General features: G+C 42.9%; 2 protein-coding genes across 9 annotated transcripts in view; both read right to left on the bottom strand.

The window, feature by feature from the left end:
* Nucleotides 1–8,251, bottom strand: part of VEZF1 (vascular endothelial zinc finger 1) — a 16,540-nt gene extending 8,289 nt beyond the window's left edge. The window contains exons 1-6 of one of the 8 annotated variants that reach the window (XM_045985118.1): nt 7,325–8,251; nt 5,237–5,393; nt 4,480–5,098; nt 1,920–2,614; nt 1,095–1,158; nt 1–34 (exon numbers count right to left, since the gene is read on the bottom strand). The exon at nt 1–34 is cut by the window's left edge and continues 168 nt beyond it. In XM_045985118.1, the coding sequence (XP_045841074.1) occupies nt 1–34; nt 1,095–1,158; nt 1,920–2,614; nt 4,480–4,485 (799 nt within the window). In that variant the 5' untranslated portion in view covers nt 4,486–5,098; nt 5,237–5,393; nt 7,325–8,251. The remainder of the gene's footprint in view (nt 35–1,094; nt 1,159–1,919; nt 2,615–4,479; nt 5,099–5,236; nt 5,394–7,324) is intronic. The other 7 variants (XM_045985119.1, XM_045985120.1, XM_045985121.1 and 4 more) reach the window with 7 other exon arrangements.
* Nucleotides 8,252–23,621: 15,370 nt separating this feature from the next.
* SRSF1 (serine and arginine rich splicing factor 1) lies at nt 23,622–27,423 on the bottom strand. The gene is made up of 4 exons (XM_045985123.1): nt 27,099–27,423; nt 26,507–26,691; nt 25,952–26,124; nt 23,622–25,752 (listed from the first exon to the last, which is right to left on the bottom strand). The coding sequence occupies exons 1-4, from the start codon at nt 27,290–27,292 to the stop codon at nt 25,558–25,560; spliced, it is 747 nt and encodes a 248-aa protein (XP_045841079.1). The 5' UTR covers nt 27,293–27,423; the 3' UTR covers nt 23,622–25,557.
* Nucleotides 27,424–71,791: the final 44,368 nt, after the last annotated feature.

Raw genomic sequence — 71,791 nt, 5'->3', positions numbered from 1 at the left:
AGGCAGCAGTGCATGTCTGCATGAGGGAGGAAAACTTTTTTTAAATATAGACTATCCTGTTCTACTCATTTTAAAGTACGTTATATTCTAGCCATTACCCTATCCATGTCCGCAAGCAGACTGAGTTAGTTGAATTTTAATTGCATGTGTTACCTAGAATCATAATCATAACAAAACATTTGGTGAATTTTAGACCCTTACATTTTGGGGGAAGAAAAAATATCAACAGAAAGTACTGAAAAGATGTGAGCAGCAGAGTCTGTTAAACCTGGATTTAAATCCAGCTCCTTGATTCATGAAACAGTGTAACACTGAGCAAATTAACCTATCTGAATTTGTTTCTTCATCTGTAAAATGAGGATAAAAATACCTACCTCCCAAAATTATTAGTGGGACTGAGAGTCTGGTCCAAAGCCTCACACATAGCAGGCACTTGCTCAAATGACACTAGCTTCCTTCCTCAGATTAGATTTTTCTTAGGATTCAAATCACTTACTTAATAAAGGCAGTCATTAACACATTTAACTGAAGGGAGCACAGAAAGACTTTCAGCAATAAACTAAAATTACTGATGTCTTAAAAAGTCATTGGATTTAGCAAGATTCTTAACATTTTCATTATCACAACTTAGGTTAAATAAAATCAACAGATTTTCAAACAACTAGAAAATGCTCCAATTTGGCAGACAAACATCCAATAAGTGATAACATTTGGGAGAAAATTCCTATTTTCTTCTATTACAGTTAAAATCATCAACCCAGAAAATAATTTAAAGCATTTCATTCATTTATTCATTTAAATACATAATGACCTTTGCAAGACTACATTTTTTTTCTTGTAGCGATAAATACTGTTGCCTAAGGAAAGGGAAACGTAGCTTACCAAAAACAACACATTTACATTTTTAAATGCTTTTGCCTCACAGAAATAGAAGCTGTCATTTATACTGTATAAAACCAGAATTCAAATGGACCACATTTACTCAAGCCAGTGATTTTTAAGACTATTCAAGAACGGTGAGATTTGATTGGCTCAGACCTTCTGGATAATGTGCATTAAGTGCTACACTAAGGATAAGTCATTTTAACTCTTACTTGGCATTTGAAGGGTCTTTCTGTTGAATGGACATGTTTTACGTGACAGCTTAAGTGGTCAGGCCTGTGAAAGAGAGAGTTTCAACAGAAGATGTAATGGAACACACATTGAGAAATGCTATTCATGGTGATGTTTACATGCTTGGCAGCTTTGGGTGAAGGGCATTTTAAAGAAAGCTAGAATTACCAACTCCCCCTCCCCCCAGTGCAAGCCTCCTTACCTCTCTTACCATAAACAAAAGTCTTAATCCTTTACCTGTTAATTTTTCTCTCCTAGTCAACATCAAATCATGTTAGGCCTTGGTTCTTTAAATTATAAAATACCCAAAGTTGTAGTCCTAACACTTCCCAGAGACAGCTACTACTATATAAACTTTTATTTAAAAGTCTTTAAAAATGAAAATTAGTGAAATGTTAGTAACCACAGAAAAATGGAAACACGTCCTCCTAAAAGTTATACTAAGAGTATCCAAGGTCATCCCAACTTCTAGGAAATAAGTTTCTTTGACTTGCACGGTGAACCTCATGTCTGCAAAACTGGTGATTTTGCAGTGGTAAGAATTACAGATGTGCCAAATGAAGGCCTGAGTCCACCAAGGTACTTCTTAATTGAAATAGTAAGCTAATCACTATGTCACCACTTGTCAACCACACCAAACTGGAATTAGACCTGGAAGTGTAATACTTTATCTATCATCAATCTCCTCTAATAACACAGGCCTGCCCACAGCTATTCTCACATAAACCTTCTAGGTCACAAAGAGACAAAACTGAAGTTCACTGATACCTCATGGGGGAAAAAAAAAGCAAAGCAAAATGCAGTACCTCGAGAAACCTTTCCCACAAACACTGCAAGTATAGGGTTTGGTGATGCCTCCTTCATGAGACCTCACATGGTAAGTCATCCGGTCCTTCCTCTTGAAGCGCTGATTACAAACAGGACACTCGAAGGGCTTTTCGTCCGAATGGGAGAGCTTGTGCCGATTGAGGTGGTACACATCTCGGAAGGCCTTCCCACACATCTCACAAGCATGGTTCTTCTTGACAGGCTTACTGGGTTTCTTGACAGACTGGGTCACAGGCATAGCTGTGGTGCTGGCACTGCTGCTGGGGTTCGTGCCCGAGGAAGATGTAGTGACTGTTGATAAGATGCCAGCAATGGTTGAGACCAACGAAGTTCTGCTGCTGTCCCCAGCGATGGTGGAGATGAGGGGAACCACCGTGGTGGGGGTTTTCTTTGACCGGGACACCAACTTGATCCCTGTGTGGCAGGACTCGTGGCGTCTCAGGTGATAGCTGTCCCTGAAAGCTTTACTGCAGTAAGTGCACACAAATGAAGTTTTGGGTTTCTCTTTTTTAATCCCAATGGCATCCTTTAATGTTTCTGGCGCTGCTTGAGGTTTCTGAGTTATTGGTATTGGAAGCAATGGTTTCTGATCAGGGGGCTCCACAGCAGAGCTCAGGAGGGGCAGCAAGCTGTTCGGTGCTGCCTGCTGTTGGTGATGGGAGGCTTCATGGGCCTAAAACCAAACATTTACACTTCAGAAACTTAGCCTCGCACAACGGTCTCCAACATTCAACACGCTCCAGACAACAGAGACCAGAAGAAACAATCAAAGAGCCCATAAGCTACTCTCTGCAACAGAAACCCAGCAACCACCTAGTTACCCTCAGAGCTCTCAGTACAAAGCATTAAAATCACTGTGCAGACACAAAACTTTTATGACTAAGTTGCTGACAGTGATCTTGCTTTCAAACAGCTGACTACACACCATCCTGGTTCATGAGGGACATACCAGCTGATGACATCAGTTTGCCCTAGTCTGTCAGTGCTGAAACCAAGTTTAAATAACTTGTCAAAAAAAATTACATTCCAGACTTAAGTATTTACCAGTAGCTTACTGCAGTAATGCATACACTACACGCGCGCACACATACACAGAATCATCTATTTGTCTATTTTACCTAGGAAAAGAAAGGCACTGTCTCTCCCCTTTCCATCAGAAAATCAGTGACTGAGGAAGGAGGCTGTTCCTAAGTGGTAAAAGGAACCTAGCTCTCTGAATGTAGGTCCTATTTGTTACGTTTACTTTTTTTAAAGTTTTCACTTAACCGTTCTACTGAAAGATTTGATGGAAATGAAACCTGCTATTAATCAGCCTGGAAGGCATCTGTGAAGGTAGCCTACAGCAAAACACCTGTCAGCTGTATCTCAGTTCATTTAACCTTACACTAGAAATCTGTATCCTTTAACATCGCTAGTTGTTCAAACCCTAAAACTCTCCAAGACAGACTAGCAAGAGAAAACAAACTATAAATAATTAAAATTCCTTTCGTTTTCATCTTCTTCCAGAATTTCTGTTTCGTTAAAGTATTAGACACTTGCTGTTATATTGTGCTTCTCCACTCCAGAAGTGGATGCCATCTAGAAATTTTCTTTAGCTGCACTGACACCAAAATATCATCATGGATCAGGTTCTTGATATTTACGAATCATTACTCTCTTGGTTCTGATTCTTTTAAAATTCTCCATACTGATAAATATTTAGGAAATGATGGAAAAAATTCCTGAAATAGTTTTTCCTGACACGTTGTACTTTACCAACGTTATTTTTGAAACTTTTTTGACAGTGAGCCCAAGCCCTTGTGCTTGAGTTTTGTAATCCTAAAAGGATACATGCACCTACAGGTAAGAGTTCCAAATATTTTAAGCACATGACATCCTAGGAGGGGCCCATCCCATCATTTTAAGACACTTCAGTCACTTACTTAGCCTTCTCACTCTATAATCACAAGTACTACAGTTAACTTGATTAAGAGGAAGAAAACAAGGAGACAGACATACACATTCACACAGAGCTTCTTCTACCCTAATGGATAAGAATATCGACCACATAGCTCCATATTTACTTGATGGCCACAACAGCTAAGCCTGGAATCAAGTCTCCCCCAAATCATTAGGAGGTGTGGTATTCAAAGTTCCAATTTAATAATTTTGGTTGAATACCCCTTTGGGTCCTGGAAGTACTCACAGAAATTTTGAGTATCTTTCTGGACTTACAGATTAAACAGAATTAGAGTCCACTTTTAATTTAATTTATGGAGCTCCTGTAAATGTGTCTGCCCATAAGATATTAGTGGAAACTTTATAGAATTTGGATGCAAATCTTAACCCCTTTCTAACCTGGCTGTGGGATACCCAAGTTTCCATACAGTATACAAACAGTTAATAGCTGAAGATAGCTCAAGATATACAATTTCAAAGGCTAACAGATCAGATAATAGGGAATGCAAATCTTCTGGACAAAGTTCAGACTTATAGTGTTTAGAGGCATTTTTCAATTCTACATAACCATTAGTTCGATGGAGTACTAAAAGCACTTACTGCCATTTTACCAATTCAGATGTCTGTGGCAACATAAAGTATTTTTACACCATTGCTGAAGCTCACTCTCACACGAGGGTCACACCAGGTCCCTGCTTCTTGGGTGAAATGCTGTAGAATGCCTCGACCACTACGGGAATCACTCTCTGAGGATTCCTAGGATCCCCACACTTCTACATGAAGCCTTCTAAGAGGGGAACTGGGTTTTCCCAACTTGTTCTCTGAGGGAGAGACAGAGTAAAATAACAACCATGGCCTGCCTTCAGTTAAGTGATAAAAAAAAACAAAAACAAAAAACTTCTGGGTAGACTTTTATTTGACTAGTATCATCAAACCAAAGCTTATTTTATCTCCCATCTTTTTCAACTTTAAGGCTTTTTTTTTTTTTTTTAAACCCTGCCCAAGCTTTCCTTTTTCTGGGGTTGGCAAAAAAACAAAACAGAAATGTTATTTCATCACCCAGGGTAGCAGGATATAGCACCATGAAATCTCCAGTGCCAGAGGGCAAAAAATTTTGTACAGAAACAAATTAGCATCAGTGAGTCATATCTTGAATGTCCTGTTAGGAATCATCCATCAAACATCTTACAGTTATGGCTTTCACTTTCCACCAGGTTATCTGGAAAGCAAGCAGGTATTAAATTGTTTTAAGATACAAATTCAATAGTAAGCTCTAGGAAACAAACAAGAGAGTTTAACTCTCCCATTTCCCCAGTAAAAATTACTTAAAACTGAAACTGAGTAAGTCTATTCATACCTTTCCATAGAAAAGACTGAAATAGTCTCTTTACCCATTCAACTGTCCTCGGCTCTAAATTATTTTTCCAACAATTTTCACTGCACACATTGCCAAGCCCAGGATCAAATATTAGCTTTCACACTTCTCCATCAGGTGGAAAAAAAGATTTTAATTGCTGAAAAAAATTAAATAATATAAAATCTAATTAACAAGTTGATCAATAAATGCTTGGCATTTGTCTTAACCAGAAAAAGAATAAAAGTATTCCAAAAGATTGTTCAACTAGTTTTCCAAAAATTACTTATAGGTTTTTCCTTGTATAAAGAACAATCTTTTTTTCCCCCCCAATCTCCATGAAGTTTACAGACAGTAGGTCATAACATGGTAAGTCTAAATCATTCCTCACATGAAAATCACTTAGGTGGCCCATTAATCCCATATTTAAATGACTATCTGAAAGCTTTTTCTAGAGAAAAAGCTTTCAGATAGTCACTAATCTGGATGCCAAACTAGTTATATAACATATCTTTTCCAAATGCATTTTTAAGTTGACTTAAAGCATGATAAAACAATACCAGATCAGAATGAGAAAAAGAAGTTTGCGAGTTCCATTATTTTGCGTTTCTTCAATTTAAAAAAACCAGAATATATTTCAACTAGCTACTTAAAAATCAAATTACTCACATTTGAGAGAAAATAGGTCTTAAGGCAATAAACCAGTTCTACACAATAGGTAACGGTTGAATTGTCCAATTCCCTATATTAAGTCCACTGGGATGAGTCCAGTGGCTGCGAGGATTTTTTGAAAATTCTGCATCCATTCCAGGTTAGTTTCAAAAGGTTTCAAGCGCCCAAGCAACGCGTCTGGGATTTCACGGAGTTATTCAAAGAAGGAAAATAACCCAGAGAGGCGGGAAGAACGCATTTAAAGTGACAAGCTTCCTAACCTCCTCCGGTTCTGAAGTTTCCCCGTGAGCTCATCACTGCTGCCCACTAACTGCTTCGTTTGCAAACAGAAATGAAGCAGGCAAAAAATAAGTTCCAGCCTCGGTCTTCCCAACAGGGGTCCCCACCTAAAATGGGCGGGCAAGAGGACTGCCAACGTATCGGCTACAGTCACTTTCAAGTTTCTTGCAAAAAGTGTAGACCAACACCCCAACGAATGACTCATCTGGGGGCTTTGTAAGCCGACTTTGTTTGCTCTCTCCACTTTCCGTCTCCCCCACTTGGTTGGAGGAAACGTTCGAGGTGGGACGAGAAGGAAAAGCGCTCCGGGAGAAGGTCGGCCTCCTGGAGTCCCGGCCCCCACCGCTCCCCCCGCTCCGGCCCGGCTAGGGGATTCCCCGGGCTGAATGGGACGGCGGGAGAGCTGGACAGAGGGAGAGGGTGTCAGCTGCCAAGGCTCGGCAAAGGCTTGCGAGAGAAAAAACGCAAATCCAGTGAAAAAGTTTGGGGAGGGGATACTCACTCACAACACCCCCAACAGGGTAAACACAAAAGGGGGGGCGGCGGGAAGGGGGAGTGGCGGGGAACCCAGGGATACCCGCTATTCGCAGGGATGGGGGGTCAGAAAGTCACACACACACACACACACACACACACACAAAGAGAGGGAGGTGAAAAGAAAGGAGAGCGAGCGAAAGATAGATGAAGTGAGTCTGTGTGGGGGGGCGTCCCAGAGTAGGACCCAAGGACCCCCCTCACCCCACGATGCGGGCCGGGGCCGGGTGCGCTGTGGCCAAGCGGCCCGCGCTATCCAGCGGCCCGGCGCCCTCCTTTCTCTGGGCCGCGGGTGGTGACAGCGACCGGCCTCCTCCCTTCCCCTTCAGGGCGGGAGGGAAGGGTGTGTGCGTGTGCGTGAGTGTGCTAAGGGGGGCCCGGGGTTCACCCCAAGGCCTGCTCTCTCCCCCGCACCCCGTGAGGCCGCCTCCTTTCACCTCAGCAGCCCCGCTCCGCCGGGGCGGGCGGGCGGAAAAACAAAGGGGGATTAAGGCCGGGCCGGAGAGCGGAGCCGGGAGGGAGGGGAGGAGGAGCGCCCGCCCGCCCGCCAGCCCGGGGCCCGGCCCCCCTGTCCCCCCCGTGCCCCCCCGGGGGGGCCCCCAGTACCTGGAACAGGAACGCGGTCCAGTTGGCCTCCATGGCTGCGGCGGCCGACCCCCCTCCTCCCCACTCCCCCCGCTCGGGGAGCCTCCTCAGCCGGAGGAGGCGACAACAAAGCGGCGGCGGCGGCGGCGGCGGCAGCGGCAGCGGCGGCTCCTCAACATGGCAGCGCCGAGCGCGGCCACTTCCGGTAACCTCCGGGACGCACCACCGCCGCGGCGAGCGCGGGCGGGGGGGGAGCCCCGACCCGGCTGCCGCCGCCCCCAGCCGCCCGGACCCCTTCTGGGCGTCCCCGCCGCAGGCTCGCCGCCTCGGAGCTCAGCCAGTGCCCGCCGGCGGTGGGGTCAGGGCCCCCGCGGGGGGGCTGGGGTGGGGCCGGGGGCGGGGATGGGGCGCGGCGTCCCCCCCCGCGGGGGTGTGTGGTGCTGCGGTCCGCGGCTCAGGCAGCTGGAGCAGGGGGAGCGCAGGAGAGAAGATGGAGGACGCCAGGGTCTGGCGCGGTCTCGCTGGGCACGGCTGGGCGGTCTCCCGGGACTCAAACGCGGTGCCCAGCAGCGTCGCGTGCTTGTCAGACCCTCAGCGGAAGGCACAGGCCACGGCGGTCACCCGGCTTCTCAGTCCCATATGTATAGCACAGCCCGCGCCTCCAAATTGGGGGAAGCCCCTAGGACTTCGAATGTCCCTCCCCTCTGATACTTCATCCCCAGCCAGCTAAACCCTCCGCCTGTTACAATATGCGTCTGCCTCTGAGTGGCCTTCCAACTCTAGCAAGGAATCCCACTGGGGTGCAGCCTCAGATCCTCCCAGCTGAGGGAAACACTTCCCACGCGTCGAGATGTCATTACTGGCTTATTCTTGGGTGAAGGGCTGAGCTTTCCCATCCTCCCCTTAACTCCAGATAGGATATGAAATTTTACCCGAACTTCCCTCTTCCCGCCAAAAAAAATAAAAAATAAAAACAAGTGAGAAAGTACAGACAAGAAATAATTTTAGTCCTTTAGTACAGTCTGCTTCCTCACCCCACAAAACAAAATTCGAACTTGTGGTTGGACGGCGTCAGATGTCACTGAGGTGACCCCAGCCTCTGTTTGCAGTTCCAAGTCTTCCGTGTAGGCGTCACTGCTACTGGAACTTTGTGTGATGATGTCCTTAACGTTTGCTATCCTTTCCTCACAGAGAGGTAGCTACTGGGAATATCAGAGACAAGCTATTATTAAACAAGTGTCTCCAGTCCAAGAAGTCTCCTGTGGCGGGAAATGAGGGGGCAGGCTGTATCAGTGATATTTTTATAAACTCCGGTTTTAAAAAAATTCCTCAGATGGTCACATTATTTCAAGACTTCAACATCTTTCATAACCAACTGTCTCTTATCTCATACACTCCATTTATTCCTCTCCAGACACATTCTAATCAAGGTCACCATCTTCAACTTCCCCTATACTTACACAATAGAAATAATACGGTTGCAGAATTCTATTTGTGAAAGAAACTAAAGAGATATAGTAATTTGACAGTCTGTGTTTCCCTCACATCCACTACACATGTATAACCCCTCCCACTGCTTCCTTCCCTCAGTCACCAGAATGAAGGGGCTGGAAACGTTGGTCTGGTTCCTTTTAGAGTCGATTCCCTATTGGACATTGCTTGGAGGCCTTGGGGATGAATTAGAAGTTCTGCAGTATGGATCAGTAGCAGAAGCAGGCAGCACATCAAGGACCAGGTCAGCCTAAGACAGGAGGGGACAGAAAATGATGAACAGTTTCTCACACATCCCTCAGCTAAGCTGCTACAGTGGCCCCTAGGTCTCCTACAAAAATGTCCATTCCTCTTTTGGGGAGAAAAAATGTTTCAGGTTTATAGGCACATGCAAGATAAGGAGTGAACTAAGATGTATATCTAAGGAATTAACTAGGTAAATGAAAACCTTTGTTCTGAACTTGGACACTGCCTGTTCTTTCATTGTCATTCAGTGAATCCAAGTTTCTGTTTCTTGCACACACATTCACTTCAAAGGTCTATATAATTCAAGTACTAAGTTTTCTTCCTCCCCAGTTTAGCTTCTCCTACTTTGCAGCCTTTCAAACTGTTGAAAATGAAGCTTAAGGATAATGAAAACTAGTACTCATGAAGACCATTATCCTGCTGACAATATTGCTGGACTCTCTTGAACTTCTTATTCTGGGATCTGGAAACCCTTCTCCAGCAATCTTTCTCCCAGTACCTCTGGAGTGGGGTTTTCCCACTAACAGGAAGTAGAGGTCAAGTGAAAACAGTCCAGTTCTCATTACTGAAGAGCTGGGATTCAGATGTATCACTTTTCTTGAGGAAAATGGCTAATTTTATCTCTATCCATGAAAGGAAAGCAGAATTCCTGATCGTTCCCCCAAACTCTCCCTTAAAAAGAAAATTTATTAACTTTTAAAATTCAGATGAAATTTTAAACCTTAGGATACTTTCCAGTGGGAAAATATCCAAAAGTTTGGAACAATTACTCAAAAACAATCAGCTCCAAATGTTTTGAGGAGTATAATGAAATCAGTAAAATCAAAGGCTCCATCCTTAGAAGGGGCATTTCTACCCTTAAGACAGACAATATTCTCAACTACGAATAAATGGGCCCCTCCTCAAGCCGCTTCCATAGACCATACTGCGGCCCAGTCAAAAGACAAGGGATGTCTAAAGACAGTAAATTCATCCTGATTATTGTAAACAACTTTCAGTGGTTAGTTAAATCAATGGTGTCCTGATTATTGTGAAAAACTTTCAGTGGTTGAATCAATGGTGTCACCTCTGGATATAACTGAAAATATGGCGCCTAATTTTTAAAAAAGTGTGCCTATATTTGCCCCAATAAAACACAGATCCCCTCCTAATCTTGTTCAGTTTCCTCTTTACCATCTCCTCTGCCCCAGCTTGTATAACCTGGCACTTAACCTTTCAGGGTCTCATTTCCTCATCTGGAAAATGAGGACAAAATATCTATCTCACAGGGGTGAGTTGTGAATTAAACAAGTAATGTATGTAAAATGCTTAGAACATTTCCGGTAATATAACAAGTACTAGGTAAATATTTTTATTGGTGCTATTTACTAGTTCTAGATTAACTATGGGGCTGGGAACAGTGCATAACTGAGCCAGTTAATTATTCCTTCCTCTCTCTTTCAAAGTAACAAGGTTTTGTTTTTTTTTTTTCTTTTTTTTACCACGCCTCATTCTGTACCCCACCCCACCCCCCTTTTTTTTAAGAGTTAGAGAGTGATCTTGCCCAGGGGCCCACCTGGTGTTGGGGGGGGGGCGGAGAAGGCACAGGTAGAATACTGAGCATACTCCCCGCTGAGCAGGGAGTTGATGGGGCTCTATCCCTAAGACCTGGAAACCATGATGGAGCAGAAAACAAGAGTCAAACAACTGACTGAGCCCCCAAGGTATCCCCCCTATCTCTTTCTAAGAGCCCTAAGGTGAGTGGCCAAAAGGCTAATAACACAAGACAAAGGATGATGCCTGTTAAGATCAGCTTTTCTAGGGGTGCCTGGCAGACTAGGTTTGGGAGCATGTGACTTTTAATCTTGGGGTTGTGAGTTCAAGCCCCACATGTGTGCAGAGATTACTTAAATACTTTTTAAAAAGATCAGCTCGTCAAAGGCAAATTTTAGCAAACATTAGAAAGCAACAGGATATTTCCTTCCTATTTTGGAGAGGATTTTAAAATCTGTGAGTACATTAAGAATTACCATTAGGGGGACGCCTGGGTGGCTCAGTGGATTAAGCCTCTGCCTTCCGCTCAGGTCATGATCTCAGGGTCCTGGGATCTAGCCCCTCATTGCATCTAGCTCTCTGCTCAGCGGGGAGCCTACTTCCCCCACCCCCCGCCCTGCCTACTTCTTATCTCTCTCTGTTAAATAAAATCTTAAAAAAAAAAAATTAAAGAATTACAATTAGATTTGGATTCCTAGGAATAGAAAACATCTCTGCTGTTGTCAATTACCTGTACCCAAGTAAGACTGCTCAACAAACTGAAAACAAATCAAATCCAAAACTTTCAGCAGGGAAGATCTACTTCAAAGAAGTTAGAAGAGGCTTCAAATCTGGCAAGTTAATGGACTAATTCTTCATGCAAAAAAAGCTAGAACTGACAATGAACAAATCTACCAGTAAAAACCAAGAAAGCAATATATGCAAATACTGAAAAAAAAAAAACAATCGAGGAGGAAAGGAAACACATTTTACCAAAGGGAACACCCCCATCTCCGCAATAAAAACAAAAACACCACCACCCAGTGAAGCTTCTGGGAAGAAAGCAGAAGTCCACCCTGACTTCATAATCACCCCGACTTCATAACCACACTAAGGGCTTAAACCAATTGCCTGTGGCCCACGTGATCAGATGCTGGGTTTGTGTTTCAATTCTACCACCTAAAGTGTCATCACTAGTTATTTCTGTTTTAACTGGTAAGGTGGGGAAAGGACAACAATGGAGAATTATTTTTTCTGAATACATTTGAGTTCCTTGATGGCTGGAGAGTGACAGAGAACAAAAGTATAGGAAGCAAATCTACCAATTTTCCCAGTAGACATTTAGTTCAACTGGTAGTTGAGGGTTCTAAAACACTGGTCTTTTTTCTTAGCTTTTCTTCCTTTTCTTTTTTTCTTTCTCGCTCTGTACTTTTCTTTCAAGTAGGCTCAACCAACTGAGCCACCTAGGCACCCCAAAACACTGTTTCTAAGAAGAGTCACATACCCAAGATGCCAAAAACAAGTCCAAAGCCATGCAAACGCATTTATCACTTTAACTCTTCTAGGAAGAAGCTACAGAAATCAATGCTAAAACCTATCAGCTCCTTCCACAAAACATTTAGGTAGAAATACTAACTTCCATTTTACAACTCCTGAATGGCTGACAGAGGACATCTAACAAATAGCAAGCAAAAGAGCATAGGATACAAGAAGGAAAGAAACTAAGACAGGTCAAAAATACACCAAGTAAGAAATTCAATACAACTGGAAAACATACTCTCAGGCACCAACATTTCTCCTTTGGCCACCTGTTCCTCCCTGCCCTCAGATGCCCCAAGCTCAGGGTAATGGCTAAGCTTGAAAAAAAAAGTTGATACCTAACAAGTCACACAAACTTCGTAGGCCTGAACCAAAATAAAAGCTTAGTTCAGTTACAACATCATGCTAATATTCAAAAACATAAATTAAATCCTTATGTGAACAATTACTCTGGTACAGAGATAAATCTTTCAGTGGCTTTAGCCTCCACCCCAAGCACATTCCTCTGGTTGAAAGGAGATGTAAGGACACTGAAGAGCCTTGTGCTACCCATCTGTATTACCAGAAAAACTATTCATTTGCAAAGATTACTACTTATTAGCGCCCCCAAATGTTGTGAAGAGTAGGGGCAAGTGAATATTTACCCAAACAACAGCTTCACCTCTTTAGTAAATTCTTCACACCAGATTTAGGGGTAGTCCAGAGTTCAGGTAAGATTTTTGTCTCTCAAAATCTCCAAAGAGTTAGCATATTAGCAGTACATGCAGATTTTATGGTTTCCTCTTTCTGAGTCATTAGTCCTTCCTCTCCCTTTCATGGACCTAGAAGTAAGACAAAGCCTCATCAGGCCAATCTGACGTTCTGCTAAGGATCCCTCCATTCCTGGTAAGAAAGGGAACAGGGAATAATGAAACATGTGTTGAGGAACTGATGCATCATGTTCCGTGTGCGCAGGAAGTGAGCAGTGATGACCAAAGACACAGATAAGACATCACAAGACTAGCTAGACTAAGCTTTAGGAAGGTTGCTCTGTTCCAGAAAGTAAGGTTGAAAGATGGGAACAGAGGGCCAGAACCACATAAAATCTGGCTACGGCTCCAGAGGAGGGAATTCACTCCTTAAAGATGTGTTTTGAACCCTGAGAAGTCTCTGAACTAGACACTGCCTAAATTTCAGTCACTGGGTCCAGGCATAAAAACAGGTGCAGGAACCTGGCAAGCTGTTTGTTAAAGTTCAACACAGAGACAACAGCTGTACTCAGCATTTACCCTGTAAGCTGTGAATAAAACATCAAGCTTACAAGCTATCCCCAACACTACTGGAAACATTGCACTCTTGACTGCCTGAGCAGCGACAGGAAGCTCTTTGCTAGAATTGAAAAACGAAGACCAGAACTCCTAGAGGACAGTGTCAATTTTGACTTGAACAACTTACTATGGTAAACAGGGAAGATGGGTCAGATTCAGAGGATCTAGATTTTTCTTTTGATGTAACTGTAGTCTTTTAAGCAAAGCATACAAGGCTCTCTTCAACTAGTTGACAGAAGTAAATTAGCCCTCTATCCCCAAAGCCTGACCCTGTCCTCTGCTTTTTGTTTACTGACCTTACATAAGTAGCCCCCTTTCAGATCCCAGCTGTTTCCTCTTATTTTTCCAGCTTCCTCTCCCACTGCCCCTTTCCTTTCACTTTCTCTCCCCTGTCATTCAGCAGTGAAGACTCAGGAGAGCAGATGGCAAGTCATCAATCCAAACCAGTGAAAATGCTTCCTGAGCATCAGGTATAAAGTAATCCCCGAAACAGGCAATTTAAGGTACACATTATCTCTTTTAGTAGTTTGGACTTTAGATAGGAAAGGCATAATATAATTACTCTTCATATGCGGAAGAGCATCTTCAGACCAATCTATTAGAACTAGATTCATAATATGGGATGCAAAAAGTCCTAGTGATGCTTCGCAGGGACATTGAAATTATCTGCATTGGACCTGATAACCTTTATTCCTACAGTAATGCATCCAGTCCCCTACATAGTACTCAGCAAAACTCATGAAGGTTGAGGAAGCCCCTGTATGTTTCATAGATTTAACTTAGCGCAGATAGTTACTCTAATCATTTAAGCAAAGCACATGGAAGGGTCTAAGTTAGAAGTATAATCTGTGATTAGCCTGAAAAGGACACTGCACTACTAAAGGTAGGTTTAAATCATTTCCTGAAAACCACGGGTATTTGGGGAGGGAAACACATCTGGGTAGGCAGGGAGCAGAAAGGGAAAAGGGAACCTCAATCCAGCATCTTCCATCAATAACTACTCAAATTTAGTTAAGTTTGTCTTGGTGGCTCTAAGCCCTAGTGAACACCCAGTCTTTCATGTTGGCATGGGTAAAGTTGGTGAGGCTATGCTAATTCTACCCCAGGATAACATGTCTTAGATCTGTAAATGCCAGCCAGAACACCACAAGGACTACTTCCCCAATTCATAATGAATTTGAATCACCTTAAAGACAAATCAAAGACCTCCATATTCCTAATATAGACTCCCTTCCTTAGAGAAATGGCTCATGTGTATAATTGTCCTGTAACTATTACAGAGGCTTCACTATTTCAGTACACAAGTATTTATTGAGCACCTATATTAAATGCCTGGAGCTGTACTTGTCACTGGGGATACTTTAAGGATCTCTTCCAGTAATCAAAACTTGACAATTATAGACTAGTTAAACATTTGTATAAAGTGCTTAAAGAGCGCTGGAAGAAAAAAATATTTTAAGAGGGTATTGAGCTCTTTAATACTTAGTATACTGACTTCACCTCTTCAGTTCCCACTGAAAGTGAGAGTTTTGACACCAAAGATTATCATGCAGGATTGCTGAGTACGGAAATTCATGCCTAAGAGGTTGTATACTCAAGACTAAGCATAATGCAGATTTTTACTGTAAAGTGGGAAGTCACCTTTTTTTTTTTTTTTTTAAATCCTCTACCTAGAGTGGTTAAGAATTTCAATCTGTCATGGATCTATTTTACTAGTACACATTTGTGTAAGTGTATACTCAGCTACTAGAACAAATGCATATGTTTATAGACATTTACCCATCCACAGGGTCTTTTCTATGCTACTCTCCTTTGTGGGACTGTTGCCTAATTAAGAATTGCTAGCCAGGCCCTGTTGCCCTGTAGAGGCCAGCCTGACTAGCAGTGGTTAAAAGACGGCAACAGCAGCTCTGATGCCGGCTCAGCATTGCAAACTATAGTCAGGGAACTAAGCACTCCACTTTCTTGATGCTGAGCTCTGGGCTTCCTCCACTGAGACTAAATGAATTCCTGCTTGAGAACAGTCCCAGCAATCCGGCTAAGACAGCGATCAAAGACAGCACCATGGGACACCCTGGTGGCATCAGGTGGATATTACAAGTGATGTTCACTTGAGTCAAAGACTTACCTTGCCCCTATAAACCACCCCTTCAGAAAAGGCAGATTGGCTTTTTAAAAAGCTATAGTAAAATAAATTTGTCACAAGGATTCAAGTTCTGGGCTGTAACGTTTACATCTTTGAACCTATTTCCTCAAACTGCACAATGAGGCTAATACCAGATAAGCATTAAAATGAATCACAGAACCTCATGGAACAGTTAGCTACTACTTTGCTTGAGAATAAGGTATTTGTCTTTTGCCCTTGCATGTTTCCCTTAAAACTTTCCATTAAAAAAGGTAGCAAGGGCATGAACCCTTGAAGCTACTACTTTGGAAATAAGCCCAGTATGTTTGGAGGACCATACTACTTCACCTAAGCTATGCCATACACCTAAGATTTCATGAACATATTTATTCATAAACATTAAGGTGTGCCTTAGCATACCAGGCATCTTGGAGTGTCAAAAAGTTAATTCAGTGCTTGCTCTCAGAGTTTATCACATACCTAGGGGAAGTAAAACACACATACATGCAACTATACAACATCCAAGTGCACACATTATAAATGACACTACTTAAACATGAAAAGCAAAGGAGAAATATAGCACAATTACTCCAAGAACTTTCTAAGTCTTTGGCTGATCATGAAGTAGTGTTAGAGGCAAAAGAAATTGGGATGCTTGCAGAGTACATGTGTGGGGGAAGGAAGTAAGGTTGTTGAGTCCCTTGGCTTTGAGACAATTCAGTCACAGGGTCAGAATCCTGGAGACATGTTGACTCCCAAACCAAGGAAATATACTACCCCCCTTTCCCAAGTTTATGTAATCTTCATCTATGAATGCCTTTATACAGAACTAGTAAAGGCCAAAATAATCCAACCCCCAAATCTGCAGGAATTCTCATGGAGGTATGACCACTATGTTTGCAAGTACTTTAAGGCTTCTTCTGTTAAGAATCATGCTGAAGAATGATGTAAAAAGGAGACACAGGAGGAAGCAGCAAGAGGGAACCACTCTACTCTTAACACCAACTTTTGAGATCAATAGAAGTGTGTACAGCTTGCAAAAGACCAACTTTCTTCTTTGCAAGACTGATTTTTGGGACATTCACTTCTATTATAAATGCCTTACGCTAGCATTTATTTGGAAGTGGGGGTAGGAAGGGGAAAGAATCCCAAGCAGACTTTGGGCTGAGCAGAGCCCAACCTCACAACCCAGAAATCATGCCCTGAAACCAAGGCAGACACTCAACTGCTAAACCAGACTGAGCCACCCAGGCACCCTTAGGCTACCATTTAAATTTTAATTTCCTAGCATCACATCAGAGATTTGATGCAGTATTAAGATTTTCTTCAATAATCCACCCAGTTACCCAAAAGTTTGTGAAACAGTTTTCTACTGTGTTGCTTTTAAGGAATAGAAGTTCTTTCCATCTCTTAACATTAAACTGTCAGTGCTGCATTTGGCTGAATGAAATAAAAATATTACATAAACCTCATTGGGTAGGAAAAAATGACACAAAACTTTCAAAGAGTAATAAAATAGATTGTGAAGTTAAATGCATCACAGAGAAGAGAGCTATTGTATGGGCTTAGAAGTTTACTTTTTAGTTTCAGGAATTAAGTTTAAGGATAGTCAGGATTTGAAGCTTCAGGGTCATAATGTTAAGTGGGAGGAGGGAAGGAGAAATGTCTATTAACACAGAAGCAAAAACAAACATGGTCAGTATTTATCAGACCAACCATAGCAAGGAAAGATGTGATTGAGAATAGTGTTAAGTGGGGAAGGTAGACTAAAACCCATAACTGATTTGTATTAAGGGAGCTGACATGATGTTTTAGGAAGATCAGACTTGATGGCCAGGATGGAGACTAGAGTCTGTGAAACCAGCTAAAACACTTTAGTAATGAATCTGGGTACATAGTTAAGTATGCTGATATGGCAAATGGAGATGGAACACAAAACTAAACAGCATTTTGATGCAGCAAAAGCTATAGCTCAAGTTGTAGATACAATGGTACTGTGGCTAAGAACTGGTTATGCAGAAAGTCATAGAACTATGACCTTGATATAAGTTTAGTACCTGGTTTTAGAGGACAAAGGAGACATTTTAAGTTTTTTGTTGTAGTGTGCTTGCTGTACTGCGAATCAACATTTCACATCTTAAAATGTGGTTATCACTCGATTTATTTGTAATTCAAATTTCTTAAGAAAAAAAAAAAAGTCTCAAAAATAACTAGAAACACTCCAGGAGGTCACAGAATGGAAAATGATATTTTAATGTTACATACAAATATTTAGCTTCTACTACTACACAATAAATATCAGTTAAAGATTTATTCCCAACTTAGACACAAATTTAGACCTATATTCACTGGTTACTTATTCAAGAAATTCAGAACGGGAAATAATTCAAATTTGTCTTCCAAAGCAATTGGATAATTATCTTGAGTGTCTATTCAGTGCATAGCTATATTGTGCTATGTACCTGGAAGGGGGAGGAAGAAATGTTACCACCTGTTAGAAAAGACAGATACATAAACAACTCACTGATAATCAAGGCAGAATGGCAGTTTCAAAATACAGTAGAAATACTCTGTGGGAACAGAGGAAGAACCAATAGTACTTCTCATTTAAAGTGAGTTCTTATAGCGACTACTGTGCCAGACACCATCTTGGTTCCTCAGGAAATAAAAATTCATGATGCAAGAAAGCTGAAGTAGATGGCTGGATAGTGCAAGCAAGCTAGGTGACATAGCTATACTAGAGCAAAATACACAAGTCTATGTCCATACACAAAGGAATGATTGTCTGTATGATGGGTATTAGGTTTCCAGGTCATTTTTGAGGTACTATCCAATGTTAAGTTATAACTCTCTAAATGAGCAGATAGGAAGCATTGCAGGAGGAAGAAACAGTAGGACCAAATGCAAGAAATGGTGCAGAATGCCTAGTCCTGGGACATGGGAGTATATCAGGGGAGGGCTAGAGATGAGACTATAGAGGTAGGCTAGGAGCTAGGTTACCAAAGGGCTCAGCTGTTGTTATTTCTAAGAATAACCTCCAAGCACAGAAGTTTCAGATACTATAGTATAAAGTGAGAAAATACATTTCACTTAAAAAAAAAAATTTACTCTAGCAACAGTAGCTGGTGGACAGGTAGGGGTTGGGCTGAAAATACTAATGAATTTCTAACAACACTTGGCATTCACTGACCATACAATAGATGGTATAAGTCACATTTCTAAGCAAGCCGCATTAAGGGAAGGAATGATTCAGCCCAGGGCTGTTGGCTTTTTTTGGTTTAACGGATACAGCAGCCCATCCCTGTTTTAAACCTTAATCACTGCTGCAACTTGAAAGCTTGTCCCAAACTTCGTGTGTTAAGGCTCCCCTAACACTCAGCACCTCAGGACACAATTCTGCCATGCCTCTGACACTTTACAATCTCCAAGTTTCGCCTTTTTCTTTTACAAAGGGAATACTGGATTTTCAATTGTACTATTTTGGTTTTAGAGTGTCTCTTCACAAGTTAAATTAAGGAGACCTCACAGCTAACATTCCTAGAATTAAGGATAGGAAATAACCAGTCTAGAGCATTCTCCATCCAACTTGTACCAAGCCTGCTAGTCAGCAACCATCTCTGTGGCCTCACTTGCCACAGAAAATGACAGGCAGGCAGATAAGCTCTATTGTGCAAACTTGATATTCTTCTCTCTCCTGGAAAAATACTTTTATTTGCTCTTAGTATCTTATTTTTCAAAGAAGACAAGTTTCTAACAATGTTTTAAGGAGGGTGCTCCCATACCATATTGACTAAATTGTATCATCAAATGGGCCTAAGAAACTTTAGCAGTATTTTTAGTGAATTTAAACAGGAGGTAACTTAGTGCCCTTACATTATTTGCAATGTAAGGTTATGAGGAAGATGATGGGAATGACAAATGCTAAAGTGTTAATTCCCCCAAATTTTCAGCAGTCTTAATATAAAATGCCATTAACATGACAAGAGAACTATGTGTATGGACTTCCTGGTCACAAGATACTCTGCGCCTAGTTAAAAGGCCTAGAAAACAAAATATAAACAGTCAACTTGATGAATAAGCAGTTTAAGACACTAACACTCATTAAGTATCTTAGTAATGCTGAGAAATTACAGTCCAGAAATGTTTCATGCCATAAAAACAAACGACAAAGACTTCTTGAAAACATTTTCATTTTTCCTAAGATCTTTTATGCCTAGATTGCTAAGTGCAAGCACATCTACTCCTGTACCCAATTCTTACTCTTCTGGCCTTACCGATCTCTATCTTTAAGTGTACAAGGGAGGTAGAAAAATAAGCAGATTCGTATTTTCAGCATTTTCTAAGTCCCTGAACCTAATTTTCTTCTTTACTTTAGCAGTGCAGTACGAATAAAGCTCTATTCAAGACCTAAATGGATCCTTTACTTGACAGATACAGAAAGGAAAACTTACCCACCCTTAAACACCCCACTTAACTTCGGAGGGATTAAGACACCCTTAAACACCCCACTTAACTTCGGAGCTGATAGATAGGATTAAGATAGTTTGTTTCCACCTCGCTTTAAGCAATTCGTTGTGGTAGTGATACTTTCCTGGTTGACTTTGTGTAATAGCTCCCTCTAGTGGCTATATGGTTTTCCCTAGCATTTACTCCAATAGGGGAGTAGAAAAGAACATGGTAAAAGAAACAAACAAAAAAACCCACAAAAAACGCCTTAACTAGACATTTGGCAACCCTATCTACTGTTTTGCTCGATTTGGTGAAGAGGAGTATATAGCACTCTAGAGAGGCTCTCCATTTCTATTACCATTGATAGTTCTTTCAATAGCTGATAAGAGTTCTAAGTCACAAGACAACAGGAGTTAAGACATTTCACTTGGTTTAGCGTTAAGTCCTTTTTACTGTAGAGAAAGACAAACACCCAGAATCTGCTGAACTCTAGATTTTAAGTACTATTTCCTCTGTCATTCTGTACACCTGAAACAGCAGCTCCTTATGCAGACATGCATAAATTCTCTCCCCCCAAAAACCCAGCTGAAGGAATTTACTATAATGTTTATTAAGAGGTTATTTCTGCCTAAATTAACTTGCATATGAAAAGACTAACTCACTCTATTTACGTTTTTGGGGTACTACAGAAGCACCAAGTGATTAATTTTTTAAATAGAAAAATTTCTCAATTCGTACAAAATCACAACCACCTTCAGGTATAGCTTTTAAGTTATCAAGACGCATCCCCAAAGCCCTCAATCACAGGGCTAAGTGCTGGTTTAAGTGTAACTACAACTTCTTGGGCCTCTACTTAAAGCAAATTTTCGCCAGGACTACCACCTATTCAAAAGACAATCAAAATGAACCAAGGTTTCCTTACAATTTCATCAATTCATGCCAATCCCAGCTTCTCCTATAGATCGTACTGACCAATATTCTTCTAAAGTATTGGGGGGAAAAAAACTACCCCCAAAGAACTTAATATATACCACTACATACACTAGGATGGCAGAGTACTTCCTTCAGAGGAGTACAACTATGAGTCCACTAAGCAACAGAATATAAAGAAACGTGGGCCATACCTTTTTTCTCTCGTGGCTGCTTCAGCCTAAAAAGACAGGAAACTTAGATCTCCATTAAGAAAGGATCCACACTAACAGGTTTGTTTTCATGCACATGAAACTTTAACTCAGTATTTCACTAGAGTTCTATCATCTCTTACCTAAACTCAAAGGGGGCAGGTGTATTTGAAATTCAGAGCCATTCGCAGTTTATATAATAAAGCAATATACAAATAGACTCTGTATCATGTTAACACCCCCAGCAATACCTAGGGCATTCCATGTATTCCCATGTATTCCATGTATTCCCAGTTAAGTGCAAAATGAAGGCATCAATTCTGGTCAGGTTTCACATTCAACAAAAAATTCTGAAAACAGAATTTTTTGGATAAGAGACTGTGAACAGGTTTTCTGCCTTTGCACTCTTCATACTGGGATGGAACTAAATAAAACCAAAGACTGGTTGTTGCAACAGAACTTTTGCCTAAGTCTCTTTTTATACTATTTATGGTAAATACACAGAACTTAATTTGTAGTTTCAGTACACTTTCATATTCAAAGTGAAAAAAAAAAAATTCATCTACACAGAAAACTTGGAAAAAAAAAACAAAACCCCATACATCAATCCTAATGAGCAAGAGGTTTCAAAGATAAAACTGAGAAAGCTGAAATTCTAGAATCATATTGAACTACAGTTAAGTGGACACGGGAGCACTCAATATATGAAGGTATGAAACTTAGTGGGGAGAAACATTTTTAACAAGGAAAATCTGTTCATAGTTATTTTTAAAAAATTATTAAACAAATTTTTAAAAATAAAATTCAGATCCCAAACAATTAGGAATCAGAAAATGGGTTTCTTACCTTTTGTTTCCAGAAGGATGTGGGCTGAACAGCAAGGTGGGTTATTCAATCTGACGTTATGAAAAGTAATTGCTTCTTAAAGTTTTTCCTTGGTTAGAAAATAACAAACTAATTATAGGCTCCCTACACTATTCTAAGGGAACATAAATAGGGAGAGAAAAGGGGGAACAATTCAGGGCTACTTTTTTAGTTGCAAAACAGTACAACTTTCTTCTTACGGCTGCCAAAATGGGCAGAGGTTTAGGGTTCATTTCCTGAGACTGAAAAACATAAGTCTGCTTCTGCCCTCATAGCTCTGAGCTAACTGGTCCGATGCCCATCTATCTTCTATAAATATGCAGCCAAGTCCTCTAATCTTCAGATACCCTATTACCAGACAGTACTTTCTATACCTCAATTCTGACGTTTGGACTACTCGTTTTTAGCAGAACACAGCTTTCAACTTAGCCTAAAGGCACTCAATCTTCACTGAAGGCAATTTTTCATCTTGGTCTGGTTTCCAACACATTCAATGAACATAGGCTTAAGTTTAGCTTACATTAACCTTCCCAAAATTAGTTGTTTAAAAATATACTCTATACACGAAATAGTTTAAATAGTAAAAATCGTTCCACTTCTTGAACATTGTATTTTGAATTCCTGCACAGAAACTAGTAACTTCCTCAATCTAAACCAAGTTATTTACAAGTGCAATCCTAGTTCCTGCACTTCCTCCTTACATTCCACAAGGCTCATCTAAATGTTTTGGGTGGGTGTCCTTATGCAAATCCATTGGGGCCACTTCTATTACCAAGATTATGTCTAGCCTTTCCTAGGTTTCGAATTATGTCACCTGCATAGTGGTCTTAAATTCAGCTTCCAACTCTTATTAGCATCCAAGGCAAATGTTAATATTTAGTTATTTCTTTTAGGTGCAGAAAAAAGTGGTTTGATGGTTTTGACTAGCTATGAGGAAATCAAAAGAAAAAGATTAGGGATTTTAAGTAAAAATCTCCTCCCCCAACTCATTAAAAATTTAGCACCAAGGGGCTATCAAATAAAAAGATACAAGAACGAGCAGACTAAGATATAAATCACTGCTTTGCTATGTTCTGGATACAGAATATTACAGTTGAGAAGGGTTTGCAAGGCACAACTATAAAGCAAGCCCAGCTTCTCATGAACAATAAATAAGCAGTTAAAATTCTTGTGTATTACATTTCAGAAAAAAATGTAATTTGTGTTAAGAGTTCTAATCTGCACCGAATTTAACATTTAATACTTACCAATTTTTGAGAAAAGCTTGAAAATCTCAAAGGCTATCTCCAAGTTAACATTAACTAGTCACTACCTGATTCTGCACAAATCACTACCTGATTCTGCACAAAGCCTATGTTGTCTAGATGATCACCAAAAAATAAACATCTATAAATTTAATCATTTTTATCAAAGTATGGGAAGATTATCTTTCAGAAACTAGATCACCCATTTAACATACTATATACACAATTGCCTTATTCTTACCTTATCTCCCCCAGAAGACTTTTATAATTAACAATAAGATGCCTAATTCTATTTATTAGAAATAATCTTTCAAGAACCTTTAATTTACTAACATGTAACAGAATCTTATCAAAGTATTAACTGATCAACTAATCACCCAGTTAAAATTTTACATGAAGAGGAAAAAGGACAACCATGCATAGTTTTTTAAAAAATGTTTATTTTTTTCAAAGAAAAACGGCAATAGCCAATTGGAAACCTACTTATTCTTCAACTCCAATTTTGTTCTTTAAATTTAGAAGTGACTTACTGATTTACTATTTAAACAAACCCCCCTTTTCCCCTTTAAATGTTTACCATCTACTCGTGCTGAATCCTTCCAAGGAGATTGCTCCAGCGTATTATCTCCAGGTCCTCGCTTTGCTCCTTTTACCAAAAAATGCAAAACACAATTCCATCGTGCATCTTAAGGGCTCCAATCGTCAAAAATAGGAAAAAAAAAAATCTTTGGAATAGCCAATTAAGTTGAATAAAAAAAAAAAATATCCACACGAATGCGGTTTGGTTGGGGCAGGAATCCACTCCTATGTTCCTGGTAATCTGATCCCGCTCCATGAATCCTTGTAATTCATCCTCCCTATCCTATCCACATTATGATTTGAATCCAATGATCCAGCTCCAAGGATTGGGATCCAGTGAGCCCTCTCCAATCCAAACCTTTATAACCAGCAAAACCAAAAAAGAGGAGGCAAAATGTTAGATACTGTAATCAAAAAAGGTTTCTGGGGAATGATGAGTTATGTCTGTCATCAGTTTAACAGATGTACATCAATAACTATCAAATTCCCCAAAACAAGTTTCTGAATGGTGTTCAGATAAATTTTAGAAACTTAATCATCATAGAGACTAATTGGAAGAAGCATTTTATATTTACAGTTCAACTGATAATGCCAACACTTGTTACTGTACAGCGTATTACAGGTTTTGTGGTTGCAAAAAGTTATGTAGTTGAAAAGTTTACTGGTATTGCTACCCACCCTAAGTCTAAACTAAACCTAATGCTCCCATCTGCAATTTAATTTGTAAATTAAAGTGTTTTAAACATGAGTCAATTATGAATATTAGTTTAAAAGGGGATGGTGAGACTTAAAAGTATTCCCAACTAGATTATCTACACCAATACATTGGAATTCTATTTTGCTTTCATTTTGTCTTAAAAAAATGAAATAGCAACGCTCTATCAGTCACACAGAGGACATGCAGATTTAGCAGTATTGATATTATACTCTATCTGGTTGGAATTAAAGACACCCTGTACCCACATGTACACCAACAGCAGGTCACACATTAACAGTTGTAACTAAGCACTGTGACAAATTAGCCAGTTCTTCCCACATTAGTCCCTATTAAAACAAAAAAGGGGGAAGGGAGCAAAATAAACTGTTACAAAATGGGCAATATAATTTTGCCACAATTGCCAAGGTTTAAAGAGCAAAGCAATTGTAGCTAAAGATAACTGCATAAGATGTTTGCAAGTGTTTTAAGGTAGATGTATATATATATATATATATAATCACTTTCAACCCTTGCCTTTTAGTATAAGGTCAATACTGCCAATTTCATCTGTGACAATAGCACTTGGAGTCATACCATTGCCTCCATTATTGATCTGATCCTCCTCAATCCTCCTTTTGACAATCCTAAAATGATTGAAATGTGCTCCACAATCCTTAATCCAAAGCATTCTTAATCCATCTCTTCAGATATGTCTACAGAAAGACACATGAAAAGCAAGATAAACATAAGAACTTCCCCAGGTAAGATAACCACAAACACCCCCAACATCCCAGTTCACACAAACCAGAGCAGAATAGACATTTACACAATATCACAGTCTGAAGAGCATGGAGAGTTAACTAAATTTAAACAATCCTGTCTATGACATCACTTAAAATACAATTTATCAGACATGAGGGGAATGTAGATGTTAGGAGCAAGGGGATATTACACAAGAATGCAATTCAACACTTTAGCCCATTCTGAACAAAACAGTTTGAATTAAAAAATGAAAAGATTGTACTGAGTAAAGGAAAACTGTATACAACATGGGTTCTACAAAAAGTGTCACCAATCATCTTATGTACGAGAGCGAGATCTGCTATGACGGGGAGAATAGCGTGGTGATCCTCTGCTTCTCCTTGGGGAGTAACTGCGACTCCTGCTGTTGCTTCTGCTACGGCTTCTGCTACGACTACGGCTTCGAGAGCGTGATCTTCCATAACTTGGACTTCTGGGCCCATCAACTTTAACCCGGATGTAGGCAGTTTCTCCCTATTGAATAGACAGAACTTTCGATTGAAAGATCTAAGCTTTCACCTGTCTTCAGGCATGCTGAACGAATACAATGTAACTAAAACCAGGAATCTGGTACTTTACTTGGACACCCTTGCCTGAATCTTACCTTCAAATTCCACTGTTAAGACCACTGTATCCAATTCTGGCCAAAGAAAAGAGTAAATGTAAAACCTACCTCATGAGATCTAAACTTAGTGTTATCCAGTTTTCGAACTGCATAGGTCATATCTTCTTTCCGTACAAACTCCACGACACCAGTGCCATCTCGGTAAACATCAGCATAACATACATCACCTGCTTCACGCATGTGATCCTTTAAATCCTGCCAGCTTCCACTTGGAGGCAGTCCTAAAAAAGTATTTTTTCAATACCAATCACCCTACATTTCACATTAAACATAAATTTACACTAGAACAAGGACTACTTTAAAATAAATGATTAGTTCACGGTCCTAGGTAAAGAGCAGTTCATTAAAATCCTGGAATCCGAAGTCCAAAATTATCTGCCAAAATCTTCATATTCTAGGTATCCAACCTAATGGTAAATTAAGTAAGTAGTATACTGGTGTTATCTCCACTACGGTAATCTTCGTTTACTAAATTCACCCAAGAAACTTAAGTAATTTACGACGTACCACAAAAACTTGAATTGGTCAAAACTGGTCACTCAAGGAGAAACTTAAAAGTGGTTCCTGTCCCTTCTCAACACCCCTCACGAACAGTAAACTCACCGGAGACAACCACTCTGTTTTCAGAACGCCTGGACGGGGGGCCATAGCGGCCTCGGGGAGCCCCGCCACCTCCACCCCCGCCGCCGCCTCGGCCTGTACCACGGCCGCTTCGAGGAAACTCCACCCGCAGACGGTATCCATCGTAATCATAGCCGTCGCGACCATACACCGCGTCTTCCGCGTCTCTGCGTGATCACAGAAAGCAAGAGGTTTAAGAATAAGGCCCGGGAGGGGCAGCTAACTCAGTCAGGAACTAGCGGCCCCCGCACATGCGCACCCAGCGTGGAAGAGCCCACATGCGCTGCATAATAGGAATGGCCCCTCCCCCACCCAGAAGCACGCCAGGCTCCCGACCACTACACCAGCCCTCGGCGCCTCAGTTTCCCGCTCCGAGACGGAGAATCCGCTCTGGGGACGTCCGTGGGCCCAGCCACCAGAAAAAACACCGCGACTCGGCTCCTTACTCGGTTCCTGCATGGGCGATATCGTCTTACCCCCAACCTAAGAGCTCACCGCCCCATTCTCTGAATCGAGGCCTTCCCCAACTACTCCAACTTATTGCCTCAAGGCGGCAAGCCCCGGGCCGCCTCACCGAGGGTCCTCGAACTCAACGAAGGCGAAGGGCGGTCCTCCGCGGCGATTCTTGAGATCGATGTCGCGGATAGCACCGTATTTGTAGAACACGTCCTCAATGTCCTTGGTTCGGATATCTGGAGGTAAGTTACCCACGTAGATGCGGCAATCGTTGTTCCCTGCCGGGCCACGAATCACACCACCTCCCGACATGGCGGCGACGAAAAGCGCGGACTCGAGCACAGGCCTTCCCACCAAGCCTAGCGCACGGCAGAGCGAGCCCGCAGCGACACCACGTCTCCCGCGGCCCCTCCAAAATGGCGCCTTTATCAGCTCGGCGCACGGATATGGGGGGAGGGAGGAAGAGAAGCGGGAGGAAGCAGCTATTCGATCTCAGTACGCACGCGCAAGAGCGTAACGGGTGCCGCGAAAGGTACGCTCACGCATGCGCGACGTCACCCTCCGCGCGAAGGGAGAAAAAAGTTCCTCGCGTTCCCGATTGGCAGAGTGGTTCGCAAGTGAATTGACTAGCCTTTTGGTAAAAAGTAAACACAGATTCCTCCTTAAAGGGGTTACTAATCCCTGACGAGCCTTAAAAGATAGTTTTTCCGGGAATGAATCTCTTTTTAAAACAAGTCCGCGCCTTGAATGCATTGGGTGAAACCTAGCCTTGAGTCTTGTCCCACAATGCTCTGCGATGTTAACGGCCTTTGGCGGGAAAGCCTGCTGGGGGCGGAGCTAAGAGGGGGAGGGACTTGGCGGTTGCTCCGGAAACGCGAACATCCTCGGAGAATGGGGCTGGTTTAGAAGCTCTGATGCTTGGGATTCAGTCCCGCGGCGAGACGTGACTTTGTCTTCCTGCCCTTTCTCCTCCGCACAGGCGGCGGTTTGCTTAGACAAGTGTCTAATTTAGAGCAACCCAGCTTAGATTACTTAGTAAATACTCTACGCTAAGTACCGTTCTACTGTAGGTTCAAAACGTAACTTTGTGTAGCTCACTTGCGCACACCTTGTTCTAGTGGCAGTGGTTCGAACACTGAGAAGTCAACCAGGACTCAGACCTCAGCCTCTCTTTAATCGCCTACGGGTGAGGCCTAGCGCAGAGGAGAGGTCCGGTGAAGGTTTGAAGAGTGAATTGTGCCTGTTGCCTATCCAAACCTTTCAAAGATAAGAAAAAGCGTGTGTGTGTGTTTGCAGAATCCTGAAGTTCGTTCCTCTTTCTGAACTCACCCCCGAACCTCTCAGGTAGTATATAGAAAAATGTATATAGAGCAAAATGGATGTGTGAGAACTGTGACCCTCGGAGACCACAGTTACTGCTCAGGACTCATCCCACTTGCATGCTGGCCCAGGGAGATAAGAACTTGTTACATTTTTTTTCCCAGAGACATCTGAAATCTGGATTTTTACGTGAAATGTTGGGATTTTTAAATATTAGTAATGAGTTCCATTTTTAAGAAAACCCTGCAGTCGTATATATGCTAAGACATCTGCACCCTGAGTTTAAGGGGAATTTTTTTCATACTATGTATTTGCAGTAGGCCCCAAGGATGTGAGTCATTGATACCCTAAAACATTATTAAAACTGGAGTGAGGGGGCACCTGGGTGGCTCAGTGAGTTTTTAAGCCTCTGCCTTGGGCTCAGGTCATGATCTCAGGGTCCTGGGATGGAGCCCTGCATTGGGCTCTCTGCTCGGCGGGGAGCCTGCTTCCTCCTCTCTCTCTCTTTCTCTCTCTCTCTCTGCCTACTTGTGATCTCTTTCTCTGTCAAAAAAAAGAAAAAAAGTCTTTAAAACTGGACTAAAAACTCAGGGGAAATGAGAAGATAAGGAGAGGAATTAAGATGAAGTCATGGGTAAGGCTACTATACAAAATGCCTGCAGTAATTGCCTGGCCAGTTACTAAAGGCGGACTACAAATTTAACTCCAGTCATCCCAGAAGTCATGGTAAAGAAGGGAAAACAAATATATTCAAAATCCCAAGTGCTGGGGTGCCTGGGTGGCTCAGTCGGTTGAGTGTCTGCCTTATGCCTGGGTCATGATCTCAGGGTCCTGGGATTGAGCCCCATGTCTGGTTCCCTGGTTAGCGGGGAGTCTGCTGCTTCCTCTGCATCCCCACCCCCCTCATTCTTTATCCTCTCAAATAAATAAAATTTTAAAATTTTAAGTGCCTTTGAGATTAAAAAATAAGTAGGTTGTTTAGGAGGCCATGTTTTCTTAGTTCTAAAAGTTGATTGCATTTTACAGATGTCTCTGATTGATCCCATAATAGCAAATTCAATTTGATTCTGAACAGATTCATAGAAGATCTTTGGTAGTCCTTGAACTCTCTGTGATGGGTTCCAAAATATGCATATATGTACATGTACGTTTTCTTTCTTTGTTTTTCTTTTTTAAAAGATTTTATTTATTTATTTGACAGATCACAATTAGGCAGAGAGGCAGGCAGAGAGAGAGAGGAGGAAGCAGGCTCCCTGCTGAGCAGAGAGTCTGATGTGGGGCTTGATCCCAGGATATTGGTTTTTTTTTTTGTTTGTTTGTTGTTTTTTTTTTAGATTTTATTTATTTATTTGGCAGAGAGAGAGATCACAAGTAGGCAGAGAGGCAGGCAGAGAGAGAGGAGGAAGCAGGCTCCCCGCGGAGCAGAGAGCCCGATGTGGGGCTCGATCACAGGACTCTGAGATCATGACCTGAGTTGAAGGCAGAGACTTTAACCCACTGAGCCACCCAGGCGCCCCAGGATATTGGGATGTTGACCTGAGCCGAAGGCAGAGGCTTTAACCCACTGAGCCACCCAGGCGCCCCGTACATGTACGTTTTCTGCAAAGAGGATTTGAATTTTTTTTTTTTTTTAAAGATTTTGTTTATTTGACAGAGAGAGATCACAAGTAGGCAGAGAGGCAGGCAGAGAGAGAGGGGGAAGCAGACTCCCTGCTGAGAAGAGAGCCCCGGGGCTTGATCCCAGGACTCTGGGATCCTGACCTGAGCTGAAGGCAGAGGCTTTAACCCACTGAGCCACCCAGGTGCCCCGAGGATCTGAAATTTTAATCAGATTCTTAAAGGGGTCAGTAGATTCCCAAAGGGAAGAGAACAACTTTTAGAGGGAAGGACAGATTGTTTATCTTTTAGAGCACCCTTCATTGATTATCCTTCAATGATATTTTTGAAACTGAGGTTTTAATAAAAAAAAAACAACTAATAATTTTCAAAATGAGAAGCTGACCAAAAAAGACACTATTTCAACAAATTTATTCAGTTTCTAGCATTGTCCTATTCAGTTAGTAGCAGAAAAGATAGGAGTTTTTTAAAAAATTGTGTGTATATCATGTATTGATTCTTTCAATAGTTACCCAGTGAGCACACTTATTTTATCCATCCACTCTGAGTTATTTAGGCTCATATGTTGATTAATGTTAAGTTAATGATAACTGAAGTGATTTAAACATAGGTGCTTTTAATTTCAAGGTATTTTTGTTGCAGAAATATAAGAAAATTTTGAATTTGCTTTGATTTATTCTTGTCCAATTTTGTGCAATCACTTCTGATGTTCAGTTCAGAGGAATACAAGTAGAATTTAATATGGAGTGAATAGGACATTCTTGTTCCTCTATTGACTTACTGTATTTGAATGTAACCAAATTATAAATTCTGGGGTCCATAATGAGGGCAGAATATAGCAGGAAAAATATGAATGGCGGTTTACCAAGCTCTCCCAGGATGACATTAGTTTGGTGATTATTAAAGTTAAGGGTGTGATTTTTTTTTTTTTTTAAAGATTCATTTATTTCGGAGATAAGAGCATGAGTGTGGGGGTGAGGGGCAGAGGGAGGAGAGAAAGAATCTCAAGCAGAATCCCCCCTGAGCACACAGAGCCCACCGCAGGGCTTGATCTCAGGACCCTGAAGTCATGACCTGAACTTAAACCAAGAGTCAGAAGCATAAGGGGACTGAGCCACCCAGGTGCCCCAAGGGTGTGATCTTGATATTAGTATCGCAGAGTTAATTAACTATTTTGGTCTACAAGAGTGCAAAACAAGAAAGCAAGCTGGATGGTGGGGAGTGGGGGGAACACATTCATTTTGGGTAACCAGGATGCTCAGATTGTACACACCAAGATAACTGTTTTAGCAGGTGTGAAAAACAAAATCAGGCAGTTGCTTAGTAAATGAGGCAAATTGTTTTGAAAGAGCTCATTCAGGCAGTGGTGAGACCTGAAAAAATGATCCCCACCCCGCTCAGAGTATACCTCTTTTAAAACAGGAAAATTCATAACCCCCTGGATTTTGTGTGTCTGTTCCTTGGATAATGGTGCTGGGTAAAGACTAGCAATTCTCTCTTTTTTTTTTTTTTTTTTTTAAGTAGTCTCGACATCCAGCAAGGAGTTCAACACAGGGCCTGAACTTAGGACCCTGAGATCAAGACCTGAGATGAAATCAAGAGTCAGGCGCTCAATCCAATGAGCCCTGGCAATTCTCTTTCTGTAGACTGATCTTCACAGAAAACTTTGTTTAAATAGCATACTAGGCATTGACTGGACGAGATTACATCCTCATTTTAATTAGGGGTTCAGAGTGTTTGTCACCTCAGTTACACATTCACTGGCAGTTTTAGGGCTGGTTCCCACAGCCAGCTAATTTACGAAGTATACATTTTACTAGCTTAATCCTCAGAAGTTGCCTTATTTTCAGCACTGTTGTTGCTGTTTATAAAAAGTTACTTCCTAAAAAAACTTGAAATGCTTTTGACTCAGTCTAGTAAATATATACTAGTGTCAGCACTGTATTTTACCCTAGAAATATTTACTTGAGGGAAAAAAAGGGTTGAAGTCACACAACCCAATGTTTTCCATTATTTGCCAAACACTTAAATTCCCTACGCCCGTGGTGATAGTTACACAACTCTGTAAATATACTAAAAATCACTGAATTGTACACAAAGAGGCTGAATTGTATAGTATGTAAATTATCACTCAATAAAATTGTTTTTTTTAAACGACTGGGAAAAATTATTTACAAAATCAGCAATATCACTCTCCAGTACCATTTCTCTAAAGGCATTCTTGGGGATATGGAGTATTGTAGATTAATTTGCCCTGAAATATGGCCTTCCAAATCTGGAGATTCTGTTTTCCTTATTCAAATGTCAATCCCTACTGTCTTTCTTGGGGATAACTGTTATTTTTACTGGGTAAAGAGTCTCAAAGAAGGGGTGCCTGGGTGGCTCAGTGGGTTAAAGCCTCTGCCTTCAGCTCAGGTCATGATCCCAGTGTCCTGGGATCGAGCCCCGCATCAGGCTCTCTGCTTGGCAGGGAGCCTGCTTCCTCCTCTCTCTCTCTCTCTGCCTGCCTCTCTCCCTACTTGTGATCTCTATCTGTCAAGTAAATAAATAAAATCTTTAAAAAAAAAAAAAAAAAAGAGTCTCAAAGATTAGGAGTACTTGAGTCTACTGGGTGCAGGAGTTCACCCAGGAGCAGTTGATTTGCATGACTCTGTTCTGTTGTTCTACTTATTTTAGTGCTAAATATTCTCTGAAAAAGGAAGAAACTGTATATATCTTTTTTATTTCATTTACATTTGTCTTCTGTCTAGCAAACTATATTGAGGGACAGATTTCTGCTGTAACTTCTTTATTACCAGTAAAATCTCTGTTAAAAATGAATATTATTGACAATTTACTGACTGCTTTTTGAAAGAGGTGGGCCGTTAGATGAGCAGAATGTTGTTTCTATGGAAACCTCATCCTGTTGCTACCAGTGGATAGACACAATGGGTACAAGGATTGCTTTCATTCCGCAGTATAAAAATGATGGCCACTTTACAGGCCCAAATAAGTCCTCTAATAATATAGTCGTGGTACTCTTATTTGAGGACTGGCTTCCCTTATTCTTTGACTCCTATTGTTTTGTTTTTGGTTAATTCTTCCCATCATTAATAACAACAGGACATGATTTTGCCAGAAACCAGCTCTATAATGATCTGTTATAAAGAGATGTATTTTCCCCACATCTTCCTATTAATATCATGACTCCCTCTTTCTGGTTGGTTCTTCCCCTTAAAAATTAAAACTGCAATTCATGTTGTACATTTCCTAATTGGAATAAATGGCTCTTTAAAGAATTTTATGAAAAACATAGCAGTTATGCTTTATTTGCCAAAAATGCTACCCTTTTTTTGACCGATCTTATAGTGTGAGTCCTGTAAAGGTGTTAGCTATGATTATTAGTAGTAATACTGATATTAGAGGTTAATAATCCTACCAAGTATGTTAGAAATTATTTTAATAAAATTTTTTGAGGTTTTGAGAGCATCACTGTTTTTTTCTCTGTTGTTTTAAAAGGTAGCCCAGATTAGCTGAAAACTCTCAGAATTACTTTTCTAGATTTACTTGCAGAGTGGAGTTGTTGCTACATAGACTATATGACCCACAAGCCTAAAATATTTACTACCCGGCTCTTGAAGGAAAATGTTTAGCAATCTCAAGCTGAGAGGAAAATGACTTGCTTTTGTGATTTTTTACTTACACTGAATTCAGAAATTCAGTTTTGGGGCACCTGGGTGGCTCAGTGGGTTAAAGCCTCTGCCTTCGGCTCAGGTTATGATCCCAGGGTCCTGGGATCGAGCCCCGCATGGGGCTCTCTGCTCGGCAGGGAGCCTGCTTCCTCCTCTCTCTCTGCCTGCCTCTCTGCCTACTTGTGATCTCTCTCTGTCAAATAAATAAGTTAAAAAAAAATCTTTGTAAAAAAAAATTCAGTTTTGTCATGGCCTCTCTTTCTCTCTCCCTCTCTCCCCCACCCCCCCCAGGTGTTTTTGTCATGGGTAATATTTTACATTGTTAATATTTGTTACCATAAGTAATACACTTTTTAAAATTAATGCAATTTTTTACGCACGCTTCATCAGCCATTACTATAGTTTATAGTTTAGCATAGGGTACCAAGAACTGGTGGAAACCAGCTGCCCTACCAGTAGGAACAGCCTTGAAGAGATGTTGCTCTGCTCGGCTCCGTTGGGTCGCATTCTTCCGTAGTCTAGTTGACTCAGAATTGCCGGTGCAAGAGTGCAGGGTTGTGTAACCATTCTTGCGCTGAAGTAACGTGGCATGCAGAGTTCATAACAGGTTTTGTTCTAAGTAAATACATGTTACTGTCCGTTCACTGTGGAATTTGCAGATGAAATTTCCAAAATTTGCTGATTAGATTCCACAGTTCTGGGATCCTACCAGCTTTCAGGTTGGTGCTGGCACCGCCGTGCTGGCCCCAGAGGTGACACCTCTGTAGTCTACAACCTAGACCCATGCCCACGGGGTCCCTTCTTGTCTGGCCTCCACCTGCTTCCACGTGGCCAGGATCCACTCTGCCTCATCAGTTGTAATTCCTTCCAACTTATTTTCTTCTCTTCGTGGAATCCAGCCTCGAGGGGAGAAAAAAAATTCTTTCCTTTGGCTCAGAGTCTCCATTTCTTGTCTTGGGATCTCTCTTTATATAAGATGATTGAGAGTGAGAATGGTTGCCTTTGGAGGAACTTCCTCTTCTTTCTGCGGGAATAAAACCTCTCCCTCCACCTCCACTGGAACAGTTTCATTAGGTCTGAATGAGCCAGCATGGATATATTTTCTGAAGTCTGGCTTGTTCATAATTAGTACCACATGTAGGACCTTCTCAGTACATAGTCAAGGATGAGCATTGCCAGGCAAACAAGTCCAGGACATTTTTCCTTTTCTAGTTCCAGTTCCTCTAATAAGAGATGAAAAACAAGTCTGGATATCCTTTATCCTTTATCTGCTGGATCTCAGTTTCTGCTACAGTGCAAGTCACATCTTAAATAACATACTCATCCCTACGAAAACATCTACTTCAGTAATGAGATAAGAAATACTTCTATCTGGGCATCTGGGTGGCGTAGTCGATTGAGCGGCTGCCTTCAGCTCAGGTCATGATCCCAGGGTCCTGGGATTGAGTCCCACGTCAGTGTCCCTGCTCGGCAGAGAGCCTGCTTCTCCCTCTCCCTCTGCCTGCCGCTCTGCCTACTTGTGCTCTCTCTCTCTCTGTCAAATAAATAAATGAAATCTTTAAAAAGAAAAAGAAATATTTCTATCTGTACATTCCTAAGCTTCCATAATAATTTTACAGTGGTGGAGCACCTGGGTGGCTCAGTCGGTTATCCATCTGCCTTTGGCTCAAGTCATGATCCCAGGGCCCTGGGATGTGAGCCTCACTTCAGGCTCCCTGCTCATCCCCTTCCCTTCTGGGAATGGACTTTTCCCTCTGCCCCTCCCCCCTGCTCGAGTTCCTGCCCCCAAATAAATAAATAAAATCTTAAAAAAAAAAGTTTTTAAAAACTTTTTTTTACAGTGCCATAGCATGTATTCACCAAACACAATTTATATGCCCAAATAATATATTCAGCTTCTCATCTTAAAATATTTGCATTTAGAAAAAAGTTTTATAGTTTTTCCCAAAATGAGCAAGTGGGTGTTACTTTTTTTTTTTTTTTAATTTTTTTTTTGTTTATTTGACAGAGATCACAAGTAGGCAGAGAGGCAGGCAGAGAGAGAGGAAGGGAAGCAGGCTCCCCGCTGAGCAGAGAGCCCGACTGGGGCTGGGGCTCGATCCCATGACCTTGGGATCATGACCTGAGCTGAAGGCAGAGTCTTTAACCCACTGAGCCACCCAGGCACCCCCAAGTGGGTGTTACTTTAAATGTGCAACTAGAAAGCCCCATTAGGTAAGCTTCTTAATACAAAAGAAATAGTCTAAAGGATTATTCAGATCTCTCACCTTTATGGATACAATAACTGCTTATCTAACGTGTTGGTTTTTTTTTTTAGCTTCAACTAAATACAGATTTTTAAAAAATTATAGGCATGTCTTTTAATAATGTTTTATCAAGTCACAGTTCCAGAAAGTTTCTCATAAACTCTTAGTTTGCAAGTACACATATGAATATTTGGGGCTGTAGTTGCAATTCCATCTGACAATGTAGTGTTCAAATACTCTGATTGCCCCTTAAGAAAATCTCTCTCTAGATGTTGATGCAGCAATTTTATTCAACTCTCTGAATGCCAAAGCCACACCCCCACACATTCAGTCTTGCCTGCAGAGTGCCTATCATTTTTTGAGCCTCAGAGGAAGTACTCATTTGGGGATAAAGCAATAGAAGCTCTCACTAAGCATGATTTGCATTGTGCCAGATTATTAAAGTGGTTTCCAAAGTTTACACTGCTACTAACGGTTAAAAAAAAAAAAAAAGAAAGAAAGAAACTCCCTATATCAACCAATGTCTGTTAGGTAAGCCTTCAATAACAAAACAGCCCCAGAAATTTCAGTGAGTTCACAAAAGGTTTCCTTCTACTTGTCATCTAATGGCAACCATGGGCGGGCAGAGGCACTCCTCTCCCTATCTGATGCTGGAATCCAGAACTCTGGTCTGGCGTGATGGACTTTTTTTTTTTTCTTAATTAAAAATTTTTTTTTCTTTTTTTTACAGATTGAGAGAGAGAGAGAGATTACAAGTAGGCAGAGCAGCAGCCAGAGAAGGGAGGAAGCAGGCTCCCTGCCAAGCAGAGAGCCCGATACGGGGCTCGATCCCAGGACCCTGAGATCATGACCTGAGCTGAAGGCAGAGGCTTAACCCACTGAGCCACCCAGGCGCCCCGGCGTGATGGACTTTTATTTAAATCCCCTATACCACCTACTAGCTGTGTGATTTTACACAAGTTCCTTGACTTGCTTAAGCCTCTGTTTCCTCATCTATAAAATGGGGATAATAATGGTACTTTTAGAGTTGTTGTAAAGATTAAAGTAGAGTTGTTGTAAAGATTAAATGTGATCACATGTAGAAATGAACTAGTAGTTGATCCCGCACACGGAATTTCTCCCAAATTTCACACTGCTTCTTACTTGGGCTCTGAACACCTGCACCCTTGGATTATCAACATTTGCACTTCAGATGTTGGTCCACTTTACTGTCCTTTGGAGGGAGGAATAAATGAAACTCAACTCTTTTCTTTTTAATTCAAGATTTCATTTTTATTATTTGACAGACAGTGAGAGAGGGAACACAAGCAGGGGGAGTGGGAGAAGGAGAAGCAGGCTTCCTGCCAAGCAGGGAGCCCGATGTGGGGCTCGATCCCAGGACCGTGGGATCATGACCTGAGTGGAGGCAGACAATTAATGACTGAGCCACCCAGGCACCCCATCTCAACTCTGTCTTGTGGCTAACTTGATATTGTGGGGATACACCTTAGAAAGTAGGTTGAAGTTCTTAACTTTTTAAAATTGTATTCAGGGGGGAGATGTGGCCTATGCTGGGGAAAAAAAAAGAAGTCGAGAAAGTCCCTCCATGTATCCTAGAGAGAAACAAGCGTCCTTGGCCTCTAGGAGGATGCAAGACACATCCTTTGGTGCTACCCAAGTACATAATTGGAGGAAATGTGATGTAGCTCTTTTGCCTTTCTGTGTTTCTGAAGAATGTGTCTCTTGTGGAAAAGCCGACAGGTTGATAAAAACCACCTGATTAATGTAATGCTTTTCTCTGTTGCTCAGCGCTTAGCCTGTGTGTTTTTAAAATAACTAGTTGGAAGAACATCCCAGGTTCCTCCTTGCTGATCTGTTTCATGTGCTGTGCAATGACCTCTTAGAACAGTACATTTGGAGGTAAGCAGATCTGAATTTGAATCCTAACACCTTCACATGCTCTTTATACTAGCCTGGACACCTAAATGAATATCCTTTTATTCATCGATTTCTCTCTTCATGTGTTCATTCTCATTCTGAACATTTATCGAGCACTGTTGCTATGCCAGGTCTTAGGCTGGATGGACTTCAGGGGTACAAACATAAGGAAATATATATGACACCAACCCAGGACAGTTTGCCTTTGGTCTACCATGGTAGCCTACAAGTTTCCTAACCACTCATACCATCATTACAATTTTTGAGCACAAGCCTCTCATGTATGTACATTTTTATATATTATGTACATGACTTCTATACTATTATGTTGTGTACATAATAAGACATTTGATTAAAAAGCATGGTATTTTAAGGGTGACTGGGTGGCTCAGTCCGTTGAGTGTCTGACTTGATTTTGGCTCAAGTCATTATCGTGGGGTTGTAGGATTAAGTCCCATGTCGGGCTCCCTGCTGGGCATGGAACCTGCTTAAGAGTCTCTCTCTCCCTCTGCCCCTCCCCACCCACTCTCTCTCTCAAACAATCATAAGGTATTTTTTTTTTTAAGATTTTATTTATTTATTTGACAGACAGATCACAAGTAGGCAGAGAGACAGGCAGAGAGTGAGAAGGGAGGAAGCAGGCTCCCTGCTGATCAGAGAGCCCGACGCGGGGCTCGATCCCAATCATGACCCGAGCTGAAGGCAGAGGTTTTAACCCACTGAGCCACCCAGGCGCCCCCATAAGGTATTTTATCACATACTACCGGGGTGCATACACCCAATTTTAAAGGCCACTGGTCTAGGCAAGTGGTAAGCTTTTTTGGACTTCCCTTTCTGTTTCGTTGTTGTTGTAACATGACTTAACCCATTTACTGTAGGCTAGCAGTGTTTCAAATGGTGGAGCTTCTACTGGTCATCAGCTGGGCGTCAACTCCTTTAGTCTTCTGCTGGCTGACTTTGCTGTGAGGCCAGGAGTGGTGGTGTTGGTCTAGGCAACGCCACTTCATTCTCATGTAGACACCACAATGCCAGATCCCCATGGCTCATCTTTTCATCTTGGTTTTGCCACAGAGGGAGCAAGTGTACTTTGCATGCTGGGTTATTTCACTCTTCTTCACTATTTTTCTGAGGGAGGCACCAGAACATGTCCCATATTTACCAACGGTTCCAACCTTCCTGGTGTGTTTAGCTGTGTCCCCGCAAACACAGCTGTGTCCTCTAGGTCTGAGCCCAGAGAGGAAGAGATGCAGTTGAACTTCACTTTCTTCATTATTAAAATTGTGATGATGGGGGCGCCTGGGTGGCTCAGTGGGTTAAAGCCTCTGCCTTCGGCTCAGGTCATGATCTCAGGGTCCTGGGATCGAGCCCCACATCGGGCTCTCTGCTCTGCAGGGAGCCTGCTTCCTCCTCTCTCTCTGCCTGCCTCTCTGCCTAGTTGTAATTTCTCTCTGTCAAATAAATAAAATATTAAAAAAAATTGTGATGATGATGAAATCTTTCTCATGGTATTTTTTGCTCATTTATTCACTCAACAAATCTCATTGAGCACTCTCCAATATTAGATTCTGTCTGAGGGACTGGTGAAATAGTGCTAGGTGTCAGTTGTATTTTTTTAATGTCTAAGGGGAGATCTCTGTTGGGGGGGTTACTGTTTATACTTATTTATGTTTTAATTGATGTTCAATATATTAAAATTCTTAAGTTTTAAAATCTAGTTTCTCTTAGGTCTTTAAGACCAACTTAAACATATTGGTAATTAACCCTATCATATGTTGTATAAAGATAAGATCCATTACTTTTACTTATTCTGTAATTAATGTTCAATTGATGCTTATATTTAAAAGATTAAATCTTCAACATTAGCATATTAAGTAGTTTATCAAGTTTCACTAAACATTTAAAGGAAATACATATTTAATATAACTGATTCTCTCAAACCCTTCAAATTCCTAACAAATTCCTAAAATTAGTATTAGGATTCAATGCAGGAAACTGACATACCCCAGGTGTCTTAAGAAGAAAGGGGTTAAATATGGGAGATTAGATACTTTGCCAAATTGTTGGAAGCAATGGAGGAGTGAACTCAAGGAATACTCTCTTGGTGTGACTTCCAGAACACTGCAGAACTGATCTGTCAAGAATGTTGCTTTCTGGGGCACCTGGGTGGCTCAGTTGTTGGGCATCTGCCTTTGGCTTGGGTCATGATCCTGGGGGTCCTGGGATCCAGCCCCACAGGGGGCCCCTTGCTTGGAGGGAAGCCTGCTTCTTCCTCTCCCACTCCCCCTGCTTGTGTTCCTACTCTTGCTTGCGCGCTCTCTCTCTGTCAAATAAGTAAATAAAATCTTTAAAAAAAAAAAATGTTGCTTCCTCTGTGACAATTAGGAAAGTGATCATGAGGCCAGAACCGGAACTACCGAGACAAAAAAATCCTGCAGCATACTGCCTGCGATGCCATTCAGGGGTCATAGAACTGGGACGTGGAAGTCATAGTAGGCACCACCACAATTGCCTTGTCACTGAATTGTGCTGTTGGGCAGCCACTGCTGCGATTGTTTTTCAACACTCAAGAAACTAGAGACTGGATACTGGTACCCAAATTTTAACAGCACTCCACACTGCAAAGTGTCAAAAAGATGGACTTTGCCATGCTTCTGTCTTATTTGGTCATTGTGGCTCATGTGTATGTTATGGCTCTTTTAAGTGTATTGAAACCTTCAGGAGAAAATGTGTCATGCCTTCTCTTTTTCAGCCTATAGCACAAGCACACACAAGTTGCTCAGTAAATATACACTGATGCTTGGGTATTCAATATATTGACATTTGATACTGTCGTTTTGATGTTCTGGTTTTGATTATCCTAATCTTCTGTCTCCTTCAGCTTAATATCCAGTATGTCAACCATAAGCAACTGAGCATGCATAGTGAGTATTATTGAAATGGGAAAGAAGAATTGAAATGGGAAAGAAGAACTGGATCATTTCCACTGGCAGTTGGTCAGAGACATTCGTGGATATTACTATGTAGCTATTTTGCTGCTGATAATAGATCTTCAGGAGTGGTTATCTGTAGCCAAAATTTTTCTAGTTTGTTGTATTAGGGCATCAGTACATCTACTTGGTACAAGTTCATTTACATCCTGAACCCTCACTGTTTAAGTGTGTTGGGAATGGTAGCCATATGTGGCACTTATAGCCATCATGCAAATTTAATACTAAGCAAAATTTCCTGATGTAACACTACTTATCTACCCAGTAATTATAAAATTCTATTTAGAAAATTACCCAAATTCTCATCAACTTTTCAGATTAAAATCACAAATATTCATCACACCTTTCCAAACAAGTGTGGTTCTAGAAGACTTCTGGTTTTTGGAGGGCAGTGTATAGACATTTCTGTCCCATTGTCATCTCAAAAAATACAAGAACAAAGACCAGATACAAAATCAATCTTTGATAAAACTTAGGAGACATCTGAAGCATAGACAGGGAAGTAGAAAGTGGGAAAAGTAAAAAAGAGAAAGTGGAAGTGAGAAGTCATTGAGTGACTCTTGGTGGACTGGCAGAGTCCCTGAGGGGCACCCAAAATAAGCTGAATTCCCTCACACAACCTATGAGAGACTCCGAAACAGGGTACCAGGTACCTGAGTGGTGGCGGCTGACACAGAAGATAGAAGCTCTGGGAAAATTTTGATTTGGCCAAAAGTAAAAGAATTGTAGCCAGTTCTCCTTAGAGTCAAGTCCTGCCCTTCTATAGGCTGCTTCCAATCAACTCTTTTGTATCTACTCCTAAATATGAATGGCTGGTCAAGGACTGCCAGATGTTTAAGGAAAATGTCCAATAAGAAAGAGGGAGACTGAAACAAGTAAATAGGAAAAAAGGAGATCAGGGGTGCCTGGATGGCTCAGTGGGTTAAATCCTCTGCCTTCAGCTCAGGTCATGATCCCAGGGTCCTGGGATAGAGCCCCACATTGGGCTTTCTGCTCAGTGGGGAGCCTGCTTCCTCCCCCCATCCCTTTTCGCACCCCCTCCCCGCAACCATCCCTCCCCCCCACCTACTTGTGATTTCTGTCAAATAAATAAAATCTTTATTAAAAAAAAGGAGGGTAGACATGTGTGCATGGTGTATATATAAAACAATCATGGAGTGAAAAAGGAACACTCTTGAAACTTTTAAGTTTGATAGTAAGAATTTAAGAAATGAAACAAAAGAATTGAAAGATAAAACCAAGGAGACTTCTCAGAAACTAGAAAAACAAAGAGGACAATAAGGAGAGAAAAGATAAGAAAATTAGAGAATTCAAAAAGTTTAAAAACTACTAATGAGTGTTCCAGGAAAAAAGGTCAGAATGACAGGGAGAATATTATCAAAAATACAAAATACAAAATATTATAAAAAATACAAAAGTACAAAAATATTTTACAGAATTAAAAGATAGTCTTCAAATGGATAGAGATCACCAAATGCCCAGCACCATGAACAAAAATGAAATTCTCACCAAGTTACATCATTGTGAAATTTTAGAAAAACGTAGGTAAAATATTCTGAAATCTTTTAAGGAAAACAAAATAGATTACCTATCACACCTTCCATCTCAGCCCTGAATCAAAATATCATTCGAGGGGCGCCTGGGTGGCTCAGTGGGTTAAAGCCTCTGCCTTTCGCTCAGGTCATGATCCCGGGGTCCTGGGATCGATCCCCGCATCGGGCTCTCTGCTTGGCAGGGAGCCTGCTTCCTCCTCTCTCTCTCTCTGCCTGCCTGCCTCTCTCCCTACTTGTGATCTCTATCTGTCAAATAAATAAATAAAATCTTTAAAAAAAAATATCATTCGATTTCTCATTAACAACACTGGGACAATAAGCAACAGTACTAACAGCTAAAACAACAATAACAATGGAAAAATTCCTTGACATTTCTGAGTAAAAATTTATTTTTTTAAAGATTTTATTTATTTATTTGACAGAGAGAGAGAGAGAGACAACAAGAGCAAGAACACAAGCAGGGGGAGTGGGAGAGGGAGAAGCAGGCTTCCCAATGAGCAGGGAGCCTGATGTGGGGTTCAATCCCAGGACGCTGGGATCATGACCTGAGCTGAAGGTGGATGCTTAACGACTGAGCCATCCAGGCACTCCTAAAAATTTATTTTCAATGTTCAGTTCTATACACATCCAAACTCTCAATCATGAATGAAGCCAGAATTTTCAGTGCTGTATCTTCCATTCATTGTTTCTCAGGAAGGTGCTGAAGGATATGTTCCCCTAAAAGAAAGAAGTAAACCCAGAAAAAAGATATTGGATGCAGAGAACAAGAAGTTTATGTAGAGAGAGACAAAGGAATTTCCAGCATGTTCCAGCATGATGTCAGAGAGCAAACCCAGGAGGACAATTCTGCAGCTCTGTTTGAGGACAGCTAGTCTAGACTGGAGCAGGACACTGAGAAACTGCAGGTGTGGTGTCTCTAGCAGGGGCAAAAATAATGGATAGATCATCTGACAAATGACCATGTAGAACTTGTATTGAAACATTTCAGTATTGAGGGGCCCCCCGGGTGGCTCAGTGGGTTAAAGCCTCTGCCTTCGGCTCAGGTTATGATCCCAGGGTCCTGGGATCGAGCCCCGCATCAGGCTCTCTGCTCAGCGGGGAGTCTGCTTCCTCCTCTCTCTCTGCCTGCCTCTCTGCCTACTTGAGATCTCTGTCTGTCAAATAAATAAATAAAATCTTAAAAAAAAAAAAGAAACATTTCAGTATTGAGTATTGCAGAATTTAACTAAGTTCAAAGAAATTTAAGTGCACGAAAAATGAGGTCAGTGCATCCCTACAATGGGATATTACTCAGCAATTAAGTGAGCTATGAGAAGATGTGGATGAATCTGAAATGCCTACTGATAGGGGAAAGAAGCTAGTCTGAACAAACCACATACTGTATGATTCCAATTATATGACATTTTGGAAAAGACAAAACTATGGAAATGGTAAACAGATCAGTGGTTGTCAGTGGTTTAGGAGGATGGGAGTGAAACACGTGGGTTTCTTAGGGTGATGAAACTGTTCTGTGTGATACTCTAATGGTGAATATAAGACATTAAAACCTGTAGAACTTTTTCAAAAACCCATAGAACTTTACAGCACGAAGAGTATACTTAAATTCATGCAAATTTTATTTTTTTATTTTTAAATATTTTATTTATTTATTTGACGGAAATTACAAGCAGGCAGAGAGGCAGGCAGGGGCGAAGGGGAAGCAGGCTACCCACTGAGCAGAGAGCCCGATGTGGGGCTCGATCCCAGGACCCTGGGATCATGACCTGAGTCGAAGGCAGAGGCTTAACCCACTGAGCCACCCAGGCGCCCCATGCAGGCAAATTTTAAGTATAATCTAGGAGGTTGAGGGAACTCAGTATAAAACGCATAGTATGACAAATGAATCTAAATATATTGCAAATATATGAAGAAACCTCTCTGGAGGGAGTGAGAGAATAAAGGTCTGACCCAAGTAACTTTGGAAATGAGTGCAGTCTGTAAAACTAAAGACAAAGGCACTGTACATAAGTCCTGTCTGCAGACTGATAAAAAAACAAACAAACTAGTTGTTTCCTGGGTTAATAATTCTGAAAAAAACTGTGTATATTGGAATTGAACCATAAGTAAGTGGATGACTGATGGTGAGGGCTATGTTCTTGTTGGATTGGGAGTTTATGTATAAGTAAGGGGAAGATGCAGGAATGATCCATGTGGTACTTGGAATAGAATTGGAGATGGTATGAACTCGTGTTTATATCGAGAGACTCAACTACCTATGGAAATACTTATAGATATGTGGATCTATACAGATTAGTACACTGTGTATGTCTCCTATATCTGTCAGCTGGACGAGCCTAGAAGCAAGACACCCTAGTACCAGTGAGCACACTAGCACTCAGATCTTGGCTTCTAATACCATTCTCCAACAGAAGGAACCAGAGTTCCTTGGAGAAATGACTGATTCTAAAACTGGAATAGAAAAAGTACAATATGAGCCTGTAGCATTTTGTAGTACCAGAAAGTAAGAGAATACTTAAAAAAAAAAAAAAAATTAAAGGTGCCTGGGTGGCTCAGTCCATTTGCCATCCTATTCTTGATTTCATCTGAGTCATGATCTCGGGGTTGTGGGGTTGAGCCCTATATCAGACTCAGCGCTCAATGGGAAGCCTGCTTGAGACACTCTCTCCCTCTCCCTCTGTGCCCCACCCTGCTCTCAAATAAATATTTTAAAAATTAAATTAGTTTTAAAAATCCCACCACAAGGATGGAGATATGTCAAAAGGATACAGAAGCCACCGGACAGAATTCCAATGGCCAAGCTGGAACAATTTAAAAATAATGAAAAAAATTTGTATTGGATGATAACCCAAAGTATAAAAAATAGATAGCCATGAGTCCACACTGTATACATAAATGATTGAATAAATGGGGAAAATAGACAAATCTTCTAGGTAGAAGAATTCCAAATAACTTATGTAGCGCTAACTCCCCAGTCATTAGGTAGAGCTGAACATAGTGACTTCCTTTCAAAGAGTATAGTATAGAAATGGGGGAGGGCAAGTTAACACTCCCTTAAGCCAGAAGATCAAGCTTAGTGCCAACAGTGATAAGTCCTATCAATAGCAGGTACTCTTACTGATGAGAATGGTCTTCTTCCCAAAAATAAATTACACTAGTCTAATCATGATTAAAAACATAAGACAAGGGGTGCCTGGGTGGCTCAGTGGGTTAAAATCTCTGCCTTCGGCTCGGGTCATGATCCCAGGGTCCTGGGATCGAGCCCCACATTGGGTTCTCTGCTCATCAGGGAGCCTGTTTCTTCCTCTCTCTCTGCCTGCCTCTCTGCCTACTTGTGATCTCTCTCTGTCAAATAAACAAATAAAATCTTTAAAGAAAAATAAGACGGGGCGCCGGGGTGGCTCAGTGGGTTAAAGCCTCTGCCTTCGGCTCAGGTCATGATCCCAGGGTCCTGGGATCGAGCACCACATCGGGCTCTCTGCTTCGCAGGGAGCCTACTTCCTCCTCTCTCTCTGCCTGCCTCTCTGCCTAGTTGTGATTTCTCTCTGTTAAATAAATAAAATATTTAAAAAATAAGACAAATCCTAATTGACAGTTATTCTACAAAATACCTGACTAGCATTCCTCAGAACTGTCAAAGTCATAAAAACAAAGGATGGTCTGGGAAACTCTCAGAACCAAAAGGAGTCCAAGGAGACAGGATCCTGGAACAGAACAAAACAAAACAAAACATTAAGGAAAAACTGAGGAAATCTAAATAGAATATCGACTTTAGTTAATAATGCATCATTATTGATTCACTAATTGTGACAACTATACCCCAGTGTAAGTAACGAAGTTGTTGATAATAAGGGAAACTAGGTGGAGGCTTTATGGGATCTCTCTGTTGTATCTTGCAATAGTTCTGTAAATCTAAAGCTGTTCGAAAGTGGAAATGTTTATTTTAAAACTTGAGTTAATTATTAATTCAAGGGAAACTAAATAGGTTTACAGGAGATGAACTAAAATTGTAGTATACAGTTGGATCAGCCTTGAACAATATTTACATAGTCATGGTAACTCAAATGTGAAACGTGGCCCCAAGAAAAGATTGTGATATATTTGGAAGTTGCATATATCATAAGAAATCACTGGATACCACCTGCAACTGATGAATCAAAACAACAGTATATCTGTTGATATACTGTTGAGCTAAAAGAATGGAAAGCGTTTAGGACTGGAATTGACCAGGAGCTATTGTTTTTTGTTGTCACAAGTCACAATTTTACTTTTTTTTTTTTTTTTAAATACTTTTTATTTATTTGACAGAGAGAAATCACAACTAGGCAGAGAGGCAGGCAGAGAGAGAGGAGGAAGCAGGCTCCCCGCAGAGCAGAGAGCCCGATGTGGGGCTCGATCCCAGGACTCCGGGATCATGACCCGAGCTGAAGGCAGAGGCCTTAACCCACTGAGCCACCCAGGCGCCCCGTCACAATTTTACTTTTTAAAACTATGTTGAGGAGTAGAGTTTACATTGGAAATCCTGGAGTACTTGGATAAAAATGTTAAAATATCGTGTCTAATGACCATAAACATTTCAAATTAAAATCACACATTTGAGGGCACCTGGGTGGCTCAGTGGGTTAAAGCCTCTGCCTTCAGCTCAGGTCATTATCCCAGGGTCCTGGGATCGAGCCCCGCATCGGGCTCTCTGCTCGACGGGAAGCCTGCTTCCTCCTCTCTCTCTGCTTGCTTCTCTGCCTACTTGTGATCTCTGTCTGTCAGATGAATAAATCTTTTAAAAAAATAAAAAATAAAAAAAATAAAATCACACATTTGATAAGGTTAAATTCTCTAATATGTTGGCTTTTCTAATACATTTCAAACATCTACGTTTTCGAAACCTTTATGGAGTGGTAAAAATTCTCTTATCTAAGGAAAGCCAATCAACTAGACTTACTTAAAGACTCAGGGCCACAATATAGTTCTAGATTTGAATTATAGTGTGATATTCTGGGCTGAGGCCCTGGTTCTTAGTTACTAAGAACCATTACTTAGTTACAATGATTCTACCTAAACTCCAGGTTTTCATGCCAATCTCCTCTTACGGTTCCAGAAATACCACCTGCAGGTGCAGGCAGGAGAGGCTCCTGCTCTGGTTTCAGCACATAGCACAAATACACATTTCTTTGAAAAACACAGGTGCCTGACTGGCTCAGTCAGTAGAGCATGTGACTCTTGATCTCAGGGTTGTGGGTTCGAGCCCATGGTAGCGATTACTTAAAAAAAAAAAAACAAAACTTAAAACACACACACACACACAGGTGCCTCAATTTTGGTATGTATATTTTACCAAATATTAAAAAATCCTTTCTCCCCCTAACAAAAAAATGGCAATCTTAGGCATAAGTAGGCCTCTGAATGTGGTCACTTTTTTTTTCCACATAAATGATAGTACTTGCTACATGTAGAAGAGGAAAAAAAAAAACAGAACTCTCACCCCCCAACATGCACACACACACACACACACACACACACGCACGCACACAGGTGCTTTTGTCATTCTGGATTCTATGCTCTTTGTGGAATTAGCATGATTTCTCCTAAACTTCTTTTCTCTTGAGGAATGCTCTTCAGGTCCCAGAGCTCATGGCCAGTGTCTGAAACAGAATGGGTTGTGCTGCTGTCTGTGTTGGGGACAGAATGCTCTGGATTTGAGTGGCCAAGGGTTTAGGTAATAGGGAAAGACAGACTAACTTGTTAAAACCTTCTCTCAGATAGCATAAATGCAATAGATTCTTACATAATAAGCTATTTCCCAGTAGTGCAAAGCACCCATTTTTCTTGCTTCTCTTTATTTTCCATTTGTGGCTCACAGTAATTAGGGTGGTGTTTGCAAAAGTTACACAGAGGGGCTGAGAAATACGTTGCAATATTAAACAACTATTACTCTTCAGTGTGTATGTATGTAGGTAATATGATGTGTGAAGCATGATGGAGGTAATTTCCACGAGTCACTAGATGGACATTGAGTGCTAGAACTGAGAACGGTTTTATTTTTATAAAGATACTAAGATTTCATTAAAATTTCCCCCCAATTGGTTTTGAAGGGGCGGGGGTGGGAGGTTGGGGGAACCAGGTGGTGGGTAATAGGGAGGGCACGTGTTGAATGGAGCACTGGGTGTTGTGCAAAAACAATGAATACTGTTACGCTGAAAAAATAAATAAATTATAAACTGAAAAAAAAATTTCCCCCAATTTAAACTAAAACATCTATTTTATTTAGAGTATCTTAATTGAAATGTTGGTATTTGCTTATTCTAATTTGAGTTTTCTTTTAATTTTAATAGATGATATTTAATTTTTAGAGGAAACCTGAAGACATGAATATAACTTTACCTTTTAAATATTTGATGTTTACTTTAACATTTTTGATGAAATGTATTTCAATTGTATATATTTTCAATAAAATGACATTGGTTTTTCGATGTTCTATTTTTTTTTTTTTAAGATTTGTTTGAGCCAGAGTGTGCAAGTGAGTGCGTGGGCAGGGGGAGGGGCAGAGTGAGAGGGAGAGAGAGAGAATCCTCAAGCAGACTCCCTGCTGAGCACAGAGCCTGACATGGGGCTCAATCCCAGTACCCTGAGATCATGACCTGAACTGAAATCGAGAGTTGGCCACTCAACCAACTGAGCCACCCAGGAGCACCTTAATGTTTTAAATTGGAGGTTGGCAGGCCTTTTCCGTAAAAAGCCAGAAAGTAAATATTTTAGGGACAGGGGCCTGTAATCCCTCTTGTAACTATTCAACTGTGCTGTTGTGGGGGAAGGCTGCTGTAGACAATAAGGAAATGAATGAGTATGATCAAGTGACAGTAGATATTTGCTTACAAAAATATATGGTAGGCTGCATTTTCACAGTGGGCCTAATTTGCTGACCCTTGCTTTAGATCATTACCATTAATAGAATGCAAATTATGTGAAAAACATGGATTGTAACAGCATAACTCATGATCTTACTGAAATAAAGGGAAGAGGTTCCATGGTGTAATGGTTAGCACTCTGGACTCTGAAATAAAGGGAAGAAAAGTTAATTTTATAGACTAAAGGTATAATTTGTTAATCAAATGTCTCTTTTATAATCTATCTGAAGTTACCATACATCAACAGAATGCCCAGAGAAGCAAATAATCATCTTCATGACTTTGAGTTGGTTGGGCAATGACTTCTTAGATACGACATCAAAAGCACAAAGGACAAAAGGAAAAAATTAACTAAATTGGACTTCATTGAAAGTCAAACATTTGCTTCCAAGGACATCAGGAAGGTGACAAGGCCCTACAGAATGGGAGAAAATGTTGGAAATCATAGCTCTGATAAAGGAAACTATCTAGAATGTATAAAGAACTCTACAACTCAGTAATAAAATGACAACCTAATTTTTTTTTAAAGATTTTATTTATTTGACAGAAACAGTGAAAGGGGGAACACAAGTAGGGGAGCGGGAGAGGGAGAAGCAGGTTCCCTACTGAGCAGGGAGCCTAGTGTGGGGCTCAGGGCTCCATCCCAGCACGCTGGGATCATGACCTGAGCCGAAGGCAGCCGATTAACCGACTAAGCCAACCAGGCGCCTGGACAACCTAATTTTTAAATGGACAAAGGATTCAAATAGATATTTCTCCAAAGAAGATATGTAAATAGCCAATGAGCACATGAAAAGATGATTAACATTATTAGCTTCAGGGAAAGCAAATTAAAACCACAGTGAGAGGGGCACCTGGGTGGCTCAGTTGCTTGAGTGTCTGGTTCTTGGTTTCAGCTCAGATCGTGATCTTGAGGTCCTGGGCTCAAGCCCCTAATCCAGCTCCATTCTCAGTGGGGAGCCTGCTTGGGATTCTCTCTCTCCCTCTCCCCCTGCCCATGCACACACTCTCTCTTTAAAATAAATAAATACATCTTAAAAAAAAAAAAGCAATGAGATACCACTCCACACCTACTAGGATAAATATAATAAAAAGGTCAGATAATAACAAGTGTTGACAAGGATGTAGAGAATTCGAACCCTTCTATACTTCTGGTAGGAATGTAGAATGGTGCAGCTGCTTTGGAAAACAGTCTGGCACTTCACCATATGGTTAGATGTAGGTTACCGTATGACCCAGCACTCCCATCCCTGTGTCTATATACACTCTAGGGCATAGGAAGACATATGTCCACACAAAAACTTGTGTTTTTGTGTTAATAGCAGCATTACTCAGAAGAGCCAAAAGGTGGAATAACCCAAATATCCATCAACTGGTGAATTAATAAACAAGATGTATATCCAGACAATGGAATATTACCTGGCAGTACAAAGAAATAAAAAGAAATAGTACAATGTGTTACAGCATGGCCGAACCTTGAAAACATTAGGCTAAGTGAAAAAAGCCAGTCACAAAAGACAGCTTATTTTATAATTTCACTTATATGAATTGTCTGGAATAAACAAATGGGACAAAGTATATCAGTGGTTGCCTCGGGTGAGGGTTGGGAGAAAATGGTGGGGGGCGGTTTGCCTGTGGGTATGGGATTTCTTTTTAGGGTGATGAACATATTCTGGAATTAGTGGTGATGGGGGGCACCTGGGTGGCTCAGTTGGTTGGGCAACTGCCTTCGGCTCAGGTCATGATCCTGGAGTTCCAGGATCAAGTCCCGCATCGGGCTCCCAGCTCCTCAGGGGGTCTGCTTCTCCCCCTGACCTTCTCCCCCTCTCATTCTCTCTCTCTCTCAAATAAATAAATAAATAAAATCTTAAAAAAAAAAAAAGTGGTGATGGTTGCACAACCCTGAATATACTAAAAACCACTGAATTGTATATTTTATTATTTTATTTTATTTTTTAAGTTTATTTTTTTAGTTATCTCCACATCCAACATGGGGCTTGAACTTAACAACCCTGAGATCAAGAGTCACATGCTCTTCTGGCTTAGCCAGCCAGGTGTCCCTGAATTGTATATTTTAAATGGGTGAATTGTATGGCATGTGAATTATATGTTATCAAATTGCTATTTAAAAAAATGGGATCTACAGGGCACCTGGCTGACTCGGTCCGTAGAGCATATGACTCTTGATCTCAGGGTCATGAGTTCGAGCCTTACTTTGTGGGTAGAGTTTATTTAAATAAAACCCATCTGGCACTGTGCCTGGCCTATGGTAGAGGTTGAAATAAAAGTTCTTTTTCTCAGACAATTATCATATAATCTCCCTGGTGTGAGGAATTTGAGAGGCAGAGTGGGGGTTAGGGAAGGAAAAAATGAAACAAGATGGGATCGGGAGGGAGACAAACCATAAGAGACTCTTAATCTTACAAAACAGAGGGTTGCTGGGGGGTGGAGGGAGGGATAGGGTGGCTGGGTGATGGACATTGGGGAGGGTATGTCCTATGGTGAGTGCTGTGAAGTGTGTAAGCCTGACAATTCACAGACCTGTACCCATGGGGCAAATAATACCTTATATGTTAATAAAAAGAATTTTTTTTTTCAAAAGTTCTTTTTCTCTTTCCTCTTCCCCGAACTTCCCAACCTAGGATACCCCTGAAAGACTTGCTAGATTATTTCACCTCTGACCGGATTTTTACCCACCACTATCTAGGCGATCAGGTTTTCTCTCTCTACACAAACACCACAGCCTTTAGACTTTACCCTTCCTTTTTTGCTTCCCACTGGTCACCAGCAGAGGAATTTCCTAGGATAGGACAGACTCTGCTAACACTCATTTGATTGCTGAGGAAGCAGCAACACGAACCCGCCTGAAACAGCTTTATCACCCAGGCTCTGCACAGACTGCTTCTATGGGCTCTTCTTCCCGGGAGTCACTTCACAGCTTGAGCTGGAAACTTCCATGACTCCTACCTGCCTCCCCTCCCCCTCTCTTTCTCTGGTCCAAGTCAGACCATTTCTCCCCTCCCCACCCCATCCTCTGGCTTGCCTCCCTTAATGACAAAATGCTCCTTCTGTCTGGGCATCAGTTCTACCACTGCCCCACTCCCCTCAAACCCCTGTTAGTAAAAACTTAATACAAATACGACCAGTAAGTATTAATTTCTTCACAACTCCCTAAAACTTGACTGAGCTCTATTTCCCTAAGTCTCTAATATACAAAGCTCTCCCAGAATCTGTTCTGTTGTTGGCTTGGTGTTAGACTTTAGACTTCTCCTCATCTGTAAAGTGGAGGGTGAACGGAGTCCAGATTCTCTAAGGCTCCTCTGGTGCTTCCATTTTATCTTGACCCACTTGTAAGCCACTTTTCTAACAGTCACTTGTAATAACTGATCATGCTGCTGCCTGTATGTTTCTTCCAATTTTTATAGCATTGGTGTTGGGTGGGAATGCTCTGGAACTCATGTTGAAAGCAAGGAGATCAGGGCAAGGATTAGAACCTGGGCCTCTGTGTTCTCTCTTTGGGTGTCTTGTTACCCAAACCCACTGTGGAGCACAAAGCCAGGGGACCGTGAGCCCTTGGAGTGCTTGTTATTCATCTTATTGTAATGTGAACCACCAGGGCCAAACACAGTGCTCAGGGCTTTTTTATTTTATTTTTGTCTTTATTTTATTTAATCCTCAATGTAACCCTATTGTTACTTCTCATTTTATAGATAATAAACTGAGGCACAGAGAGATTAAGACCCTTGTTCAAGGGCAGCCAGCTGGTAAAATAGTTGTCTAGGATTGATCTACAGACATGCTAAATCCTTAAGGCATATGTTTGCATATCTGAGGATTAATGTCCGTTCTGATGATCCTATGTCTATCTGAATGGGGTTCTCAAATGTGCTTATGATTGGGAAGAAGAATAGGTGCTATGACCCTTGATACTCAGAGTGGGACCTGGACAGTGACCCAGTAGCAGATAAGCAGGCAATCCTAACATCTGTTGGCAAGAGTCTTGGAATGTAGGAGTCTCCAGCCTTTCTTGAGTGATGAAATTTCAGTCTGGTTTTGGTTTTGAAAATTATCATTGCAACCAACTAACTAACACACTCTCCTTTAGAATTCTGTTCAGGTAGCCCCAAATGAACCCAGAGGCTTTTGTGTCCAGTTAAAGCTTGGAAAGCAGAACCTTTAAAATACTTGAACCATTTGAAGCAGGGCCTCAGGTCAAGTTGTTGCCATAAAAACACAAACATTGGGGGCGCCTGGGTGGCTCAGTGGGTTAAGCCTCTGCCTTCGGCTCAGGTCATGATCTCAGGGTCCTGGGATCGAGCCCCACATCAGGCTCTCTGCTCAGCGGGGAGCCTGCTTCCTCCCGCCCCTCGCCGCCTGCTGCTCTGCCTACTTATGATCTCTCCTTCTCTCTCTGTCAAATAAATAAATAATTTAAAAAAAAAAACACCCACAAACATTGGGACTCAGAAGTACTAAGGAAAAAAAAGAAAAGACAAAGTTTCGTGTGCTGTAGAGATGTTCATAAAACCAAACCAAGCCCATCTCCGTCCCGGGCCAAAGGATATTCAAATGTACATAAAGGATCACAGAAGAAAGTTAGTGATATGTCATTAGATTTAGGTCACCTAGGCCTGGGAATTACCCGAGAGGCAGAGGTTCAAGTAAACGCAGGGTTAATGGGAGAATCACTGAAAGTTGAGCCAGGAAAAAGAATCTTCAAAGTCATTCACTCTAATAATTTTTTTTTAAAAGACTTTATTTATTTATTAGAGGGAGAGAAACGTGCACACACAGGGCTTGATCCCAGGACCCCGGGATCATGACCTGAGCTAAAGCAGACACTTAACTGACTGAGCCACCCAGGTGCCCCCACTCTAATAATTTTATGACAGAAACAAGGAGGCTGGGAACTGAGGCGGTTTCCTGAAGGTCATGGTCTGAAGAGTGGCAGTGACAGAGCCAGGCCTCCTTTTGGTTTCTGGCTAGCAGCTCTGGCCCCACCTGGCTGAGCCCGGGGAAGCGTGTCAACAAGTAAGGAGGGAAGTGCCGAGAATCCCTGTGGGCTGGTCAGTGAAGAGGAGCCACAGAAGGAGAAGGGTTGTGTGGAAGGAAACTGCCACAGGAGGCTGAAAGGGTGGGTGATTTGAAGTCCTTCTAGGGCTTGGACTGGAGCCAGAATGTATTGGGGGGAACCTGGGAGAGTCCTGTTTGATGAAGGGGTGAGGTCAAAAAGGGGGACAGAGGCTATCAATCTGGCGGTGTTGTGCTGGCTACATTAGAGGAGCAATATTTTAAGACAAGGAGGCCAGTGAGGACAGTATTCAGGAAGGTATGTGCTAGGGCCTTTTACTTTTAAATATATGAGAAAGACTCAGGGAGAGAGATGTCAGCCCCATACTCATGCTCAGCTAGAATTCAGACTTGTTGGGACCTATCCAGTGAACACGTTGGGCCGCCTTCCAGAAGCCCCTAGAGTAACTTCCGGACAGTCCACTTCTATCCTCCCTTGCCCACCTGCCTGGCTCAGCTGAAGTGAGTCGGCTTTATCCTAGACACTCACAGGTACAAACAGGACTACTGATGGCACATCGTGAGCCAAGGAGCGGGTCGCAGGAATGGCTCTGTGCCCCCTCTCACCCAGCCCAGGGTGGGAATTCCTCCCCCGCCTCCCGGACAAATGGGGCAGATTCTGTGCTCTTGGCCTGTCCCGAGGCTCAGCTGTCTCACCCTCCATCTCTCCTGCCCAAGGACAGCTGGCGGACGTGCTCAGAATGGGTTGGCCATGTTCCCTCAGCTGCAGACTGTGACCAGAGCCCCAGGCTTGGGTACCAGTTCCCCCAGCTTCCACCCTGTAGAGGCAGGCCTGCTGCGGCCTGGACGCTTCCTGCAAGTGTTTCCTGCGTGAGGCCCGCCTCTCACTGGCTCATCTCCTCTTCTCTGCAGCCGGTCTGAGGAGTGGGGTCTGTTTACGAAAAGCATGACTGTTTCTAGCTTTCTTAGGGAAGCAATTTAACAAATCAGTACGTTTTTGGAACAACTGTCATGTTAAACAAGCACAGCTCCTGAGATGTAATTATAAACTTTAAGTCCTCTCTCTCTCTCACTCCTTAACCCCTTAAATTCAGTGGGGCTGTAGGTTTGCTGCACCTGGATAAAACTCGAGGCGGTCCCATGATTTCCCTGTTTTTTCTGAGTCTGTGTTCACCCTAAGTCTGAATATAGATGCAACTCAGTGATTAAAATGTTCAGATAATCGTTAAAATTCCAAATATGTTGTAGAAGGAAGGCTTTCCCCTTCTCCTTCAGCTCAGGCTGAACATAAGCAGTCGGCAACACTCCTATCCCTCCCCTCCCGTCTTTTTAGCTGTGGTTTCTGATGCTTACAGTATTTGAATGGGAAGAAGCAGGAAAATTTCCACTTGACTGGTGCTGGCGTGGGGATCTGGCTTTGGTGTTCTCTGAACTTGCCAGGTGTTTAAAGCCGACACTTTTGTGTGCTTTATATCCCTCCCTGTCTTAATCAGTTAGAGCTGCTGTAACAGAGTACCCCTGGGTGATTTATAAACAACGGAAATTTATTTCGCGTGGTTCTGGAGGCTGGAAGTCTGAGCTCAGGTTGCCAGCCGGGGTGGGTTCTGGAGAGAGCGCTCTTCTGGGTTACAGACTGCTGACCAGGCTCATTGTACCCTCGTGCAGCAGAAAGGTAGCGACTAGCTCTTTGGCCTCTTCCTAAGAGGACATTAATCTCATTCATCAAGGCTCCACCTGACCCGACTAAGCCCCCCCCGCCCTAAATATCATCACATGGTTGGGGGGTAGGATTTCAACGTCAAAACTGGGGAGGAGGGACACATTCAGCCCACAAGCCCACCATTGCTGGGGACCTCTCACCTGTGGTTCTCTCACTTTGGGTGATGAATTTTCCTTTGGCTCATTGCTTCCTCCTTCCACCGCCCTTGGGAATCCAGCCATACCTTCGGGTTCTCCCTGAAATCTCTCACCCCTCTGGGCTGCCCTCATGTATAGCCTCTTTGACTAGTCCAGGCCAACCCTCTTTCTCGCTCACAGCTTTTCCTCTGCCCCAACCACGGCGAGGATGGCTACTTTGCAAGTGTCACCCCTGCTGTGCCTCTTGACATTTGGGTTCTCAGGCTTGACATCTTCGAGATGGGGTGGAATGGAACTCACGCACTTCTTTCCCCAAAGAAATCCTCATCAAAGTCTTGCTCTCAATTCGCTTGTACCTTACACACTCTTTGCCTCTTTGTAAACCCTGGTGTAGCACTTCACGTTGGGATTTGGATTTGTTGTGATTCAGCTAAAGCTTCTATTTTAACATCTGATTTCATTTCATTTAGGACACATCTTGAACCAAAATGCTTCTATTATCTGACTCCTGAGCATTAATCTGACATTTTATTTATCTTTTTTAATGATTTTTTTTTTTTTTGACAGACAGATCACAAGTAGGCAGAGAGGCAGGCAGAGGGAGCGGGGGAGGGGGGGTGGAGCAGGCTCCCTGCTGAGCAGAGACCCTGATGCGGGGCTCGATCCCAGGACCCTGGGATCATGACCTGAGCCAAAGGCAGAGGCTTTAACCCACTGAGCCACCCAGGCGCCCCTCTGACATTTTTATTTTTAAAAGAAATCTGGGGGAAGTGCCTGCGTGCCCCAGTTGGTTGAGCATCTGACTGTTGATTTTAGCTCAGGTCATGATCTCAGGGTAGGGAGATAGAGCCCTACCTAGGACTGCATGCTCAGCAGGGAGTGGGCTTGAGATTCTCTCCCTCTCCCTCTGCCCCTCCCACATGCTCTCTCTCAAATAAATAAAATAAATCTTTAAAAAATCTTTTTTTCGGGACGCCTGGGTGGCTCAGTTGGTTAAGCAGCTGCCTTCGGCTCAGGTCATGATCCCAGCGTCCTGGGATCAAGTCCCACATGGGGCTCCTTGCTCGGCAGGGAGCCTGCTTCTCCCTCTGCCTCTGCCTGCCACTCTGTCTGCCTGTGCTCGTTCTCTCGCTCTCTCTCTGACAAATAAATAAATAAAATCTTTAAAAAAATCCTTTTTTCCATTGTGATAAGTGTACTCTTTAATCCCCATCACCTATTTCCCCCAGCCCCCCACCACCTTCCTTCTGGCCACCATCCGTTTGTTCTCTATAACTAAGAGTCTGTTTCTTGGTTTCTCTCTCCCTCTTTTTACCTTTGTTCGTGCATTTACTTCTATTTTTCAAGCATAGGAGACTGTTTACCATTTGAATTTATTTCCCAGGTCTCACCCTTTGGACAGTGTTGATCCAATTCTGGACTCTAGTGAGAGAAGGTGGGGCTCTAACTTAAAAGAGAGAGAGGCAGCAAAAGAGAGGGGTGAGGAGAGAGAGAGGGGAGCAGCATTTCAGTCGAACTCTGTTAGGCCTTGGGGCATCTGCATACGGTCCTCTAACCATGGAGGAGAGTTGCTCTCCCTCTCACATTTCTAGTGTCTCTGGGATGTGGTGTGAGGTGTGGAGCAGTGGCTATGATGGACGTCTTCAATGGCAGACTGGGACAATGCTGGAGACCCCCTGCAGGAAGAGGCAAGAGCCCACAGAATTCAGAAACTTAGGGCATACATGACCTTGAGCATATTACTTCTCTGAGCCTTGGTTTTCACATCTGTGGAAGGAGAATAAGAATCCCTACGTTCCTGATAGCCAAGAGCCTATGAAGTGCATTCTAAATTGGGAAGTGGGTCACAAGTGTCCGGAATAGGAATCTCTACTTAGATTCTACTCAGTCTCCCATCTCAGACTGTGTGGACCGTGAAGTCAGGGCCCACATCATGTTTGTTTTTCTTCTATCCCAATGCGAGCACAATTTATTGGATGGGATTGTGGTGCCGTTGGCCTGGGTCTGTTGGGGCTGCTCGTGGTGCGGATTTGCTCTCCAGAATCACCTGTTTATTTCACACGTGCTCTCCTTTACACCAAACCTGCAGAAGGTGAGTGAAGGACCAGTACTACCCCCAACTTCATCACTTCCCAGACAACCCAAGCCAAAGCCCCTTTAATTATCGATTTGATAACTTTGTTTCATTTTCCAAGATATTTTTTGAAATGTTGAACCCACCCACCTCTCTTTGCTTCTACTTTTGTTGCGAGTCAAAGTCTTATTCCTGAGAGTTTCCTTCCCTTCCCCCTTTTTCTTTCGGTAATGTCCTTTTTGTCTTCACTTGCCTCCCGGTGTTTAGTGTGCTCTGTGAACCATATTCATTCTCTCAGACAGGGGTGTGGAGGAAGCGTAGGCCAGGAAACCCCAACACCCTCCATAATGCATGGGAGCCTTTAGTTTGGTGATTACTACAATTGTTGCCTCGTGGAACAGTGAGCCATTAGCTGGTTCTCAACCCCCTATTAGTATTACCCTGTAATTTAATCACAATTAGACTCTTAGAAACATAGACATGGGAAACAAGTGGGCAAAGGAGGCAGATATCAGAAAACAACAGCATTTGGGGGTTCTAATCAAAGGCACTGTTTTCAGAAGGTGCAGGACCAAATAAGAGGGAGGGGGAGAGGTCGGAATGAGGTAACTGGGCAAATGATTAAAGGGACTTTGTGTTTTACTTCCTATATTGGGAATGGAGTCTGCTGGGCATTGATCTCATGGGCTGGGCCTAGCTGGGCTTGTTTAATAGCAATAGGGATTGGAAGAGGATTGAGAGGTGACCTCGTGTCCTCTTCACCTTCTCTCCTTGAAATCTGTGGGAGGAAGTTCTCAAAGAGGACCCTCAGAGGAGGCGTCTCCCTTAGGGTCAAAGCACGTTCTTGAATATCTGTTGAAACCAACCTCCTTTTTGGGGGGCTCTGAGAGGCATTGAGATACCATTCGCACTGGCTATGCATTCTCTGGGGAAGTGTGGTTCCAACCAGGGCTGGAAGTAGGGGCTTTGCGAGGTGGAGGAGATTTGAGGAGGGTGTCCTTAGACCTTTCCACAGGCCTGGTGTCCTACTCAAGCCTCAGAAACCTGGACTGCAGTGTAGAAAGGAGGAACCCCCGAATCTGAGCCCCCAAATGACAAGGAAACTGTTATGTCACACTGCAACATGGATTGGTCCACGAAGAAAAGAGCCAAGTGTGCAAGTTCGGCAAAGCCCACTCCCTCTTCATTCTTCAATAACAGCAGCCACCTTAGGCCAAAGTCAAGTTGTTAATGGCACAATCGGCTGAGGGCACTGTAGGAATATGGCAGGGGGGCAAGGAGGATGGGTGGCTGGAGCCAGGCAAGGTGAGCAAGGAGTTAGGAGCCCAAATAGGTGTGAGCAACATTATGAAATGCCAGTTCCCTTTCCTCCACTTCTCCTCTTACCACTTAGGATCCAGCCCTCCTGGAAATGCACTAATGTGTCTAATAACTGAACATCCTCAAGGTATTAGGAAAAGTTTCTGGTGTTCCAGAAGGTTCTAGAAGTCCCAGGGTCCTTTCCTCAAATCAGAAGGCAAGACCTGGGTGCATGGGAAAGAGGACTTCTCCTTCCCTCCGACTCTCTCGGCATCAAATTCTCCACTTCTCATGGTAACCTTGCAATCCCAAGTTGGTGGCTTTCCAGGACAGTTCTAGTTTCAAATATTGTATCCTATTGTCCTCATAAGTACCTGTGAGGCCACATGCCCCGATTTTGTTATGGAAAAAAACTATAAGTACAGTCCTAGCTCAGAGCATTGCCTGTCCAGCTGAATCTACATAAATCTTGCCCTTCCCTGGCACCTAGGCACAGTGGCAATTGGAAGATAAGCTGGAATCGCAGCGAAGGAAAAGTTAGCTTGCAGGTTGGGGTAGGAGCAAAGGATAGGTGACCTCCTAGTTTTTGAAGCTTGATTCCGAAACCCCCAAAATTTCTGCAAAACCCACCCTCATTATGGACAAAGATTCAGACTTGTTTTCACCGGCAAGCCTCAGACGCGGCTGTATGGCTTTCAGCTTTTCAGAATTCTCTTTCCCCCTGGCCCCTGATAAAAGTCCCTTTAATAGAAAAGAGACCCTTTTCTTCTAGAATGAGAAATGAGAGTTAACTGGCCTCTTCCTTCTGGGACACTGTTTTTCACAATGAAGTTCTCAACGCACTGATGGGTCATGAAATCAATTTAGTGGGTCCTGACCTTTGGCAAAACTTCAAGACTCTCCATAAATATGGAGATAGATAGAGATATACATATAGATATGGATACAGACTAGAAGAGAGAAAGGAAAGGAACACAATGTATCAGAATACACCATGCCAGATTCAGATAAGTACTGCTTTGTGAAACGTTTGTTTCTGTTTTATCTGCCTGTATGTATGTGCATCTTATACATGGGTCATTACATAAAATGTACTTCTTCCCCATGGGTCACAGTAAAAAAGTTGGAGGGATACCTGGGTGGCTCAGTAGGTTAAGCAACTGCCTTCGCCTCAGGTCATGATCTTATGGATTGAGCCTCTGCTCAGGGGGGAGTCCATATCTCCTTCTCCTTCTGCCCCCCCCCCTGCCCTGGTCCCCAACAGCAGCCAGGATGCACTGAGCACCAACAGCCCACCAGGCATTCTACCAAGTGCCTGAAGTGAGTAATCCCTTTTGAGTCTCACCCCATCCCCCACAGGAAGAGGCGTACTATCCCTACAGTTCCCCATTTTATTTATTCTTTTTGTTTTAAATTCAAGTAATCTCTGTGCTCAACATGGGGCTGGAACTCATGGCCCTGCCATGACGAGTGGCAAGCTCTACCAACGGAGCCAGCCAGGTGCCCCTACCAACCTCACTTTAGAGATGAGGAAACTGCAGCTTAGGAGGTTAAATAACGAGCCTGAAGACACATAGCTGGTACCTAGCGGACAAAAACTGGGTCTCGCACCCAGGATTGTTCAGCCCATGCGCTCACGCGAGCTGGCTAGGCAGTTGTGTGGTGCGGACCAGTAGCAACGATCCAGTTCGGCCACCCATCGAGGCTCCTTGCCTGTGGGTGCAGGGCAGGTGGGGCCGGGGAGTGGAGGAGCCCAGGCATGGGAGCCGGGGATCAGGGACTGGTGGCTGCGAGGGTGGCAGAACCCTCCCCCAGCGCCGCTCCTGCAGGCGGCTGGCTGCAGCTCTGCCACCGCAGAAATCGCTGCTAATTATAACCAAACAATGAGCAATCACGGCCCGCTAGCGGTTTAGCTCTCGTTAGAGGCCTGGCAGGCTTTTCATTAGAACTTCCCCGCCGCCAGCTCCCTCCTCCCACTCCCCCAAGCCTGGGCCCCAATTCAATCAGGGTTTAGGGTGCAGTGTTTGGCGTGGCAGGGAGTAGCAGGGGTACCCGAGGCAGAGAGGCAGAACTCTTGCTCTTGCCTTCTGAGAGCTGCCGTGCCCCCAGCAGTCTCTCCACGGGAATCAACAAAAGCCAGGCCCCTGGAGGCTGGCAGAGAGGAGAAAGGTTCTGGACAGTTTTGTGTCCTTGACTACTTCTATCTTTCTTGGGCGCTGCGAAAATTTATTTTCTGCTCTTCGATAAGGTGGAGCCCAGAAGTACTTACTCTGTATAAAGGATCTCTAGTGGTGCTCATTTCTACAGGACGTCCCAGGGAGAGGGACTCTGGGAATCTTGGCAACTGTAAACCTGGGTCAGTAAGTCATTAGAGGCCTTGGGACCCAGAGGAATTCCTGAAATGCCTATTTTTTTAAAAAAGATTTTATTTATTTATTTATTTATTTATTTGCCAGAAAGAGATCACAAGTAGGCAGAGAAACAGGCAGAGAGAGAGAGCCTGATGCGGGGCTCGATCCCAGGACCCTGAGATCGTAACCTGAGCTGAAGGCAGAGGCTTAACCCACTGAGCCACCCAGGTGCCCCTCGAATGCCTATTTTGAGGGCTCAGGACTTTGGGGAGGGTGTGAGGGAATAGAGAGCCCCAGATGGTGGAACAGTTGCTTCTGGTTTGGGGGAAATTTATGCTCTTAACCCTTCCTGGCCAAATTGTGGACAGGTAGATCCAGAGCAATGGAGGATAGTGTGTATTTGTGGGGTGAATGAAGGAACATCTGGAAAGGACATAAGAGAGCTTCTGGTCCTCAGTTTCTAGGTGAAGATCTAAGGCCCAGAGCTGGATGACCAACTGTCTTGGTGTACCTGGGATTGAGGGGATTTCAGGACATGGGATTTTCACTTTTAAAACCCAACACCTTGGGGCACCTGGGTGACATAGTCAGGCATCTGACTCTTGAATTTGGCTCAGGTCATGATCTTGGGATCGTGGGATTAAGTCTCACATCAGGCTCTGCCTCAGCGGGGATTCCACTTGTCCCTCTCCCTCTGACCCTCCCCCCACCCCATGCACACTCTCGCTCTAAAAAATAAATTTAAAAAAATCTTTACAAAACCCCAACAAGTTGGTCACCCTTTCAGAAGTGGTGAGAAGTAAACCAATGTGGGCAGAGTAGGAAGGCAACATCTGTAACAAGGGATTATTGATCCCTTGTACAGCACTTAGCACGTGGCAGGCTGTGGTATAATAAATAATCACCTGGTTCTAGCTCAGAGCTCCTAAAAACCATGGAATTTCCCGAGTGATAGGACGGTCTTGTTACTCATAATGAGCCCCTTCCTGACCCTGTCTGAGTTTATACTAATGAGATGACTCAGGGCGGGGCCCCTAGATGGCTTCAGTTTAGAGGCTGGCAGCCAGAAAGGCTAATAGGTATGATTAGTGGATGGGAACTCTCAGCCCCACCCCGCCAATCCCCAGAGAGGGAGGAGGGCTGGAGACTGTTCAAGATAAAAACTCTTGAACAGCAAGATTTGAAGAGCTTCTGGGTTGGCAAATACATCCTCTACAAGAAGGGCGATGCACCCCAACACCATGGGAACAGAGCCACCTGCCTTGGGACCCTTCTGGACCCACTCTGTGTACCTCTTCATCTGACTCTTCCTTTGTATTCTTTATCATGAGCTAACAAATATAAGTAAAGTGTTATCCTGGGTTCTGTGAGTCATTCTAGCAAATTCCTGAACCTGAGTGGGGGTTGTAGGAACCCCCTAATTTGTAGTCATCTGGGCAGCGATGTAGGAAGTCCAGGTACCCCGTTCATGGCTGGCATTTGAAGTGGAGGGAGTCTTGGGGGGAATGGGCCCTGATGCTAACTATGCGTAGATAGTGTCAGATTTGAATTCTGGACACCCAATTGCTGTCAGAGAATGGTTTGTGTCAGAAAACACTGCCAGTCCCAGTCTAAGCACGAAGTGTTAGTTCAGTTAGTCCTTTTATCAACCCCCCTGAGATATGCGCTATTACCTGTTTGTATGTGTTTGTGTGTGCTCAGGTCCTCTGTTTCTCCTCCTCTTCTCTTTATCAAGCTTTATCAGAACATTCATTGCCTCCTAACTTGGCTGTGCACTTGGCTCCTTAATGGCCACCTCAGTGCTAACGCTGCTATCCTTCCCCCAGACTCAGACTAGAACCGGAAATGTCCCTTCAAGTCCCACCTGCTGTCAAGTTCTGGCCCTGCTACTACTCTCTTCCCCATCACTCCCCATTCACTGAAGACCTTATGACTTGCTCACTGTTTTTCTCTCCATCCCTACATTCAGCCTCATCCTGGTCCCTTCAGTGTCTCTTAAATGATCTTGCCAATATTCTGACTCTCTGTTAATTGATCTCCTTGCCACCAGTGATCTTTCCCTTCCTTCCCATCTCAGTCACCTCCTCTCATACCTTATCCTAGATCTTGTCACCAGCATCAAAAGTGCCATGTCCCAAAACCCCCACTTCGAGTCCTCTTTGGCCACATATCTGTTAAATTTGCTTCCCACTCCTACATTCCTTCACCCACTCAGGGACTTCTTCCATTCAGTGATCTCTAGTCTATTCATTCATCCCTCCAGACCATCACCTCCCTCCCTTCTCAGCTTAGGATCCATGGTCCATCACGGTAAACACACTTTGATATATCCTTGCCTTTGTAATGATAATAAAATATGTCTGAAAGTTCTTTGATAATTTTTCGGTCTTCTTGGGCTGCCATAATGAAATATCATAGACGGGGTTGCTTCTTATTTTTTTTTAAAGATTTTATTTATTTATTTGAGAGAGAGACAGTGAGAGAGAGCATGAGCGAGGAGAAGGTCAGAGGGAGAAGCAGACTTCCCGTGGAGCTGGGAGCCCGATGCGGGACTCGATCCTGGGAATCCAGGATCATGACCTGAGCCGAAGGCCATTGTCCAACCAACTGAGTCACCCAGGCGTTCCAGACTGGGTTGCTTCTACAACAGATATTTATTTTCTTGCCGTTCTGGAGGCTCGAAGTCCAAGGTCAAAGTTCTGGCCAGTTCAGTTTCTGGTAAAGGCTCTCTTCTTGACTTGCAGATGGTCACCTTCTTGCTATGTCCTCACGAAATCTTTCCTTGTGTGCACAGGGAAAGAGCAAGAAAGTGACCTCTCTGTGTCACCTCTTATACAAACCCCACTAATTCTATCAGATCAAGGCCCCACTTCATGACCTCATATAACTTTAATAACTTCCTTAGAGACTTCATTTCCAAATACAGCTATACTGGTGGTTAGAGAGTCAATGTATGAATCTTGGGGAGACACAAACATTCAGTCCATTACAGTACTCCTGACTTCAAAAGGTAGAGTCTAACCCCCCTCCCCTTGAACATGGACTGGACTCAGGGTGACTTGCTTTTAAGGAATAGAATGTGGCAGAAGTAAGGCAATGTGACCCAAGTCTAGGTCATAAAAGGATAAGCTCTGCTTAATTCTTCCCCTTGGATTGCTGCCTGTCTGAGAAGCCATTTGTCAGGTTGTGAGGATATCCAAGTAGCCCATGGAGAGGCTCATATAGAGAAGAACTGAGTCTGTTTCCCAACAGCCACCTCTGGTTTGCCAATCATGATGCGCCATCTTGGAAGGAGATTCTCCAGCCCAGTTCAGCTTTCAGATGACTGTAGCCCAGTTAACATCTTGATTGCAGCCTTATGACAGATGCCAAGCCAGAATTGCTCAGCCAAACTGCTTCCAAATTCCACACTCTGTCTCACAGAAACTATGAGATAAGAAATGTCTATTGTTTTAAGCCACCAAGGGTTGGGATAATTTGTTTAATGGCAATTGATAAAGAATACAACCATCTTGACCTTCTTCCCTCCCAACCTATAGGCCTGGTAAAACCCTAACATGGGTCCAATCTTTTTTTTTTTTTTTAAGATTTTATTTTATTTATTTGACAGACAGAGAACACAAGTAGGCAGAGAGGCAGACAGAGAGAGAGGGGGAAGCAGGCTCTCTGCCGAGCAGAGAGTCCAATGTGGGGCTCGATCCCAGGACCCTGAGATCATGACCTGGGCCGAAGGCAGAGGCTTTAACCCACTGAACCACCCAGGCGCCCCTAAATAAATAAAATCTTAAAAAAATTTTTTTAAAAAGGGGTGCCCGGGTGGGGACCCTTCCTTCCCTTCCTCTCTCTCTGCCTCTCTGCCTACTTGTGATCTCTGTCAAATAAATAAATAAAATCTTTTTAAAAATTTAAAAAAAAAGAAATCCTTGACTCTATCTTCCCCTTCAGCTATTTCATCATTTTTCTGCTAACCATAGCAAAACTTAAAAAATTTTTTTTACTGTTTTGGGGCGCCTGGCTGGCTCAGTTGGAGGAACATGTGATTCTTGATCTCAGGATTGTGAGTTCAAGCCCCATGTTGGGCGTAGAGATTACTTAAAATAAATTTAAAAAAAATTTTTATTGTACTGTTTTTAATCTCCTCACCTCCTATTCTGTCACACATACTCCCATCAGGCTTGTTCCCCCTCCCGTGACAGTGAAACCACATTTATCACAGTTCCCAATGACTTCGGTGCTGACAGTTTCAGTGGTCAGTTCTCTGTTCTTACTTGACCCCTCAGCAGAAATTTCTGTCATTTGATCACTGCCTTGCTCAAAGTCTTTCTTCAGTTGCTTTCAGACACCCCAGTCAACCAATCTTCCTCTTACTTCACCAGCTCTCCCTTGTTCATTTTCTTTTTCTTTTTTTTTTTAGACTTGTTTGAGAGCGAGCGAGCGAGTGAGTGAGCAAGAGAGGGCATGGGGGAGGCAGAGGCGGAGGGAGAAGCAGACTTCCTGCTGAGCAGGGAGCCTGACACTGACTCCATCCCAGGACCCGGGATCGTGACGGGAGGCCAAAGCAGATGCTTAACTGATTGAGCCACCCAGGTGCCCCTTCCTTGTTCATTTTCTTCTCTGGATTCATTTATCCCCTTTCACCAGCATGAAGATTGAAATGCCCTAGAACTTAGCTTTTGGATATCCTTTTCTCTCTTCTCTTCCCTTCCCCTCTCCTCCCTTCCTTCCTTCTGGGTGGCCTGATCTAGTCCCATGGCTTACAACACCGTCCACACACTGTAAGAGCCCCTAGTTTCATCTCTAACCCAGGGCCTCTCCTGTGCCCTGGATGATGGCAGGCAGAGTGTGTCTTCAGTTTCCTCCCTCTGGGGCATGTTTCTCTCTTGATATTCAGTTTATTCATACTCAGGGGTAAATGATAGGGTTACAACGTTAACTGGCACTCGGTACAGTGCCTTGCACATAATGGGAATATTAATCAAATGTAATTAAATTACGCCTTTCAGGGAACAATGTTTACATTTGGCCAAAGGCAAAGTTATGCCTCTCTACTGATGAAATTTCAGATATGGGCAGATATGGTTTCATCCTCATCAGGCCTGGGATGGAAATGGGGGATGTGAGGATATTTTTGAGGGTAAGAGGCTTTTTTTTTTTTTTTTTAAGATTTTATTTATTTATTTGACAGACAGAAATTACAAGTAGGCAGAGAGGCAGGCAGAGAGAGAGAGGAGGAAGCAGGCTCCCCGCTGAGCAGAGAGCCCAATGTGGGGCTCGATCCCAGGACCCTGGGATCATGACCTGAGCTGAAGGCAGAGGCTTTAACCCACTGAGCCACCCAGGCGCCCCGTAAGAGGCTTTTCTACAATTGCTCAAATCATGTTGATCGCTGACTCTTTCTTTCTATAGGAGGTCTTTGGTGTTTCTCTTTTCTGGTCTCCTTGTGGTCAGGATAAGGTAAATGGGCTGACTAGAGCCGCAAAGCCACACCCTAAATTTCCGTGGCTCCTGCCTGGCTGTGGCAGTCCTTTTGTTAGATCACAGCACTGAGAAGCTGTGGATTCTTTCCTCACTTAGCTTTTCAGAGGGACACTGTTCTTCAGCCACCGACTAAACCCTTAACTTGGCCAACAATGGTGGACATTCCATCCAGAGAGGCAAGTTAGACCTTGACACGTGACTGAATCATGTTTGAAAATTTCACATGTCAGATCCTCCATAAAAAAAAGAGTATCATCTTCCCTCCCTCCCCTCTGTACTTTAGACTGATGAGACCCACAGAGGACACCATGCTGTGGATATCAGGGGCACTGAGTCAATCTGGGTCCTGTCACTCCAGGTAGGGAGGAGACCTGGGTGCAAGGACTCTTTACAGGGCTCAGGGAAGCAGCAAGAATGAGGAAGCAAGGGAAGGTGGTAACAAGTCACAGGGACCAGCAACAACAGGAACTATTTACCACCTCTAGGCTGAAGGAGCCCGTGGGGAGTAGTGACCAGATCCCAGGGACAGCTGCAGCTAGGAGAGAGCCTGGGACAGGATACTTGCCCCCCCCCCCCCGGGGTCAAAGGCAGCCAGAAACCAGAGGGCAAGAAAGCCTCTTGGTATAGACCACTGAGCTCAGCCTCCTGGATCTCAGAGCAGAGCGGAGACGGCTGGAGAGTGCAGCTGGAGGGGCCAGCGGAGAATATTCTGCAGACTTGTTCTGAAAAATAACTCCCAGGGTTAAAGCTATTATAAGGAAATGTTCTCAAGATGGATGGTTTATGACCCCCTGTCTCTACTGACAAATATAACTAAAGCTGATGGTCTACTTCAAGATGGGGTATGTGATAGATAGTTTTATGTGTCTACTTGATTGGGCTAAGGGATGACCAGATAGCTGGTAAGACATTATTTCTGGGTGTGTCTGTGAGGTTGTCTCTGGAAGAGAATCAGTAGACCGAGTAAAGAAGGTCCACCCTCATCAATGCAGGTAATTATCAAATCCAAATACAACAAAATGGTGGAGCAGGGGCAAATTCTCCCTCTCTCCTTTTTTTTTTATATCTCTACACCCAACGTGGGGCTCAAACTCACAACCCCAAGATCAAGATTCACATGTTCTACCAACTGAGCCAGACAGTCGGGTATGTCTTCCCTTTCTGTTTTTAACCTAGAATGTCTATCTTTTCCTGCCCTTGGACATCAGAGCTCTTGGTTCTCAGGCCTTCAGGCGTGAATGGAATTATACCGCCAGCTCTCCTGGTTCTTCGGCTTGCAGCTGGCAGATCATGGGACTTCCTGGCCTCTGTAACCATGTGAGCAATTCCTTTAATAAATCTCTCTGTATATATCTCTATATCCTATTGGTTCTGTTTCTCTGGAGAACCCTAATACAGAGTATTAGGATAATCTATGTGTGTATGAGACTGCAAGTCTGTTCCCCAAATGATGCTTATATCTCAGGGACAAGATTTATTGAAGTATAAATGTTCTACAGAGAGTTTTGGCTTAATAACTTTGCTATCCAGATCTTCTTGGATAGAGAATTGGAAGAATGGGTATGGAGAGAGACTGGAGGAAAAAGGGAAGGATCTGACCTAAGAGGCTAAATCTCCCTTCGTAATAAAGAGCTCAGGAAAAGGGGCGACATTTGGGTGCTGGAGAGAAGATAGGACCTTATAACACATAAAAGCTTGAGTAGCTATGGATGTAACGGAATTAGGGAGGAGAAAACGGGGCTACAGAAAAAATTTGCCAAGTGTTTCTATCTTTTCAAAAGATACTAATAAATAATTGGAATTTCTTTTTAAATGACGTTCAGTTGCTGAACCATATTTCTTTATATGACTGCCCAAGCAGAAATAGGGCCCTCAAAGGACCTGTAATTTTATTGGGGACACACCAAAAAACCTTTTGGCTGGTTTTGGCAAGGGAGGACTGGTCATAAACCACTCCACACCACAATCTCTATGCTCTGAGTCGTAGCACACAAGCCTAGAATGTTCTGAGGACCCAGCTTCCTTCCAAGCTGTTGCTCCTTATACAGGACCCCTGTAAACGGAAGGGATGACCATTGTACTCTATCTGTACAGAGGCCAGAGAGGATAAATGGGTTGTTCATGCTCACCCAAAAGACTAAAGAAGAAAGGAGGCACAGCCCACGTCTCTGAATCCCTGTGTGGCCTGCATTCTGCTCAGCTGACTGGTCGTGGATTCTGTTTCCTTCCCTTTCTAGAAAGTGAAAATCCATTTCCACTTACCTTCCTGAGAAGGCCCATGCTTTTGCCAAGGGCCTGTGTGGGACAAGACTGGAACTTCAGCATTTATAAAATCATTTCTTTGGTGTCCTTAATCTCTTTTTTGAAAGCAGTTTAAATTGCCTAGGGGCAAGGGGCTGAGCCTGAGAACTAGGACCTGAGGTCTGGACATTGAGACATGCCATCTTTACCAAGCTCTGAATCTCCCAACCATGCAGCACCGTCAGAGGCTCTAATCAGAATGGGAGGGCTAATGGGATGTGGGAGATACTGACTGAGGCGTTCTGGAAAGAAGTGTCCATATCCTTTCATGGATGCTATCAAAAAAGCAGCTTGCTCTCTCTCCCAAGTGGGAATGAGGGTGCATCCAGCTTTGGTTGCTGCTGGCAAGACCACGTTGCAGCCTTAAAGGCTGAAAAGTTTTCAGATGAAGTCGACTCCATGAGAGAGGACAGAGAAACCAAAAGCAAGCAAACAGACAAAAACACCTCGCAGAGCAAATGGATCAGACCTGGGTAGGATTTTGCGCCTACCTACCTTGAATAATTTTATCATCGTCATGGACCAACAGATTCCTTTCATTGCTTAAGCCAGTCTGAGCCATGTTTTCGGTTTTTGCCGTTAGAGACCATCCATCCTCCTGATACCTGATGGCAGCTTATCCTCTGCTGTGGGATCAGGAACAGGGAGGCACAGGCCGGGGCTGAGAAGATTCTGTCCAACACGGGTGATATGTCACTATGTCACTGGGTTTTAACGCTCTTCCTTGGAGAGAGAGTGAAGATCAGTTAAGTTCATCTCACAGCTGGGTGGTGAGGGGTGACAAGTCCATCATTCAGCAAAGGCACAGCTGAAAAGATGCTTCATGTGCTTGAATGGGATCCTCTAGGAACTCAGAGGGCTTGGGCTGCCAGATCCCCGTGGGGCAGCTGTTCTTTACTCCCAGAGGGTCTGTGGAAAGACATCAGGAAGCCCCTGAAACCCTAAAATTGTATGAGGAATTTTTGTGAGCACATTTTCACCAAGTTTTCAAAAGGAAAGAATCACTGCTCTGTTTAAATGGTATAAATGGTAGAAAGCCTTCTAAACCCACTTGCCCAGCTTTCCCCTTGTCATGAAACAGAGTGACTACTACTCCTTTTCCTTCTTTCTCCCCAGAGGGAATGAGAATCCGAGATATCGTAGATGGTGGCTAAACCTACTAGACGGAAAAACCACATTTAAATGATCAGGGAATGTGCCAAGCTATTGGGAGAAGTGAACAGGGTGATGTCCCGGGGTGAGAGAGTCCATCCGGAGGTGAAGGCAGACCTGAGTTTAGGTGAAGGAGAATGACAAAGCCCAGACCTGCCCTCTCTGTAGGAGCCCCAGGTACATGGATTCATAGGAACATGCATCTGTGCATACCACAAGCTGTGAGTGCATGGGATAACAGTGACCATTTGCATTGTCTGCTGGTTTTCAGCAGGCATTTCTAGAACACTGCCTCATACGGGTCATGGGAGCTGGGTCTCACATGTTTCCCCCAGGTTCAGAGAGTGCTGGGCCCAGAGTCCCTCAGAAATGGTAGTGCCATTGCCCAAACTCAGGTGTTCTGTTTTCTCTCCTGGTGCTCTATCCTTTACAGCAGTGGTTTCTAAACCTGACTGATTAGCCGCACACCTGGGTGATTCCCTGCAGCGCAGAGTCCTGGGCTCTGCTCCAGCCCTAGAACGGCTGCTTGGGTATGTCTGGGGTAGGGCTTGGGCACCCGTATTTTTGAAAGCATTGCCAGGTGAATCTGAATACCACTTAGATTTTTGGAACAACTGCTTTATATAAAGAGCACTGTGTGTGCGCGCGTGTGTGTGTGTCCACGAATGCGTGTGTGCCCGTGGGCAGCACATGTGTTCTCCAATAGGCAGGCCTTGCAAACCTGTAAAATAGGTAACATGCCTTGGCTGGCTCTCATCTACTTTTTTAGGGCTCTCCTACCCTTTGGCCATTTTCCCCGATGCCTCATGGTTCTTTAGCTAACCCCTCATCACACGGCAGCTTTGTCCCTCTTAGGAACAACATGCTTTGTCAGAGGAGACTGTTGGGGAGGGTTAAGTTCAAAAGCAGTACATTTCCAGTGGTAGAATTTCAGGCTTTGGGACAGGCAAGTGGGTGTGAGAGCTGTTTTAAGGAGAGGGGCCATCTCACTGTGCATACAGTGGTTGTGAATTTGCCCCAGCAGCTCTCCGCCCCCGAACTCCCATGTGTATTATCAT

Source organism: Meles meles, chromosome 18 (genome assembly GCF_922984935.1).
Source record: "Meles meles chromosome 18, mMelMel3.1 paternal haplotype, whole genome shotgun sequence".
NCBI lineage: Eukaryota > Metazoa > Chordata > Mammalia > Carnivora > Mustelidae > Meles > Meles meles.
The sequence above is the reverse complement of the archived record's forward strand: the minus strand, read 5'-3'. Positions and strand labels throughout refer to the sequence as shown.

Bases quoted from the DNA above. Each gene is read 5' to 3' on its own strand.
- SRSF1 (XM_045985123.1), bottom strand. From the start codon at position 27,292: ATGTCGGGAGGTGGTGTGATTCGTGGCCCGGCAGGGAACAACGATTGC. The intron at 26,125-26,506 runs GTGAGTTTACTG...ATACTTTTTTAG, and splicing joins AAACAGAGTGGTTGTCTCCG to GACTGCCTCCAAGTGGAAGC. The intron at 25,753-25,951 runs GTAGGTTTTACA...TCTATTCAATAG, and splicing joins CTAAGTTTAGATCTCATGAG to GGAGAAACTGCCTACATCCG.